General features: G+C 39.2%; 1 long non-coding RNA gene across 1 annotated transcript; it reads left to right on the top strand.

Moving 5' to 3' along the window:
• The first annotated feature begins 31,813 nt into the window (after positions 1-31,813).
• LOC119937942 lies at positions 31,814-65,035 on the top strand. Its single transcript, XR_005454293.1, has 4 exons — positions 31,814-31,896; positions 47,321-47,466; positions 59,594-59,744; positions 64,953-65,035. It is a non-coding gene; the product is annotated as an uncharacterized LOC119937942 (long non-coding RNA).
• The last annotated feature ends 7,054 nt before the right edge of the window (positions 65,036-72,089 follow it).

Here is a 72,089-nt window from a genome sequence, read left to right as displayed (position 1 = left end):
TTCACTATGATTCCAATCAATCTTCAATCCTCAGAAAATTCCCTCATCATCAGTAGGGTTTGTTGTACATGGGTTGCAGGTAGAGCACTGACCCCAAAGCTGTGGAAAGTAAAATAGATGTTAGAGACAAAATCCCTGGCTTCAGAAATAGTGAAAGATCTGCATATTTAGTTGGTAATTTAGCTGGTAATGAGAAAAGCATCATGGCCTAATGAAAAGAGCAATAATCCCAGGTTTTAATTACAGCTCCGCCACTTACCTGCAGTGTAACCTTGGGCAAGTCAACTTCTCTGTGTCTCAGTTCTGTTAATTGCCAAAGTGGGGATTTAAAACCTATGGGACCTGATTATCTTACATCTACCACAGCACCTAATAAAAGGCTTGGCACATAGTAGGCATTTGATACTATTATTCTCATCATCAACCTTATCATTATCATTAGTAATAATCTCGACTCATCTGAAAGACTCAGGCCTTTCTCTAGTAAAAACTCTATGAATTTCTCGCAAACACCCTGAAAATTAGCAAAAAGATCCCCAAAAAATAGCTCTGGGTTTTAACTGATTCTTTGGCATTGCTTTTTGATTTTCTTCCAGTCTGATTTCCTTCCTTTGCTTAGGGTCCAGGGATATGGATGTGTGGAAACTTGCAGAATCAATCAATCAATCAATCATATTTATTGAGGGCTTACTATGTGCAGAGCACTGTACTAAGCGCTTGGGAAGTACAAATTGGCAACTGTAATCATATCACTTTTTATATGATGGTGAAAAGTGAAAATGAGAGGCAAGAATAGAACCACGTTCATATCAGCGCTTAGAACAGTACTTGGCACATAGTAAGTGCTTAACAAATGCCATCATCATCCAAGCCTGCTTTCCTATTTCTGTCTTGAGCTGTAATACACCTGGCTTCCAACAGTTGCAATGTGTTGAGCCTAGAGGAAAGAGCATCAGTTTAAAAAGCCAAAGATATGGGTTCTAATCCTAGTTCTGCCACTTTACTGCTGTGTGACCTTGGGCAAGTCACATAGCTCCTCTGTGCCTTAGTTACTTCATCTTTTAAAAGGGTGGAAAAAAGTTGTTCTCCATCCCTCCTAGATTGTGAGACAGTGACTGTCTGATCTGTTCATATTGTATCAACCACAATGCTTAGTATAGTGCTGAATGAAGTCAGCTTTTTATATATATTATTGTTATTGGTAAGAGTATGTAAGACAAGAATCTGGGTTTTCACTGAAGTTTGGTATCCTGCTGTCTATTGGAATATTTGCAATATTTAAGGTGGATGCTAGTTATGGGCTGTGTAGGTGATCCTTGTGTTAATCACAGTAACGGTCACCTAATTTGTTCACCTTAGAATGCATCTTATTAAATACATCTTACGGAGCTGAGTTTCATGCAGGCAGTTCAGTTTCCAGTCCCTGGAACAGAGATGCTTTTCTTGAAGTAGTAGATATGTGATCAAGCATTTATCTGGCTCTAATGAGGACTATAGGAGAGGAGGCAGAAAGGGAATTATCTCTCATCCAGGACCTAGGGTTCAGGCTGCTAGTTTCCCCAGTAGTGGGGATCAGAACCTGTTATGCTTATTCAGCATTTGATTTTGAAATCATGTATGTTTCTATCTCCCAATGGAAATTCCATTTTTTAACATTGATCAGTATTAAATGACTAAGCTCCCCAAATCAAACCCATTCCTCAGTAAGTTAGTTCAGTCCATTTCTTGTCCAGATGCATTTTATAGTTTTCAAGTGATGACATATTCCCCCCAAAGGTTTTCGAGTCCGTCAAAGACCTTACTTTTAAGTATTTCTTTTTCTTCCATCAGTTTTGAACAAATTACAAAGTGTCACCACTGAAACAAGATTTGGTAGAACATAAGAATTACTGTAGCCAGATAGTCTACTTTTAATTACCAGTGATTAATTTTCATAGGCATTACTGCATATAGAATAGAATGGCACACACTGTCATTTTGAACCTTAGAAATACTTCATTGTAATTGCTAATGAGGTCATTTTACCTTTCACCCTGTGATATCATATTAGTGAGGTAGAGATGTTAATTAAAAAGAACTGAAGGCACTCTTAATAAACTTATATCTGTTTGTATTTTAAAATATAATTCTCAATTCTGCCAAAGATATAAGACGAAAAAGATTGTCATTTCGTTGCTGTTAGGCCTTGGCTTTATTTCCAATAAGTGTTAATAAATGAGACCTCACACCTCAGTGCAGTAACATTGGCCATGCACTCTCCATTTTCACAAAGGAAGCATTTCCATAGAGAAGCAACATGGCTTAGTGGAAAGAGCAAGGGCTTGGGAGTCAGAGGACATGGGTTCTAATCCCACTCCACCACTTGTCTGCCATGTGACCTTGAGCAAGTCACTTAACTTCTCTGTTCCTCAGTTACCACATCTGTTAAATGAGGATTAAAAGTGTGATTTTCCACCTTGGACAACCTAATTACCCTGTTTCTACCCCAGCGCTTAGAACAGTGACTGGCATATTGTAAGCTCTTCAATACCTTTAAAAAAATATAAAGAGCATCATATAAGCATGATGATAATAATAATGATGGCATTTGTTAAGTACTTACTATGTGCCAAGCACTGTTCTAAGCTCTTGGGAGGATAAAAGGTGATCAGATTGTCCCACGTGGGGCTGACAGTCTTCATCCCCATTTTAGAGATGAGGTAACTGAGGCACAGAGAAGTTAAGTGACTTGACCAAAGTCACACAGCTGACAATTGGCGGAGCTGGGATTTGAACCCATGACCTCTAACCTCCATGCCCATGCTCTTTCCATTGAGCCATGCTGCTTCCCCTAATCCCTCAGTTGTTTTTCTAAAGCCTTAAATGGTGGCCTTGAGCCACTAATCTTTGCTACATTTTTCTGGTGGGCAGCCAGGTGTTAGCCAAGTGAATGCACCCCAATGAGCTTTTCTTCCACTATCAATCTATTATTTGTATTTACTGAGTGCTTACTATGTGCAGAGCACTGTACTAAGCACTTGCGAGAGTGCAATACAATAGATTTCCGCTATCCATAAAGAGGGGCATTCAGGGTGGGTATTTTAGAAACAGGAGCCAGGAGTCTGGTCAGCAGGTATCCTGTAGATGTCCATTAATAGAAAAGGCTCTGTTGGGCAAGGACTGAATGGGCTACAGCTTGAACAATGTACTCAGCTTCTTGTCCACTTCCCAGGGTGTTTTGTGGAAACAGAATCGTACTTTCCAAGCGCTTAGTACAGTGGTCTGCACATAGTAAGCGCTCAGTCAATACAATTGAATGAATGAATGAAATGAATGCGTTTGGAACTGAAGTCTTTAAGTACTTGATATTCACCTCAACCTCAGCCTAATTCTATGTATATTTTTTCAATCACTCCTTAGGGTTTTGGAGTCAAATTTATATTAATGATGTAGAGGATATCCAGGGGAACAGCAACATGGGGGATTATCCTAAGCCCAACTGTAAAACTCATGTGAGAATGGGATCATGTGACTGCTATACTTGGTGTCATTCATTCTTCATTCTTGCTGCCTGCTTGATTGATTGATTGCTTCCTCAGGCATATCCAACACTTCCTTGGAAGTCCACTGCCATTTTCTTCCTCCCACCAAACCATTCATATTCTGTCAGGGCAAACCACTCAAGGAATGGCTCAACAGGAGACTGCCAGATGTTTCTGCCAACAAGATTCTGTCTGCGAGAACCAATCGGACGAGAACCATGGCCCATCAAGTTATCCAAAGTAGGGTCCTTAGGGACCAATCATTTTCATTCATTCATTCAATCATATTTATTGAGCATTTACTGTGTGCATAGCACTGTACTAAGCACTTGGGAAATACAATTTGGCAACATATAGAGACGGTCCCTACCCAACAGTGGGCTCACAGTCTAGTCAGGTTTCTTTGCTACTTATCATTGTAACCTTAACTGACACTGACTCGGTTTTTTTTTTAATGGCATTTATTAAGCACTTACTATGTGCAAAGCACTGTTCTAAGCGCTGATCCACCTGTATATCCATAAAGTTTAATTTCATGATTATCTAGAAAACAATCATCCAGAGCTGTGATTATTGCCTTAGGGATAATGATTGAGCAAGTCTCAACAAAAAGATCAAGCACTGAGCTAGTCAGTCGAAAGAGTGGCATTAAGAATAGCATTTAAGAGTTTACTACAGGGCTAGGAGTACTGTAATTTCTCAATAAACGTTTTCTCATAATAATGCATTAAAATGGTTAAAAAAATGACATTCTGACCTTGAATATCATTTTACCTAAGCACCCTAAGCAAAATACTTATTTGATGATGACCTCCCGACAGAAGTGGTCAATTTACATTAGAAAACCGGGTGAAATTCCTCCTGGTACCGGTAAACTTCCACTCCTCCAGTCATTCCTGGGAGAACACTCCACTTCAAGTTGACTGCCTTGGATATTAATTCTTACAGAGTAAAGGTTCATTATAGTGAACTGTGGCAGACAGCGTTTCAAGTTCGTTCTGAGAGAAATTCATATGCCTATAACATTTTCAGCAGCACCTCAAGAGGAATCTATAGTCTCCTGGAAAAAAAATCTTGAGAAAAATGGTTGAAACAGGAGGCATGTGTGGAGTTATAAGATCCCCACTGGTCATTTTAATGCCTTAAAAATGATTCAAAGTAAAGTTCCACCAACCCCTTTCTTGAGACTTGATATTTATAATCTTGTTAAGCTTTACTTATTGCTTCCTAAACTTCAATATATGAACTTCATTTGGAGACCTTTCAAGACTTTCATAGAGTTATCCATCAGATTGTATTATGAATTGTCAGACCTAACTTACAGTGAGTAAGTTTTCAGAAAACAGATGTTAATGCAATTTGACAAGGATATATTATTTGTTTCTAAATTATGAGAGATTCCTTCAGGGTTGAAAAATGCATCTATACATCAGGAAACAAGTAGCTTTTTCTTATGAAGGAAGATATCTTCTTCACCTATATTCATTAGTGTTTGGTGATCCCAGTGGCTTTTTCTTGAGTGCTTTAGATTTTCTTCCCTATCAACTATCTCACCTGGGCACGTCTCAATTTGAAACTGTGCCTAGCTTGCTCTCCAATGGCTTCAACACCTTTGCAGCACTAGGAAGAAGCAAAATGGAGAACTAAAGAACCAGACTTCTTGTGCTTCCTCCTGCAAATCAAAATATTAGAGATAATAATAATGATATTGATAAATGTGATGTGTCATCCACCGTACTAAGTGCTGGGGTAGATACAGGATAATCAGGTCCCAGAGGCACTAAAAGAGTGGGGGGAGAACAGGTTTTGGACCTCCATTTTACAGATGAGGGAACTGAGGTACAGAGAAGTTAAGGTAAGTCCCCAAGATTTCACAGCAGGTAAACGGAAGAGTCCGGATTAGAAGCCAGATCCTCTGACTCTGAGACCTGTGCTCTTTACACTAGGCTGTTCTGTAGTTGTTAGCAAATAACATAAATCTCATAAAGTAAGGACAAACATACTCCATTTCCATGGTAAATATTGAGAGCCATGCTGGTTAAGGGACATTCTGAACACATACAAATATATATATATTTATATTTATATATATATATATATATATATGACAATGCTGTATATTTTTACTGAAAACACTGACAGTAGAACCAAACATATAATGAAAGTGCTTTCAGTAAAAATATAGAGCACAGTCTTTTAAGATGATTTTCAAGGGAGAATAATATAATTTCTCAAGCACTTAGTTCAGTACTCTGGATAAAGTAGGCTCTCAATAAGTGTCATTGATTGACTAATTTTAATAACTTACAAATTCCTTATAGCATGAGGGATTTAATGATCCCTCATGATCACTGAATCATCATGATTGAATGATCATACGATTGAATGAATGAATGAATACCATGCCCTGTAGATCCTAAGGTGAATAATGAGCTTCCACATAGCTCATGTGGTCTTTCTCTCCTCCTCGCTTAAATCCTCTCCTGGAATTGGCTGTGGTCCAACTGATGTCACCCTAGAGAAGCAGCATGGCTGAACAGAAAGAGCACGGGGCTTGGAGTCAGTGGTCATGGGTTCAAATCCCACCTCCTCCACTTGTCTGCTGTGTGACTTTAGGCAAGTCACCTAACTTCTCCGGGCCTCAGTTACCTCATCTGTAAAATGGGGATTAAGACTGTGAACCCCCTTGAGACAACCTGATCACCTTGTAACCTCCCCAGAGCTTAGAACAGTGCTTTGCACATAGTAAGTGCTTAATAAATGCCAATTATTATTATCCTGTGTGATGGATTTTTTGTGCAAATGAGCTTTCCCTTTTGGAGGGGCACTAAGGATAGAGTAGTTTCCTGCTCCAGAAACTTCAGAGCTTTTTCCACTTTTCAAAGTATGTCTCTAAAGTAGCTGAAATGCCACACTCGTGCCTTATACCATTCCCTTGATTTAAAGTGCAGGACAGTTTGTATTCGTACACAGTAAGCACTCAGTAAATACGATTAATAATAATGCCATTTGGAGCACCAGAACCCAAGGAGAGGAAATGTGTAGGTCTTAAAACAGCCTACTAATGATAACTGTGATATTCATTGAATGTTTACTATGTGCCAAGCACAGTATTAAGCACCGGGATAGATTCAAGATAATCAGGCCCGCGTGGGGCTCAGTCTCGATAGAAGGGAGAACAGATATTGAATAAAAATTGAATTCTATCACAATTTTCATATTTAATACTTTACTCAAATGAAATAGCACTGAAAAAATTCTCAGATAAAAGCATATCTGTCTTGTCTTCTACATTTAATTTTCTTAGAATAATCTTTGTACAGTCGCATATGGTCAGTTTTCTCCTTTTATATATATTTCTCGATCACACCTAGTAGTCATTTTAATACAGATAATTGAGTTTCAGTTAATTTTCCATATGGTGAAACAGATTGGTTACTTAATACCTCTTGATGGAAAGCCGAAAATATTCATTTCTAGTGCGGGAGCATTTTATTCACTGTCACATTGCTAAGGGTATGCGACACTTTACAAAGTGCTGTGGGTGAGAACATTTTAAAACTCATTAAAAAAAATCCTACCTTATTGAAAAGTGAAAATCTCATTATTGATGCATTTATTAAACACATGTTCCAGATGCACTTATGTTTTAAGAACTAAAACATATCTGAGATAAGCAGATCAGAAAATAATGATAATAATAATAATGATGGTATTTAAGTGCTTACTATGTTCCAATCACTGTTCTAAGCGCTAGGGTAAATACAAGGTAATCACGTGGGGCTCACAGTCTTCATCCCCGTTTTACAGATGAGGTAACTGAGGTACAGGTAAGTGAAGTGGCTTGCCCAAGGTCATACAGCAGGCGTGGCGGTGTCAGGATTAGAACCCAGGTCTTCCAATTCCCAAGCCCGTGCTCTTCCAACTAAACTGACAATCCCTGTCCCACATGAGGCTCAAGTTCTAAGAAGTAGGTGAGCAGATATTCTAACTCCATTTCAGCCCCATAGCATGTACGTACACATCTGTAATTTATTTATATTAATGTCTGCCTCCCCACCTCTAGACTGTAAGCTCATTGTGGGAAGGAAATGTGTTTACTGTTGACTCGTACTCTCCCGAGTGCTCAGTACAGTGCTCTGCACACCATAAGTACTCAGTAAATGCAATTGAATGAATCTAAGGTTACACAATAGGTCAGTGTCAGAGTTGTGCCTTCGGGTTGCCATTCAATCAGTCAATCCATATTCATTGTGTACTGTACTAAGTGCTTGAGAGAATACAATACGGTAGAGTTGGCAGACGAGATTCCTACCCACAAGAAGTTTACGGTCTAGAGAAGTGGCTTTAATGCTCTTTCCATTACACCATTATTGCTGCTTTTCCATCTTATCTGGTAGATAAGGTTTTGAGCATCTGTATTTTGGTTTTATTTGTAGTGTAGGCCACCCTAGAAATCAGTAAATAAGATCATTTTTTGGAAAGCACCCAATGTTCTGCTCCCGGTTTTAATATGGGAAGCAATTTTATGAACAATAAAATCTTGTTGCGTTGTGTCAGTTTCCAATGACTGAGAGGAGACTTTATTACTTGTAGGAAAATATTACTTACTACTGAAATTGCTTTATTGGCCCAGAGTTGAAAATGGAAAATCTGGCTGCTGTGTACACATAAATGTATTGAACGTGCCGATAATGAAGTCTATCTTTATTACAGATTATTGCAAGTTTTGTGGCTCGATTTGAGGTACTCTGGCTAAGGAAGTAGAAGTGATGGGAAAATGTGTGAGCCTGGCTCATTCAGAAAGAGCCTTGCAAAACACCCAGAAAGAGAAGTGAATTGATGAAAGGGCCCAGGAATAACACCGATGCAGCAGAGGTTAGGAGCAGTGATATGTCACATCACTCGGGCACATATGACATGAGGGTGATGGAACAGAGACAGTCTTAGGTTCCAAAAATTATGCTGCCAATCAGTGAATCATATTTCTTGAGCACATACTGTGTGCAGAGCACTGTACTAAATGCCTGGGAAAAGCCAATACCATAAGAATTGGTAGATACATTTCCCTGTCCTTGAGAAAGTTTTCTCTGTGACATCCGTTAGGCATCTTAAAGAGCAACATTGGGAGGAAGTGGAAGGAGAAATGGCCCAGCAGACTACCATCAAAGAAGTATTTCTCCACTTGAAGAAGACATTTGTAGATAGATGTCTCTTGTCAGAAATGTAACATTGCAGGGAGTTTGTGCAGTTCATGTTTGCCAAAAGTGGTGGGTTGTTTTTTTTAACTGTCGATTTCATCAAATTCATCTTGGTGACATTTTTCTGGCCAGACAGGTCTTTGGTAGGTAGTACTATGGAGAAGTACCCATTTATTGTTTTCAGTGGAATTCCATGCTCCTAAAGGGCTGTTTTTATGTCACTGTGGAGCTCCTTTCTGATTCAGTTGTCTTGTCAGTTTGGAGAACATATTTCAATAACTGTACAGTCTGCTTTTGGAAAATGTCAGAAAATGTCTCCTCCAGCACTCTGTTCCTTGCACTGTTACTGTAATCTATACAGTACTTGTCATAGTTAATGGTTTACTAATACGCCAAGTATTTTTTAATGGTTTTCACTGAATGCTTTCTGTGTGCCAGGCACTGTACTGGGGTATTCATTCAATTGTATTTGAGCGCTTACTGTGTGCAGAGCACTGCACTAAGTGCTTGGGAAGTACAAGTTGGCGACATATAGAGACGGTCCCTACCCAACAGCAGGCTCACAGTCTAGAAGTGGGGGGGGCCAGACAACAAAACAAAACATATTAACAAGATAAAATAGACTGGTAAATTCATTCATACATTCAATCGTACTTATTGAGCGCTTACTGTGTGCAGAGCACTGGACTAAGCGCTTGGGAAGTACAAGTTGGTGACATCTAAAGACGGTCCCTACCCAACAGCGGGCTCACAGTCCGGAAGGGGGAAACAGACAACAAAACAAAACATATTAACAAGATAAAATCAATAGAATAGTAAATATGTACAAGTAAAATAGAGTAATAAATATGTACAAACATATATATGCTTAGAACAGTGAGCCCTTAGATACAAACTACTCATTCAATCGTATTTATTGAGTGCTTACTATGTATGCACACAGCACTGTACTAAGCACTTGGGAGAGTACAACAATAAACAGACACATTTCCTGCCTACAATGAGCTTACATTCTAAAAGGAATAATAATTGTGGTATTAAGTGCTTTCTATGTGTCAGGCACTGCACTAAGCACTGGAGTGAATAGGGTTGGATACACGTGGGGCTTACTATCTTAATCCCCATTTTGTAGATGAGGGAAGTGAGGCACAGAGAAGTGAAGTGACTTGCCTAAGGTCACCAGCAGAAGAGTGGGAGAGCCAGAATTAGAACCCAGTACCTTATGACTCCAGGCCCATGTCCTACTCATTAGGCCATGATGCTTCCCCAAGTATTGTAATCAATGTTGGGATAAATAAAAGATTATCATGTCAGACTTGGTCTGAGTCCCAAACGGAGCTCCCAATCTAAGGGGCGAGGGAAAACAGATATTTAATTTCCATTTTACAGATGACGAAACTGAGGCATTGATAAGTAGCGTGGCTCAGTGGAAAGAGCCTGGACTTTGGAGTCAGAGATCACGCGTTCAAATCCCGGCTCCGCCACTTGTCAGCTGTATGACTTTGGGCTAGTCACTTCACTTCTCTGAGCCTCAGTTACCTCATCTGTAAAATGGGGATTAAGACTGTGAGCCCCCCATGGGACAACCTGATCACCTTGTAGCCTCCCCAGTGCTTAGAACAGTGCCTTGCACATAGTAAGTGCTAAATAAATGCCATCATTATTATTATTATTATTAAGTGACTTTCCCAGGGTCATAGGTTTGTGGCAGAGCAGGAATTAGAACCTAGGTATTCTGGCTTCCAGGACTGTGCTATTTCCAATCGGCTGTGCAGCTTCTCCAGGTCTCTCCCCCTTCTAGACTGTGAGCCTGTTGTTGGGTAGGGACCGCCTCTATTTGTTGCCAATTTATGCTTCCCAAGCGCTTAGTACAGTGCTCTGCACACAGTAAGTGCTCAATAAATACGATTGAATGAATGAATGAATAACCGTGTTAGAGTCAATATGAAGCAACTGTTTGAGATCGCGCGGGCGGATTTCACTGAGAAAAAATCAGCAAAAGTAGTTCGGGCTTTGGTATATTCACAAAACGTTTTGAATAGGGTTTGACATTAATCTCTATCATTCTGTCGTCTCTGACTTGCTGCAGAGATCACGTCCACTGAGGTCCACTGTGCTCCAAATACACATTGAGATTCTAGAAAACCTTGCAACACTAAAGGGTTCCAGTTAAGAGAATCACTCTACCATATGAAGATGCTGCAGAAATGAACATTTACAATCTGATTCATCTCGCACGTATCTTTGAAGGGAAGATTTCAAACACATCTGAATGAGAGAAAGGCTAAGGATGGAAGCCATCATAAACTATTAAATATGGCAAATATTCAGAAAGCCATTCAAGTGTGAAAGGATTCTGCTTATAATAAAGGGAATTATAATTGCACCTAATCCCTGGAGATGAACTGTTACAAATTGCTTCTAGTAAACTCCTTGAGGGTAATGTTCATATTTGCTAAGTGCTTTGTTCACTTGCAATAATAATAATAATAATGGCATTTATTAAGTGCTTACTATGAGCAAAGCACTGTTCTAAGCACTGGGGAGGTTACAAGGTGATCAGGTTGTCCCACGGGGGGCTCACAGTCTTAATCCGCATTTTACAGATGAGGTAACTGAGGCTCAGAAAAGTTAAGTGACTTGCCCAAAGTCACACAGCTGACAAATGTCAGAGCTGGGATTTGAACCCATGACCTCTGACTCCAAAACCCATGCTCTTTCCACTGAGCCACGCTGCTTCTCCAATCCTTTAATACGGTGCTTGGACACATTAGATACACATACTATAAATTTTTTTGGAAAATCAAATCAGTCTAAGGGCCAAATAGGACTGATTTTGCAGATTGCTTCAGTTTATTTTGACTATACAATTTGAGTCTTGATCTACACAAAGCAGATGCCCAGAATAATGTTTACATGTTCACAGGAATTTCACTAAAAGTCTATAGTATCAGCAGGAGCTCCTTAAATACACATTGTGCAAGGCACGCTTGGTTAAATTTAGTCAGAAATATTAAAACTCCTTATAGGGACAGATATCCCAATTGAAAGGAAATCCAAAAGTCTGTGGGATTCTACAACATTCAAAATCCATTAGCATCTTAAGTTTAATTTTTTTTTAAATCTTCAAATTAAAGTAGATGAGGGAAGCTGTGGCATTGGAGTCCATTAAAGATGAGTTACATTCATTTCCTTCATCTTGCCGATTTCTGCAAAATTTATCTTTCTGCAAAAACATCATTACATATAATGTCCTTTCTAATTGGAAATATCAGAGTTCACTGAGCTAAATTTCATCCGACTTCTGCTGAGTAGTATTTATAAACCTAGTCTTTGGAAGAGAAGTTTCATCATATATTATTATTTCAGTAGCTTATAACTAGAACAATACTTTTGAGCAAAATCTAATCACCAGAAAAATCTTCTCTCTCCTATAATTTTTGATTTCATCTGCATTAGTAAAGAAATTATTTAAAGTAATTGGCACATTTCATCTGTGAGCCGAGTAGATATTAATTGTTTATAGAAGAATCACCACATATATGTTGAAAGGTGGATTAAATAAACTCTTAATGACTGGTCACACATTAATAGGATTCTAAAAACATGAAGTAAGCTCACTGTGGGTAGGGAACATGTCTATCAACTGTCAACTCTCCTAAATACTTCGTATAGAACTCTATACAGAGTAAGTGTTCAATAAACACGATTGATTGGTGTAATACCTATGATTTTGCACGCTATTCAATTACTAACACATGAAATGGTTGAAACATAATATAGGATACCTGTTAATCTGTAAATGGAGTTTATAGTGCACTTACTGTGTGCAGAACACTGTACTAAGTACTTGGAAGAGTACAATGTAGCAGAGTTGATAGGTTCACTGCGCACAAGAAGTTTACAGTCTAGGGGATTATAATAATCATTATTATTAAGAATAATAGTGGTATCATGGTAATAGTAGTATATAATGTAGTGGTATGTAATATATAATAGCGGTAATGTAAGAGTGGTATAATAATAGTGGTATTTATTGAGTGCTTACTAGATACAGAGAACTCTACTAGATTCTTGACATAGTAAAATAGAATTAGTAGACACGATCCTTATCAGCAAGGAATTCACATTCCAGGGGCGTTTACAATATAATAAGAGCTAAGAACACTATATCTAGTCTGATGTTTGTCGAGAGATACCATTGATTGATTGATTAAAGAGATTTGTCTGTTCTCAGTTGTGTAGTAAATTAATGATCTTATTTCCATGTCCTGTTAACTTCCAATCCACCAAATCAGATATTTCCCCAATTCGTTGCCTCTTTCCTTCAAAGAGTCATGATAGGTTTGCTGTTTGCTATGTCAGCTCTCTTGACAAATGAAAGACTTCTAAGAAAACTTTGTTGCTCAGATTCTTATAATTAGAACATTGGTTCCTTCAAGCAGGAGCCGATAGAAGGGCAGATCTGTGTATCGAGTGTTTGCCACTGTGTGATTGGTAGGAAAATATGTCTGTTGAGTCTCCCATTCTAATGATACAAGCCCCTCTGGGTTTGAACCCAAGCATAGGTACGGTGGGCACTGCATCATGGGCACCAATGGTATCTTGCGCTTAGTACAGTGCTCTGCCCACAGTAAGTGCTCAATAAATATGATTGAATGAATAGCTTGTTTCTCTTGACATCAGGCGCTCTTTCCCATGTCTCCTAGCTGATGGTCCTGTGCTCTTCCCATAGCAAAAACAAAAATTCTGGGAAAAGGGATATCAAAAATTGAACGAGGTGGGGATGGATGAGAGTGGTTTGGATGTCACTGGGAGGGTGTTTGAGCTGAATCTCACTTGCTGCAGTTTGTCTTCAATGGGATGTGGTGGAAAGAGCCCAGTACAGCTTTTGGAAGCTGAGAAGAGGCATAGGATAGTGTGGAGATCCCTGTAATCCTCTTCTCCCTCCCAGGGGTCCCCTTACACCCTCCCCAGTCCTGTGGTGGTGGTGAGAGAAAGAAAGCGAGAGAGAGAGTAAGTAGGTTCAGAACTCTCCCTTCCCTCCTCTCGAAGCCCCATGGAGGCTCTTCAAGAGACAAGTATATCTGCAGATTTGTTGGCTTTTTCTCCTCTCCACCTGCAAATAAATCTCCTGGGAAATGTGGGGTGCACTGTTCCAACCCCGACCATCTGCCTCTGACGTGGCTGTGTAGAGAGCCCCATCATGACTCCTTCCTCCGCCCCTCTCCATCTCCTTTAGTAGTGCTGAAACTATGCCTTAGTGCACAGTTGGGGAACAGTTGCTTTTCAAGATACTGCTAAAACTCATTCCTTGGCGATTCACCAAGCAAGGACCTCCGTCCAGAAAGTTGGATTGCCATCAATGGGAAATGGAATTCCTATCTTCATTCACTTGCCTCTTCCTTTGTCTCTTAAGGTTCACTTACCAAGAGTAAACTTTAATTCCCTCCTGTAGTGACTCTCTTCAAGGGAAAAAACTCTCCTTTCTGCTTATCAATGACAATGTGTCAGTGTTGCTCGGCAAGAATCTCCTACTGTGTGCTGAACACTGAACTGCAATGAAAGCCTCCAGTGTCCAGAGCCCTGAAATTGTATGAAACTGTATTATGAAGTATAGTTTTTTTTCCATTTTTTCCAGTCTTGCTTGTTATAAATTAGGATCTGATTCAGAAGTTTTGGAAAAATATGAGGTTTGCTGTGTCATATCGTAAAATTAGACAGTATTAGGTTATCGTTTAGCTAAAAGTTATAATAAAATGATATCATCCCACCTATCTCATCCCACCTCATCTCCAGGAGGATGGGTTCCTTGGCAGGAGCAGGGGTGATGGATCAGGGCTTTCATTCATTCATTCATTCAATCGTATTTATTGAGCACTTACTCTGTGCAGAGCGCTTGGGAAGTACAAGTTGGTAACATATAGAGACAGTCCCTACCCAATAGCAGGCTCATGGTCTAGAAGGGGGAGACAGACAACAAAACAACACATATTAACAAAATAAAATAAATAGAATAGTAAATATGTACAAGTAAAATAGAGTAATAAATCTGTACAGACATATATCACTATACAAAGCACCAACTATCCTCCCTGTCTCACAAGCCAGTATCCCCGGTGTTATCCTTGACTTATCTCTCATTCAACATACGTATTGAATCTGTCATCAAATGCTTTCAGTTCTACTGTCCCAACATCACTAAAATTTGCCCTTTCCAACCAAACTACTGTGCTGATCCAGGCACTTAATCCAACCCACCTTGACTGCTGAAATTGCCTCCTCACTTATTTCCCTGCCTCCTGCTTCTCCCCACTCTAGTCCTTATTTCACTCTGATTCCTGGGTCATTTTTCTAAAAAACAAAATCCAGCGTATGTCTTCCCACTCATCAAGAACATCCAGGGGTTTCCACCCACTTCTGCATCAAACAGAAACTCCTTACATTGGTTTTAAACACTCAACCAGCTCACCCCCTCCTACCTTAACTCACTGATCATCTACTAAAGTCCAGCCTGTATACTTCACTCCTGTAGAGCCATCTTGCTCACTGTCCCCCTAATCTCATCTCATCTATCATGCTATCAATCCATTTTCCATGTCCTCCTTCTGGCCTGAAACTCCCTCCCCCCATATTCATCAGCCCACCACCACTTTCCTTACCTTCAAAGCCTTATTTAAGTCACATCTCCAGAAAGAGACCTTCCTGATTGTCCTATTTTTCACAACTCCTCCCCCTTCTGCCTTATCTACACACTGAGATCTTGTATCCTTTGGACATATTGTATTTACCCCTCCCTCAGCTCCACAACACTTCTGTATATATCTGTTTTTCACTGAGTCAATGCAGAATCTGGGAACAATTTAAAGTTAGATTTCCTGCTCTTTGATCCTGTCTCTTCCATTTCCGGTCTTGTTATCCCTGAAGGTAACAAGGTTCTAGGGTGGTACAAGACCAGGATACCTTGGGTTCTCAGGAATGATGAAAATAATTGACTGAAAACAATGACATTGTTTTCCAGTCCAACTAAAGAATAAATAAATACATTGCCCTATTAAATGAGTGACATGCAATCATTCATCACACTTCCAAATGTGAGAACGAAGAATGTCAAAATTATGTCTTCTGGGAATTGTTCAGTTTTTGAGGGGTGTGCATTCAAAGGTCATCTTTTTCAATTGTCATCGAGTTGTTTCTGACCCATAGAGACTCCATGAACGGATGCGCTTCGGAACGTACCATTTTCTGTCATAAAGTCATTCTGGTATGTGTATCCGGGAGTTTTCTTGGTATAAATACAGAAGTGGTTTAACAGTGCTTTCTTCTGCCCAGTAAAATCTGAGTCTCTGCCATTGTCTTTGATCAACATTTTGATCACTTGATCATCTGCGAAGCAGCATACTTCTCCTGCACACTTGGAGAAGCAGCGTGGCTCAGTGGAAAGAGCATGGGCTCTGGAGTCAGAGGTCATGGGTTCAAATCCCAGCTCTGCCAATTGTCAGCTGTGTGACTTTGGGCAAGGCACTTAACTTCTCGGTGCCTCAGTTACCTCATCTATAAAATGGAGATTAAGACTGTGAGCCCCCCCATGGAACAACCTGGTCACCTTGTAACCTTGCCAGTGCTTAGAACAGTGCTTTGCATATAGTAAGCACTTAATAAATGTCATTATTATTGTTATTTGTCTTGGACTCTTTCCCATGCTGCTGCTGCCCAGCACAGGTGAATTGACTTTGTTGCTTCAGCTTAGACCTTTCTGTTATGGGTAATCCTCTATGGCATCTTCACTAGTGTATGCAAACTCTCCTGCCGTGGGAAGGCGTTGATTCATAGGAGAGTCAAAGTGCATACCTTTCCATAAAGGTTTAGAGTTTCCTTAGCCTTCAGTTCTTGAATGAATGATTTCAAACTCTGGCTCACTTTGAAATCCATGGGACAATATTCTCAGATCGGTCCTTAGAAAGCCTTTATGGCCATTTTGTTTGTAACTGGCTGTTGACATTGGCTGGAGTATGTTGTGAGCAGGGAATGTCTGTTGTATCATACTCTCCCAAGCACATAGTATAGTGCTTTGCACATAGTAAGTGATCAATAAATATGAATGAATGAAGTGAATTTGTTCAAACCTCAGATAAGAAAATAACACTGATAATCATCTCCCGCATGAATTACTAGGAATTTTTTTTCCCCTTTAAAGTTCTTCTGAAAAGTACTTTCTGGTCCTCTTACCCCTTTGTCTTGCATCAGCTCATTTAGAATGCAACCACCATTCAGTTCTTTCATAAGGACAAACAGGTGTGGTGACAGCTAATCAATGATTGGCTTTGTCCTTAACTTGTTATTCTGTCAAGGATATGGCATGTCAATCAGAGGGAAATGATGTACAATCAGTTGTAATTACCTTCTGTCATGAAGATACCTGTCTTCCCACTGGTCCCAAATCTTAATGATCAGAAGGAATTTATTACCTCTGTGGGATGCTTAACTTTTGTCCTTAACATTATTCTGATGAGCAACTAGCCAAACTTCCAGATGTTGGTGTGTAAGTAAGGAGGATGTGTATGTATGAACGTTATTTTATGATGGATGGCCAGATTCTTAGTGGTGTCAGCAGATATAAAAGTGACCAGAGTTTTATTTTTAATCATTTTACATATCTAATGTTTCATTCATTTCTTCATTTTAGACAACATTGCTTAGATGGGATCTGTATATGTTTGCGCAAATTTGGTTGTAAAGATTGATGTATTGTGTGCTTATTCAATCAATCAATGGTATTTATTGAGTGCTTACTGCCTGCAGAGCACTGTATTAAGTATTGGAAGAGTACAATATAACAAGGTTGATAGACGGGCTCCCTGCTCACCAAGAGCTTACAGTTTAGAGAGGGAGACAGATATCAAAATAAATGACAGATATGTACATAAGTGTTGTGGGCCTGATTGAAGGTGGGGTCAATAAAGGGAGCATTAGTCTAGTGGATAGAGCCTTGGAGTCAGGAGATTGAGGGTTCTAATCTCAGCTCTATCACTTGTCTGCTATGTGACCTTGGGCAAGTCACTTCATTTCTCTGGGCCTCAGTTACCTCATCTGTAAAATGGGGATTAAGACTGTAAATCCTATGTGGGGCAAGGACTGTGCCCAACCCAATTTGTATCTACCCCAGTGCTTAGTACAGTGCCTGGCACATGACAAGTGCTTTACAAATACCACAATTATTATTACTATTATTATTATTGTTATCATTATTGTTACTATTACATACCAAATAAACTAGCTAAGTAGAACAGAAGGAAATGTTTTCTTGGTGTGGTAGTTATAGTATCAAAGAAGATGTCTCCTAAGATTTTCACTTGTGTGTTGACAATAGCAAGACACAAAGCCCAGAAAGAAGAAGGTTAAAGATAACCCAGAAATCAGTCGTGTTTACACCCACAACTTAATAAAGCTGCTGTCAGCTAGACCACATATACCTCAACTAAAGAGCTTTCTACTTATAGGAGTGGTGCTCAGAACGGCACTTCCACTGGCCACATTTCAGTGTATCACCCCATACTTCAGTGTGAAAAAGCAATATCAATTCAATAAGGTAGCAAACATTCTGATGTCTGTGGGCTAAATTTAGCAAATATAGAGCAAAACACCATTTCAGGAAGGAACAGACCAGATTACTTAAGCAGAGAAAATATTCTTCAGAAAAATGTTTAATGGAAAAGTATTATTGGGGCAACTCTGGTCTTTAATTACAAGGGAAGGGTCCATTAAGTGAGACACTTGGATTAGTCCATATGGACAGTGAAAAAGAGATTCTGAATTTACAACTAGATTGTAATCACCCCTCTAGGTAGTTAGAAATTCAGTGTTAGAAATATCCGCAGAGGGAGTCAGCCACTTATTCTACCATCATCAGATCTAAGATCCACCTCCCTTATCTGGCTCTGAGATGCCTCTGTTCCTTCATTTGGCTTCTTGGATCTGTCCCGATTTCTTAAAGTGAGGCCAAGAGGATGTGTGCATGCAAACATGAACACAATACTTAAACGCACATGCTCAGTTAAGCGTACGGACACCTGAACACAAACCAGCCAAACTGATACATTGCTCATGTTTTGAATATTTCTGGAAAATTGAGGTAACTAGGTGAGGGGAAGGAGATACTTTAGGGGGGGAATGAAGGGTATTAAGATGTTGGAATACCAGGCTATGACTTGTTGATTGGTGGCAGTGAGTCCCAAAACTTGTGAGCAGGGAAGAAAGAACACTTCCTTCAGATATGGTGAAGGCTGAAGGCTACTTGGGGAGTCAGAGTCTGGGTTTAGCAGCCCTGAGACCAGAGAAGTTTAGAAAGACACTTCCCTAACTTGCTTCCCATTGCAGGTGAGGTGGAAGCCAGGAGTCAACCTCAATTTCTTCTTCCATATGCTCGTGTTTCCAGGCTTGGATCAACCTAACATCAATACAAAGGGTTAAAATGCTTAATAATGATGGCAACTGGGAGAGAGTAACTCAATAAAACTTTTCTGTTTTAATTTTTATTTAATCACCACCACCACAAAACACTCAATCTCAGACCGGTTACTACCGTTTTGCCCTTTCATGTGTTGTAGATGCTATTATCGATAAATATCTCCATCACAAGCCCATTTAGCACAAAATCTATGGTCAATTTTGAACTAATAGATCATCCTATTAGTATATTGAAACTAAATAGAAAAAATTTGGTCACTATCTAAATTACTGGTTCCGTCTATAATGAAGTGTTCAAATAAGAAAGTTAATTAAAATTTATAGCATTGACTTTCATATTTTTAAAAACTATATTGCAATAAATCATCTCTTAAAGTAATTTATAGGTCTTAAAGATTTCTGATTTTTTCCCCTCTTACTCAGAGCTGAAACTGAATAAAAGCTATAAACTGGATGAATCCCTAAAGCTAGCTAGATCAGTTTCCAAGGCATAAGTATGGTATTAAATTACAAATATTTTTCTCAGGATTATTTGAAAGAGTAAATATTTAAAAATTATTGAGGCACATCAGCAAGTGAATAATGATGATAATGTCATAAATCTTTAAAACATAAAATGTTCTTTTAAAATTAAGCCCTTTAGTTGACCTTTGCTGGAAAGGAGTAAGAATTTCTTTATGTAGCACTTCACATTCAAAGCCAGTTTGGCTCAGCAGATAGAAGATGGGATAGTGGAGAGTTGGATTTTCAAGCCAACTCTGTCATTAACCTGCTATGTGAAGCAGCGTGGCTCAATGGAAAGAGCACAGGGTTGGGAGTCGGAGGTCATGGGTTCAAATCCCGGCTCCACCAATTGTCAGCTGTGTGACCTTGGGCAAGTCACTCAACTTCTCTGTGCCTCAGTTACCTCATCTGTAAAATGGGGATTCAGACTGTGAGCCCCACGTGGACACCCTGTATCCCCCTCCAGCTCTTAGAACAGTGCTTTGCACATAGTAAGCACTTAACAAATGCCATTATTATTATTACTTAGCCTCTTGGGCCTCAGTTTCCTCATCTGTAAAATGGAGATAATATCCCTGCTCTCCTACCCCTTAAGCTATGAACCTCATATGCGAAAGAGACTGCCTGATCTGATTATCTTGTAGATATCCCAGTAATAGTTTAGCGCTTCACCTAGAAATTACCTAGTAAGAATTGTAATAGGGAATCATAAAAATTTCAATATGGTTTGTAAACATCTAATGAGTCCTCACCGAATCCTGCAGTTGTGTTTCACAAAATCTCATGTGAGTTATGGTACTAAAAATATTTTGCTTTGGAACCAGTGACATTATTATTATTGTAACTATTATTATTAGTATCATTTGTTTGCAATACAATTATTTCAGTCTGGGTCAGAAATGTGCCTCTGAGAATCTTTCCCTTTTTTCTCCAAGGCATGCCTGCTGACCTGGACACAGTGTGTTCCATGGACTAGTCTGTGACAGACTTGAATAGTCTACAATGGGAGCTTTCCAGCGCTTGACTCTTCCCTCTTCCGTTACTATAGAAACGAAGAATGGCACAGAGATAAGAATAGTGTACATTTTCCATTTTGATCAGTCCTTTGTATTGCAAATTAATAATAAGCTGGAAGTCAATAATGAAGGCAGATACTTTTCTAAGCAGCAGCCGAGGATGTTAACAGGAGGTTCTGTGGGAAGCGTTAAGCAAATTATAAGTCAGTCACTTCTTAAGGCAAACAATTACAACAAAGGAGGAAGCTGATGATTTTCATAAACACTAGAGAAAATAACTTCCGAAAGCAGTTTTCAACCCTGAATGATTCACAGAATGGCATGTTCTAGTGGAAGTTAGTTGCTTATCATCCCATTTTCAGACCATGGTTCACGGTGTTTAATTAGGTGTGTGATACGCCACTTGCCAAAAAGAACCCACTGACTTAAATTGACACCTTGGGATAAAAGAAAGAAAAAAAAATACCTCTGCTCTCATTTCCTGAGGAGAAATTCATACTTACAAGCAATTTGAGAAAACGGGAGGCCAAGGAGGATCAATTGGAGTAGAAATCAAAACAGAATTGCACAACAAACACCATGCCATATGTGCCCATCACAAAAATATCTGTTCATCTTCTGGTTTTGGAAAAGTGTATCTTGGTGTATCACTGGCATCTGGACTGTCTTGATCCTCCAAGGGTGACAGAAGTGATCTTTAATCACACTAGCTGTATTTTAGTCTCAACAGCCACAACTACTTCCCCAAGGTCTTTTGTTTCACTGAATTTCTATTCACAGTTGCCAAATACCCACAGAGTGTGATGGAGAAAGAGTCAGATATGGTACAGTGAACTCTGGCCCAATCACAAGCTGTATCAATGTAGAGAGGCCTAAAGATCGTGGTGAATTTCTCAGAGAAGCTAAGTTTGGCTGTCGATTTGCAGCACCTTCGTGTGTTTATGGGTCAGTTGATGTTTGAAATTCTCTTAAAATAGTATTGGAGATTTGGGTATTTCTGGAATTTTTAAAGAATTTTACAAGATCACATCCCTCCCCTGCATTTGATGAGGAAGCCACATTGCTCTTGTTGGCAATGGAAGGTAGTAGGATTTCCTGCTAACTTTAAGTCAGTTTTTACCCTTTCTTCTTGAAGATTGTGATTTTGATGGTACACTGGAAATTCTGTGGAAAAGATTACTTTTTCCGTTATCTTGAGAATTGGATATTCTCCTTTCTTACAGGTCCAGAAATCCAGATGGTTTATCATTTGTTATGACTTTGTGGCAATGATTTCCTAAATAGTTGGAGCTAAGGCCATTCTTGTTTCACATTTTAGCTGGTTTTCTCTGGTACCAAGGGCCACCTTGTCATTTGAAACAATTTATAAGTGAAAGAAGCATTGTTTCAATAATAACAATAATTATTATTATTATAGAATTTGTTAAGTGCTTACTATGTGCCAAGCACTGTTCTAAGCACTGGGGTAGATACAAGGTCATCAGATTATCCCAGGTGGGGCTCACAGTCTTAATCCCCATTTTACAGATGAGGTAACTGAGGCACAAAGAAGTTAAGTGGCCTGCCCAAAGTCACACAGCAGACAAGCAGTGGAGCCGGGATTAGAACTCACAACCTCTGACTCCCAAGCCGTTAGAGCTCTTTTCATAAGCCATGCTGCTTCCCATTTAAGTTTTCCCATGACACTTTAAAACCCAGTGTTTGTGCTGTGATATTTATTCTGGGAATTTTAATACTCCAGCTTCTCATTCCATCTAAAATATCTCAAGTTGTTGGACCCCATCTTGGATTTAAATGTTGAAGGAGCTAAAACATTATAGGTTGTTTAAGTAAATCTGTCCAAAATCTGGAGTCTAAATTTTTCCATGTTCCCTTTCAATGCATGGTTTTATTTGTATAAATGCCTGCTTCCATTAGAACATTAAATAGCTTCTTCATTTCTGGTTATTTTTCCCTTGAATTTCAATTTGCTGATTTCACCTATAGATGACTCTCATTTTCCCCTACATTATTGTATTATGCCATTTCTAGTCAATGCCAAGAATCTTTTCTTTAATTTGACAAATCTAAAAGTATTCTTTCTCCATTTTTTCCCTTTGAATTCAATTAGCATAAATGTTTTCTTCAATCCAATCTAAGATTCAGTTACCTAACTCCCTAAATTCTTCTGCAGAAATGAATCATGCTTCCATGGTTCAATCTGATTTATAAACTGTATACTTATACAAAATCAAATTTGAGGGAAATAAAGTTTGAAATTCCCTTTTCTCTGTAATCTGAGTCCCAGATTATGTTAGTGTCCAGGAGATTTTTATCCAAGTAAGTTTATGAGTCCATGCAATGACCGCCGTTGCTTGGGTGCAATTGTTACTGCTACTACTTAGTTTCACAGTCTTCCTAAAGCACCTTTTCAAAAATAATCATCCCTGTCCTTATTGCCACACACCAAGATAGTATTTGGCTAGTGCTATTCTCTAGAACTTTACAACTATGTAGCCTCTATGCTCCTTAGCAGGTTTTTGGGTATCCCATATGTCATCCATTCTGTATATCCCGCCTAGCATGTCTTATTTTGATTCCAATGGGCTGACTGTACTCTATATTCTCATTATTTGTAGTTGGATCTTGACATTTGTGGTTGATTAAGCATGCAGATTATTTTATGTAGTGGCTTATCACTACAAGGCTTGTTTTGTGGAGGACTCAGGCCTTCAAGTCCTATAAAAGTTTGGATGTATTGACAGCATGGCAGAGTGGAAGGCATACGGCCCTGAGAGTCAGAGGACTCGACTTCTAATTCCCTGATCTGCTACTCGCCTCTGTGTGACTTTGGGCAAGTCAGTTAACATCTCTGTGTCTCAGTTTCCTCATCTGTAAAATGGCTATTCACTGCCTGATCGCCATCTCTCTTAGATTGCGAGCCCCATGTGAGAGAGGGATTCTGTCTGATGTGATTACCTCATTTCTACCCCAGTGCCTAAAAATACCAAAATTATTACTTTAATGCTGTAGACTTTCAATTTGGACAACAACTCTCCTTGTCAATTAACCCAGAAATCACACTGGGATTTTACATTTCCTTTTATGTTTAGTAAACCATCAATTAATGGACAATATGTGGTACCTTGGGAACAAACTAGTGCCGATATTCAACTGTACAGCACCAATGGCAGTTGTGTGTGAGCAAGACACAGCTACTGTGTGACTCAGTTACCTCATCTGTATAGTGGGGATTACGAATGTGAGTCCTAGGTGAGGCAGGGATTGTGTCCAACCCAATTTGTTTGTATCTTCCCCAGCACTTTGTAAAGCATTTGGCACATAATAAGCACTTAACAATGAAGCCCTTAGAATGGTTTATTAGCTCCTTTCACCATGCCTGCCAAGTAATGTGGATCTCAAATAGCTATGTAAATTCATTAATCTCATAAAGCAATTAGTAGAAAATCCAATGACTGTTAAATGATTTCAAAATGAATTACTTACAATGTGCTATTTAATTTTTATGTGGGCTCATTTATTTACATAAAATGATTTTTATTAAATAAAGCAAAAAATTAGTAAATTGCATTCCAGGGAGCCCATAATGAACACAATAAATGAAATCTTGGGATTCATTGTCCTGGATAAATTCCACTTCTTTACTTGTACATATTTATTCTATTTATTTTATTTTGTTAATATGTTTTGTTGTCTGTCTCCCCCTTCTAGGCTGTGAGCCCGCTGTTGGGTAGGGACCGTTTCTATATGTTACCAACTTGTACTTCCCAAGCACTTAGTACAGTGATCTGCACACAGTAAGTGCTCAATAAATACGAATGAATGAATGAACGAATAAAATCCTCAGAGCTCAACAATCGTTCAGTATCATGTCAGACTTTTGCAGAAAGGATGAAATTGGCAGTTTATTTTGGGGGGAGTTTGGTGTGAGGAGAGTTAAATGAAAATGAAGAAAGAGGAGGGAGATTAGCAGCATGGCTCAGTGGAAAGAGCACAGGCTTTGGAGTCAGAGGTCATGGGTTCGAATCCCGGATACACCACATGTCTGCTGTGTGACCTTGGGCAAGTCACTTAACTTCTCTGAGCCTCAGTTACCTCATCTGTAAAATGGAGATGAAGACTGTGAGCCCCACGTGGGACAACCTGATCACCTTGTAACCTTCCCAGCACTTAGAACAGTGCTTGGCACATAGTAAGCACTTAATAAATGCCATTATTATTATTAGTGAGATTAGACAGGCAAGAAAAAGGAGACAGAACTCTAATACTTGTAACTGATAGGTGTCTACTCTCTCTCCCATTTCATTATAAGCTACTTTAAGCAATATGTCCTAGCAGGATGACCTAGGCCTGGGAAACCAGGGGATCTGGGTTCCAATCCACTTTGCCACTTGCCTAGTGTATGACCTGGGGCAAGTCACTTAACTTTTGAGTGCCTCAGTGTACTCATCTGTAAAACGAAGATTAAATACCTGTTCTTGCTCCCTTCGGAAGCTTTGAGCACATCGTAAGAGCTCAATAAATACAATTAAATGAATTAATGAATGAATGTGCTCTCCATGAGAACACGACCTGTGTGTGTCTGACCTGCTTATCTTGTATATTCCCCAATGCTTAGAACAGTGTTTGGCACATAATGAATGCTTAATGAATACCATTATTACTGAAGGTAGAAGCCAATTATTTTCTTCTTTAATACTTTTCCAAGTGCTTTGGTCTGTGCTATGCATACAATAATTGCTCAGTAAATACCACTAACAGTGAGGATGCACAGTAGTAGACAACACCAAGCTTTATCTGTTCCCCTTCCCTAGAATCTCTCTTGAGAATAACCAATCCCCGTTTTAATATTATTACTTATTTGTCAGTGCTGCTATAATATTACCACCATAAATACAAAATCTTCATTAATGTTAGAGAAGGTATGATGAAGAAAGAAAAATAATGCTTGCAAATGTCAGAAAAAGATGGTGACCTTGTTTGGAAATCATCCCCACCGTATTTTGTTTTTTTTTTAATTTATTATAAGGAACATCTTTTCGGTTAACTCGGTTTTGGGTGTGTGATATTTATATTACGTTTTCTTTTGAGCTGAAGAGTCTGGATTGAGGAAATATGAAGATCATTAATCTCAAATTTATGGAGAAATTAAATATGAGGACTAAAAAAAAAGAAACCTTGGAAAGATCAATGAGGAATTTTGTTCTGTGCATTTTAAAAGGTCTGTCATCCCACCCATGTTTAATTCATTGCTTTCTATCATTACATTTTTGAGCAACATGACAGGGTTACAAATTTTCTTATCCAGTTCCAATTAGCCTGGGCTACAGCTAGACAACATTAAAACACTTGGACTTCAAAGTAGATAAAAATCTATTTGTTCTCTACAGCAATTACACTGTCTTGACCAGCACTCTGAATTTGACTTGGTTTTCCAGAAAATTTGCATTGGCTAAGTGAGAATTTTGGACAGTGGTCTGATCTGACATATATATATATATATATATATATATATATATATATATATTTGAATTTATTTAAATCCTAATGAAACAAAGGATACACACAAAACTGAGCTGAAAAGATATTTCTTACAATAAATTTTTAAAAAATAGGGTGGGGATGATTTCCCAATAATGTTACCACCATTGACACAAAATATACTATGATGGACTTGATGATCACATCAGTTAATTGATAATATTTAACATAGCAACTCTCCTCAAAAATAATGTATTTTCATCCCCAAGAAAGTATGTCCACTGGAAGCATAACCCATTGCGTACTCGTGAGGAAGATGGATATTTTAAATATCCTTAATTAATTGAAGTGATCACAAAGTCCATTGTAGTATCTCTTTGCTTAATGAATGAAAGAAATCAATGATGAACAAAATCTGAGAGTAGATTAAAATATTAAAGACAAACTTTAATGAGAATAATTTTACTGCATATTTTTCAGTGTTAAATTATTTATCAATAGCTAATGATTCTCAGTTTTAAATGTGTTAAATATTTAATAACCTCTTACATTCCTGTCACAAATACCTGACAGTGGCCAAGCACGCACAAGGTAAAGTTTATTCAGGTTGAAAAAACTTTTGCAGAAGCTGCCAGCAATTCAACAGTGATAACAATATCTTATTCATTAAGTAGATAATATTAGGATGTGAGTAAATGACACATTGCTGCAATAATAATAATAATAATGGCATTTCTTAAGTGCTTACTATGTGCAAAGCACTGTTCTAAACACTGGGGAGGTTACAAGGTGATTAGGTTGTCCCACAGGGGCTCACAGTCTTCATCCCCATTTTACAGATGAGGGAATGGAGGTAAAGAGAAGTGAAGTGACTTGTCCAAAGTCACACAGCTGACAATTGGCAGAGTTGGGATTTGAACCCATGACTTCTGACTCCAAATACCAGGCTCTTTCCATTGAGCCACACTGCTTCTCTAATACTACAGTGCAATACTGCACTGCACTGAAGAACATGAAAATAGTATATTTTCTTTGTCTTTGAGCATATTGGTTGATTAGTTTGATTAGGGTGAGCCAAATGAAGATGATGATAATAATGGTGGCATTTGTAAAGTGCTGATTGTGCGTCAGCACTTTACTAAACACTGGTGTGGATACAAACAACTTGTTGGGTTGGTCACAGTCCCTGTCCCACGTGGGGCTCAAGGTCTTAATCCCCATTTTACAGATGAGGTAACTGAGGCACAGAGAAGTGAAGTGATTTGCCCAAGATCACACAGCAGGCTAGTGGAAGAGCTGGATTAGAACTCAGGTCCTGCTGACTCCCACTAGACAATGCTATCTTGGCATTATTTCCCTTAGTAGCCTGCTTCACCCCTAGAACTTTTCTAACCATTCGCCACCACCCCCTCATCAGTTACTGAGCACTGAGAACCTCACAGATCATGTTCTAAACCGTTGTGATTTATTTTCTTTTCATTCAACTTATTGTTTGTTTCCCCCATTAGATTATAAACTTCTTGTGGACAGGGATCATGTCTTCTGGGTCTTTTCTATCAGATTAATCAATCATTGGTACTTCTGGAGTGCTTACTGTGTGGAAAGGGATTTCTGATAGGGGTATTAATTGTTCAAGGTGCATTTGATTAGATTCTGTGGGTGCCTGGATTGCCCCACCTGAGCATCCTCCGCCCAGTTGAAGGGGTTGATTTGTGACCTGTTAATGAACGACATCCTCAGGTTCCAGCAGAGAGGACACACCTGCCAATCGTATGACATAATCTGACCGAAATGTGTGGGGGGATGGGGATGTGGGAAATATTCCCACAAGCCACACTACACTTTCATTCATTCATTCAATTGTATTTATTGAGTGCTTACTGTGTGCGGAACACTGTACCAAGCGCTTGGGAAGTACAAGTTGGCAACATATAGAGATGGACCCTACCCAGCAACGTGCTCACAGTTTAGAAGGGGGAGACAGACAACAAAACAAAACATATTAAAATAAAATAGAATAGCAAATATGTACAAGCGAAATAGAGTAATAAATCTGTACAAACATATATACAGGTGCTGTGGGGAAGGAAAGGAGGTAGGGTTGGGGGGAAGAGGAGAGGGAGAGGAAGGAGGGGGCTCAGTCTGGGAAGGCCTCCTGGAGGAGGTGAGCTCTCAGTAGGGCTTTGAAGGGAGGAAGAGAGCTTGCTTGGAGGATGTGCAGAGAGAGGGCATTCCAGGCCAGGGGGAGGACGTGGGCCGGGGAACACACTGTGTTGTGGTTCTTTGTTGAGGGGGTTGTGTCAAACAAACCAACCCCCTGGAGCCCCAGAATGCTGCATATCAGAGATCGGTGGATTGCCATACAAGCAGCATGGCCTATTGGCAAGAGAACAGGCTTCACAGAGTCAGGGGACATGTATTCTAATCCCAGCTCTGCCACTTGCCTGCTGTGTGACCTTGGGCAAGTTGCTTCACTTCTCTGTGCCTCGATTACCTTATCTGGGCGGTTAAGACTGTGAGTCTCACGTGGGACAACCCGATTACCTTGTCTCCACCCCAGTGCTTAGAATAGTGCTTAGCAGAGAAGCAGCATGGCTCAGTGGAAAGAGCACAGGCTTTGGAGTCAGAGGTCATGGGTTCAAATCCCAGCTCTGCCATTTGTCAGCTGTGTGACTTTGGGCAAGTCACTTAACTTCTCTGTGCCTCAGTTACCTCACCTGTAAAATGGGGATTAAGGCTGTGAGCCCCACGTGGGACAACCTGATCACCTTGTAACCTCCCCAGCTCTTAGAACAGTGCTTTGCACATAGCAAGCGCTTAATAAATGCCATCATTATTATTATTGGCACATAGTAAGCATTCAAAAAATACCATCATTATTACTAATTATTATTAATACCCCCCACCCCACTGGAAGACAAAAAGGGCACACACTGGTAGGTGAGGGGACTCTGAGGGTGTCGTGTCTCTCCCACCACACCTCTAGAGGACAGAGTGGAGGTCACCGAGACACTGCTGTAGGAGGATCATGGAATGCTTCCCTAAGGCACTGTACTAAGCACTGGGGTGGTTACAAGCAATTGCGATTGGACACAGCCCCCTGTCCCATCTGGGGCTCATAGTCTCAATCCCCATTTTACAGATGAGGTCACAGAGGCACAGAGAAGTGAAATGACTTGCCTAAGGTCACACAGCAGACACATGGTGGAGCTGGGTTTAATGACTCCCAAACTAGGGCCCTACCAGCTATGCCATGCTGCTTCCCCCTTGTCGCTTGGTCGTTGATTACTTAGTTCAAAACACTTACACAGTGGATGAAGCAAAGAGATAAGGTGGCTACTTCAATGGACATCTTGAAGGACTTCATCCGATAAAAGCGCTGTAGCTCAAAATGGCACAAATGTTTTATGGAACCATGCAGAACACCGTACTAAGTGCTTGGGAGAATACAATGCAATGGAGTGGGTATATAGGATATCTACCCTCATGGAGTTTATGATCCTGTAGGGAAACAGTCATTAAAGTGTAGCACAACTGCTTGACAAATACTATTTATTGATGGATCAAAGACCATACAATCTAATGGGGAACAAAAGCACACACAAATGGCAAAATTGTAATAGTTCCAAGATTACTCTTACTCTCAGTGTTCTGAAAGAGTTGGGGCTGAGAGTTGAGAATTCCCAAATAGTAATATGTTTTAGGCATTTACACTGAGAAAAGATTTCCAAGTTTGCATTGAAGACTAAACTGATAGATTCCAGTTTCAAAAAGAAAAGAAAGTGGGGGGAGATGGGTTTGGTATATGATTGTCATTCCTGTTGCATTTTCTTATGCAGATTCCTAACAAGAACACAGTTTATATCTAAATACGTGGCTCGGAACATATTCCCTACATAAATAAATATATCCAGTTAAAAATGCACAACACTAGAACACTAGAATGGAATTTCAAAGATTTGGGCCTGTCTCCTCTGGAGAACATAAAAAGACAGAATAAAGTCTTATCTGATCTTCGAAACAGTAAAATAGTCTGTGAGCCTGTCAACTTTAGGGGTCAGTGATTATAAAATTCTTGGATTGGCTGCCATTAACCCTAGACCTAATGCATAAGTAAGTTGAAACACTACCTTGAATAATCCAGAGGCTTTTTTCTTTCTTTTTTTAAATAGCATTTTAAGTGCTGACTATGTGCTAAGCTCCGGGGTTGATACAAGATAATCAAGTTGTACACTGGTCACATCCTACATGGATCACGCTGTCTTAATTTCTATTTTGCAGCTGAGATAACTGAGGCCCAGAGAAGTTAAGCAACTTTCCCATGGTCACACAGCAGACAAGGGGTGGTCCTCTGACTTCTAGTTCTGTACTCTTCCCACCGAACAAAACTGCTTCTCCGGTTGTGATATTTTCATTCATAGTGATTGTTGAAGGAAGTGTGTGTGTGGTTAAGTATTGAATGGAGAGGAGTGATACTACAGGAATGGAGATCAGCAGCAATGTTGACACAGCACCCAAGCCAAGATATAATAATAATAATAATAGTAATAATAATAATAATAATGGAATTTATTAAGCACTTACTATGTGTGTAGCACTGTTGTAAGTGCTGGGGAGGTTACAAGATGATCAGGTTGTCCCACAGGGGGCTCATAGTCTTCATCCCTATTTTGCAGATGAGGCAACTGAGGCACAGAGAAGTTAAGTGACTTGCCCAAAGTCACACAGCTGACAATTGGCGGAACCGGGATTTGAACTCAAGACCTCTGACTCCAAAGCCCGGGCTCTTTCAACTGAGCCACGCTGCTTCTCTAATGACAAGCAGCTGCTGGTGCATGGTGGCTATTTGGATAGAAATGAAAGGGAAGGCTATGGAAAACTTACGGAATTAGAAGCAATAGGATGTGGTAATTTACTGGCTTTGGGAGTTATGAGAGAGAGGAATTGAAGGACTTGAGTTGGTTAAGTAGAGGGTATGGTGGATTATGAGCCTTTTCAGAAAATAGAAATTTGAAATACAAACTACTTCAAAGAGCATTATTTTCTCCAAGAGATCCTAAACTGATTCTAAGGCTTATAAAAATGGATTATCCAATAAAAAAGGAAATCAAACATAAATTATTTGCATTGCTTAGTGAAAATCTATACTTCTGATTATTCATAGACATTTCAGTAATTGTGGCCCAAATCTGTCCTTTTATAGAGAAGGCCTTGATGGCATTAGTTTCTTCAGTCATTTCTTTTTCCCTTCTTGAAGATAGGGATTTTTAATCATCTGTTAGGAGCTGACATGGCATTCTCTCTCTTTTTTCCGCTATCCTTATTATAATAAAAATTGTTATTTAATTATACTCCTTCAGTATAACCTTGGAATTTCATCATAATATAGTGTTAGCCACCCTGGCCATGCCCAAAATATAAACTGGATGAATGATACTGGAAGAAAAAAAGCTATTCTTTGTTTTCTATCAATATTCACCTTCCCCAGCTCCCTACTCTTACCCATTCTTGCTGACTCCCTTCTCGTCAATTTATTAATGTGTCTGAAATGCTTAATTCTGATGTGCCGTGAAGTGATAGAAGAATCCACCTCTAACTTCATCACCCTTTTTCTCCCCTCCAGGAAAGAAGGAAATGAAAGAATTGAAGATTTCTGCTTGGCTTTGAGAAAGTACAGGGATGTAAAGATATTCTCTTTCTAAAATGGTGAGTTCCCCATGGTCAGATGAACTAAATAAATGTATTAACTAGATAAAGTACAAGATAAACATCAGGCCAAGCTCTTGGACAATATCATCCCACTTCTTGTTCATTAAGGAAAGTTTATTGAGGCCTTAATGAGGTACTAGACATCTGAGCAATTTTCCTTCTCATTGCTACTGTATTTTCTTCATATGGTAATTTTTAGAATTGAGAATGTTGAAAATTGTATTTGCATGTCTGATATTATTGTATAGACATTTTGTTTTTATTAGATGTAGATTTTTAAAAATTGGTTGCTGTAATTCTTTGCCATGTTACTCAACCATTAGAGTTTGCTAAGGAATTGCTAAAGCCTAATATTACTGTTAAACAAAACCTTAACAAAACACTGGGCAAATCTCCTTTTGCTAACTTTTTTAGTCCCCTTTCGTTTTCAGCACAGCTGGTACCTTTCATCTTTTATACTGACCAGCTGTCTCCATAGCCAGCTCACATACTGCTTTTTTTGGGCTAGCAAGTAATTAAAAAGGACAGTAATTACATTTCAAGGACGCTATCTGTTTCATCTATGAAAGGGGCTCTTTGTCCACAAAGCCAAATTAAAAAAGAAAACGAAAAAGGAGACACTTCTCAATCAGAAACTTTTCTGGTATCTGACATTATTCATAGTTTTAGCAATTATTGGACTTTATTTCACTTGAACAAGAACATTAAGCAAAAAGTTAAAACTCAAGTGGCTTTCTAATTAAGAGCAAAGAATGATAAACAATTCATTTTTTTCTGGGATTAGATCAATTTGTTTTATAGAAACAAAGTTTCAAATGCAAATATTCTCAAGGGGTTAACTCCACATTATATTGGTTATGCTTTCCTTTAACACAATTGCAAAGTCTTAAAAGTTTGAAGGCATTAATTTTTTTGCCAATTTTTTTTTCTCTTGGACCTAGTGAATTCAGTCAACAATTTCTGTTTGGAAAATACACAAAAATCCAAATATAAAATGTATTCCTCTTTTAGCCTGGATATTAACTAAAACATTTGTAGCTGTTTAAAGTTAATGTTGTATGACTGTGACAGTATTTTAAACCAGTTGAGAAAAAATTAAAATTCCATGACTTACTGAAACAGGTTCATGTTTTTTTTTCCATAATAATAATAATAATTTTGGTATTTGTTAAATTCTTACTATAGGCCAAGCACTGTTCGAAGCACTGGGGGAGATACAAGGTAATCAGGTTGTCCCTCATGGGGCTCACAGTCTTTAGTCCCCATTTTCCAGATGAGGTAACTGAGGCACAGAGAAGTTAAGTGACTTGCCCAAAGTCACACAGCTGATAAGAAGCAGCAGCGTGGCTCAGTGGAAAAGAGCACGGGCTCTGGAGTCAGAGGTCATGGGTTCAAATCCTGGCTCCACCACTTAGAGGATGTGTGATGTTGGGCAAGTCGCTTAACTTCTCTGTGCCTCAGTTACCTCATCTGTAAAATGGGGATTAAGACTGTGAGCCCCCGTGGGACAACCTGATCACTTTGTAACCTCCCCAGTGCTTAGAACAGTGCTTTGCACATAGTAAGTGCTTAATAAATGCCATAAAAAACGACTAGATGGCATTTTATTTTGATAACATGTCTGCCAACATTATAGAAAGGGCTACCAGATTTTGCATTACTTCTACTTTCAGCATTTATTGCTAAAAACAGACCTGCTGAAAGAGAGAGTTAACCATTCTCTGGAAGCAAACCTGCTCACCCTTGTGAGTTGATCTATTTCAGGACACGAGTGTGCAGTGTGGTAAGTTATCATTTATCCAGTATAGTAAATGAATAGTACCCAGGAGCCTGAAAGGAGAAATTCCCTTCACCATAAATCATGGCCCATTCCCCTGCCTAATCTTGTCCTTTTTTATCAGTTATATAAACTGGCCACCCCAAAATTGATTCTAAAGGGAGTGGAAAGTACTGAGATCCTGACTTTAGCCGTGTCAGCTAGTGCACTTGGCTAAAATTAATCCTTCTCCTCTGAGTTATTCTCTGTTTCAAAGCAGGGCACCTGCCATGCTTCAAGTTTCGTGAGCCCCTCAGGTCAAATTAATCAATTAATCTGTGATAGTTGTGCTTACTCTGTTGACAGCACTGATCAAAGTGTTTAGGAGAGTGTAATACAATAGAGCTGGTAGACTTTACCCCTGCCTTCAAGGAGCCTGCCATCTAGATGTTGCGTTTCCTCTAGACCACAAGTTCTTTGTGGGAAGATAATATGTTTACCAGTTCTATTGTTTTGTCCTCTGCAGAGAGCTTAGTGCAGTGATCTGCACACAGTAAGCTCTCAAAAATTACCAGCGATTGATTGATTGATTAATTGGGCACTGATATAAAACATCCCTTGTGCAGCTTCCCATGCAGTCAAAAGTTTGGTCTCTTGGCAGATGGGGCAAGAAATTGGCAAGCTGTGTAAGTATTTTTCCCATCCCTGCTTGTCAGAGGGTGAAATATTAAGCTTTCCTTGACCATGCGATAGAATATGTCTTCGACAAGCTTGGTTACCCACCATGCCGGGGTGTACTTTTTTCTCCCGGGAACCCCCAGTGTTCGTTCCTCAATCCACCTCAACATCCTCAGTTTGGTGACAACTTCCAACATAGAGGGGTGGCTGTTTGAACCACATGCCCCTATGTCAAAAGGATAAAAAGGACCTGGGAGTAAGATGAGAGATACTGGCCTTTAACCAGTGCAGCAAGTGAAAGAGCTAAGGTTGGGAGGAAGCATGTGATAATCTTGATTAGTTCTGACACTGTTTTTAAATAGACAAAAACCTCTGTTGGCCACTGGTATAGGCAGTACCAGGAAAGACAGTTGGTCTTTGCTCAAATACCACATGTAGGACCCATTTAGGGTCTGATTCTCTAGAACTGGCTCACTACAAAGAGAAAAAGCATAGCTCAGTGGAAAGAGCACGGGCTTTGGAGTCAGAGGTCATGGGTTCAAATCCCGGCTCCACCCATTGTCAGCTGTGTGACACTGTGTCAGTCACTTCACTTCTCTGTGCCTCAGTTACCTCATCTATAAAATGGGGATTAAGACTGTGAGCCCCCCGTGGGACAACCTAATCACCTTATAACCTCCCCAGTGCTTAGAACAGTGCTTTGCACATAGCACTCAATAAATACCATAATTATTATTACAAAGCAGCAGAGTGCATTTGTCATGTTTGGAAATTATTTATTTGTATTAACATCTGTCACTCCATCTAGATTGTAAGGTGGGCAGGGAGCATGTCTACCAACTCTGATGTAGTGTATTCTCCCAAACAATTAGAATAGTGCTCTGCACACCCAGTAAGTGTTCAGTAGATACCATTGAAGATGATGATGCCATCAGATGTTGTTCATAACGTCATTTTTATTGTTGTTTCACCTCTCATGTTTTACCCTTTTCAAATTTTATGTCTACCTAAAACTCTGCTCTTCCTCTTACTCCTGCTCACATATAGTTAAATGTGTGATAGAAGCCCTCTGTGGAACTTATATATGTATCTTTATGATAATGATGATGGTGCTTGATAAGTATTTACTATGTGTTAGAAACTGTACAAAGCGCTGGAGTGGATACAGGGAAATTGAGTTCCTAGTGCCCTTAAGCAATGAAGCAATAACTTTCAATGTCACCTCAGAGGTTACCTTCAAAAAAATGTGTGTGTGTCGGGGGCGGGGGTCAATTAAAGATCAGATGCTTTAATCCTGAATGATCAGAGATTGCGCCACCTGAATTGTTTCCCTCTCTTTCAGAGATGAACTGTTTCTAACGATATTTCATCCCTGGACAGAGGAAGTACGAAATGGCATTTCAAACAAAGCCTTTACCATGTCATCAAAATCCTTATAATAATAATCACGGTATTTGTTAAGTGCTTACTATGTGCAAAGCACTGTTCTAAGCGCTGGGGAGGTTACTAGGTGGTCAGGTTGGCTCACGGGGGCTCACAGTTTTAATCCCCATTTTACGGATGAGGTAACTGAGGCCCAGAGAAGATGTGACTTGCCCAAAGTCACACAGCTGACAGTTGGCAGAGCTAGGATTTGAACCCATGACCTCTGACTCCAAAGGCCATGCTCTTTCCACTGAGCCACGCTGCTTATAGTTGGTTGCCTTCCCAAGTGTAACTTATTTGCATGTCTGCCCACCCAGCTAGACTGTAAGGTACTTGAGGGAAATGATCAAGTCTACTAATTCTATTTTACTCTTCCAAGCACTTAATAAAATGTTCTGCCCAGTGCAATCACTCACTAAATACCGCTGATAGAATCCTGCCCATACTCTCCTGCTGAAAAATAGGCGTGCTCAGTCTGGAAAGTTTTGATTTCCACTTTTTCTTCGAGGAGTAAACCAGTTACCTATATTTCTCCCAGTGTCTTTCCAAGAGTGAGGTCCCTGCAGGGTCTTGCACAAGTAAATTTTTGAGGTATAAAACCAAAAACATGTGGTTGTTTTTATGGAAGCATATATTCAGGAAAATCAGTTTTCTTAAGCACCAAAGGTGGTGGACCCTGAAGAGAGATAAGGTCAATGGCAGAAGTTTCTCTCTTTCTCCACTCTCTCATTCTCCTGAATCACCTCCCCTTAGTTGTCCTCCCAATAGGTGAATTTAGGAGCCTGGGAGGGAGGTGTAGCTCCTACCTTGCAGAGATCAATCAGTCAGTGGTATTTATGAAATACCTACTCTGTGCAGAGTACTTACTAGACACTTGGGAAAGTACAAGACAATAAAGTGGGTAGATATGAGAAATGACATCAGTTCTCCAGGAGCTTTCAACGACTTGCATTCATTCATTCATTTAATAGTATTTATTGAGTGCTTACTGTGTGCAGAGCACTGTACTAAGCACTTGGGAAGTACAAGCTGGCAACATACAGAGACGGTCCCTACACAACAGTGGGCTCACAGTCTAGAAGGGGGAGACAGAGAACAAAACAAAACATATTAACAAAATAAAATAAATAGAATAAATATGTACAAATAAAATAAATAAATAGAGCAATGACTTGTACTGGCATCCTGAGCTTCAGATCAGGTCTTCCTTTTTATTTTGATCACTGTGTGCCTTGTTGATTCAATCAATCATTCGTATTTGAGTGTTATTACTGTGTGCAGATCACTGTACTATGCGCTTGGGAAAGTACGATACTAAAGGGTTGATAGACACATTTTAGTGCCAGGATCCAAACCTATATAATTTTGGTGGGGTCGACGGGAGTAATAATGTAATCACTGGGTAATTTGAGGGTTCTCATGTCACTCTCTTTGTCTTCATGAACAGTTGAATAAAATTTGAGGTTTATTTGTGCAAAACATTCAGATTTAAGATTGGGAACCTTTTCCCTTAGAAAAAGTTCTGACCTACTTTACCCGTTGATGTTTATTAAACAATATATTCCATATTTCTACAAAACCAATTTCAGCACGACCTAGGCCTAACTCACCATTTTCTCCTGATAAACAAATTAAATAGCAATACAATTTTCTGCCCTCTTAATGTCTCGAAAATCAAATTGACAAACATATGAGCTGATTCCCTCACTGGAACAAAATGTTCTATTCTGCAAGAACAACACACATTACCTTTCATTTTCTTTTCTACTGAGGCTTAATGTCTAGCATTTGAAAGACAGAAACTCCGAGAGGATCCATTTGAGAAGGGTATTTTGAGGCTTCATGCATCTAAAAGGCCTGTGACAATGCACTTTCTTCCATAGTGTTGCTCTGTAAGGGATGCAGTGGGGTTTTTAGCAAAATTAGCTTTAATCCATTTATTCTTCATTCAGCCCTGCTCTTCTATGAATTAGCTACATGAAATAAAAAGGGTGTCTTAAGGTTTGCATTTCAATAGCTCGTATTCTAGTCAGTTGAAGCCATTTTGACTTCTGGTTAGGAATAATGATATTTACAATAAGCAGGAAATGAGTCGGTGTGCTCTGAGTAAATACTTGACATTCTATAAGTCTGAGGCAATTATAAATGACCAAGTTCAGTACATAGCATGTATTCTATGTTACGCACCGGAGGCAATCTCTTTCGTGGAACAGCTATGTTGAGGAACAAATCTTCAGCTATCACTGAATCTAAATAATAATGAATAATAATTATGGTACCTGTTAAGTGCTTACTTTGTGCTGAGCACTGTTCTAAGCACTGGGGTAGATGCAAGTTAATCAGTTTGGACACAGTATGGGGCTCACATTGTAAATTGGAGTGAGTAGGATTTAATCCCCATTTTATAGGTGGGCGAGTTAGGCACAGAGGAGTTAAATGACTTACCCAAGGTCACATTGCAGACATGTGGCAGAGACAGGATTAGAACCCAGGTCCCTTTGACTCCCAGACTTAGTTTCTTTCCACTAGGCCACGCTGCTTCTCTAAATTCTAAATGACACTATTCTTTCACTTCCCATGTCATATGGTGGAAAAAATAACCCCTGTCTCTTCCATTCTTTTTCTCCTGAAATTTTAAATTTACCATGTAAACACTCAGTTTCATTATAGTAATTATGGAAATTCTTAAGAATTTAGCACGTGCCAAGTGATGGGATAAGTTATAATGTCATCAGGTCAGACAATGTCCCTGTCCTACATGGGGCTCAGTCTAAGAGGAAGAGGCAAACAGGTATTGAATCCCCATCTTACAGCGAAGGAAACTGAAGCCTAGAAAAGTAAAATCAGGTTGGCAAATGATGGTTAGAATTAAAACTCTGGTCCTCTGAAACAAGCCATTGAATGCTTTCCACCAGACCATGCCACTTCCATGAAAAGTCAATTTATTATTATTATTATCATTATTACCATTGCGTTTGTTAAGGGCTTACTATGTGTCAAGTACTGTTCTAAGTTCTGGTGTAAATACTAGTTAATTAGATTGGTCACAATCTTCTACTTGGGGCTCAGAGTCTAAGGATTACTTCCTATGCTATAATGGAGGATTGGGGTGGGACCCTTTTTATTTAAAGAAGGAAGGTGGGGAGGAACTTCAAGCTTCAGGAGGAGGACTAGCAATGAAAGAGTAATTTCCTGTGGGGCAATAATTGAAAAAGTTAATGTCACAAGTCAATGCAGAGAACAGTGTACCTTGCCCGGTTTCCCTCTGCCCAGGTGATTTATTAGGTATTTTCGAACACGACAGCCAAGTGTACCCTGTTCGGACTTTATTTCCAAAGAAACATCCAAATGCCACAGAACCTAAAAGCAATCTGGAGACTATGGCTTTTAACACGTCATTTTAATTTTTGAATAAGTATATAACCACCCTGGATATCCTGACACTAATTTAATGGTAATTTGCTTCTCCTACTCAACTTTCCTAAAGAATAAAATATATGATTAATTGCAAGTATCTGACCCATTAGTAAAATCTGAATATCCGCCACTGGGAATCCAAACTCATTTGTTCAGAGCAGTTTTCATTGATTCAGTTGTATTTATTGAGCACTTACCATGTAAAGTGCACATACTAAATGCTTGGGAGAGTATAATACAACAACAAAAAGACAAATTTCTGCCCACAACAAGCTTACAGTCTGGAGGGGGAGACAGACTTAATGTAAATAAATAAATTACAGATATGGACATAAGTGCTGTGGGCCTGGGAGGGGAGATGAATAAAGGGAGCAAGTCAGGGCAACACAGAAGAGAATGGGAGAAGAGGAAAGGAGGCCTTAGTCAGGGAAGGCCTCTTGGAGGAGATGTGCTTCAATAGGGATTTGAGGAAGAAGGGAATTCCAGGCCAGAAGCAAGACTTGGGCAAATGGGCGGCAGCAAGATAGACAAAATTGAGGTACAATGAGAAGGTTAACATTAGTATAGTGCTCTGCACACAGTAAGCGCTCAATAGATATGATTGAATGAATTAGAGGAGCGAAGTGTGCAGGTTGGGTTGTAGTAGTGAAGTGAGGTAGGAGAGGGCAAGGTGATTGAGTGCTTTGAAGCGGAGGTGGATGGGAAATGACAGGAATTTCTTGAGGAGTGGGGAAACATGCCCTGAAATGTTTTTGTAGAAAAATGATCCGGGCAGCCGAGTGAAGCGTGGACTGGAGTGAGGAGAGACGGGAGGCCGGGAGGTCAGCAAGGAGGCCGATATGGTAATCAAAGTGGGATGGGATAAGTGATTGGATTAACATGGTAGCAGTCCAATTGAACGGACAGGCAAGTTTGTGAAGCTGCTCCCTATCCTCCTCCCCTTTTGTGCAGCTTCTTATAGGATAGCCACCATCCTGGCTGGGGGCAGGGAATATGTCTGTTGTTGTACTATACTCTCCTGAGCACTTAGTACAGTGCTCTGCACACAAAGCCAGCATGGCTTAGTGGAAAGAGCCCAGGCTTAGGTGTCAGAGGTCATGGGTTCTAATCCCACCTCCACCACTTGTCATCTGTGTGACTTTGGGTAAATCAGTTCACTTCTCCGTGCCTCAGATACCTTATCTGTAAAATGGGGATTGAGACTGTGATCCCTACGTGGGACAACCTGATTACCCTGTATCTACCCCAGCGCTTAGAACGGTGCTCGGCACATAGTAGTGCTTAACAAATACCAACATTATTATTATTATTGACTGACTCCTCTACTCTCCATGCCTGGCATTGCTGGAGAGAGAACCAGTTTCTCAGGAGCAGCTGTGACTATGGTCTCATACAATAACGGCATTGTGAAGGTTGCAACTCCTTAGACCATGAAAGCTGGAGGACTTTTCCCTCCCCGAGGATTACTCCTTTTCTTAGCATCGTTGCTATTGAATTATTGCCCTTTCCTGATTTATTTCTCTCCTGATGCCACTCACCTTTAAGATGTGAGCCCCACTCATCCCCACAGAGACCAGGTTTTAATCAATACCCTTTGTGACTTCCACCAGGGCTTTGTACAGTGTGCTGTTCAAAGTGCTTAACAAATGTCAGTAATAAAAATAAGTTAATAATAACTCAGCTATATCACAAAGCAGGCCAAATTATACCCTACTTCTAAGTGCAATTTTGTACCTGAATATATTTGGAAATTCAGAGCCTGGAAATTGATACTGTGAAAATAGTTATCAGCAAATGGAAATAATCACCCCATTTCATAACATTACCTAACATCAAACCCCCCTCAAATTTACTGCGTAAGAGTGGGATTAAAATAGAAATTTGAGATCTATGTTTACATCTGGCTCTCTGTTTTCTACTCACATTATTTGGTGTTGGTTTATACACCGGCCAGTGATCAAAGCCCGTTAGAATGTTTCTGGCCTTTGGTAACTTGTATTCATGCCTTGAAATGATCCCTTTCAGTAGTTTAATTTTCCCTTTGATAGTCATCATCACAGCCTTATGTTTTCAAAGGATTTTTAGCCATATTTACTGAATACTCAGTTTTCCAAGTTAAAATTTCCAACTGGAAATTGAAGATACATTTTTCAGTAAATCAATCAATGAAGTGTATTTACTGAGCACTTACTATTTGAAGAGCATTGTACTAAGTGCTTGGGAGAGTACTACATAACAGAGTTGGTAGACAAGGTTCCTGCTCACAGTATTTTCAAGGATTTTGTTTTTTTCTTCTAAAATACTCTGAATCCTGGTCCATAACAATAATTATAATAATAATCATGGTATTAAGCACTTACTATGTGCAAAGCACTATTGTAAGCGTTGGGGAGGTTACAAGGTGATCAGGTTGTCCCATGGGGGGGCTCACAGTCTTAATCCCCATTTTACAAATGAGGTAACTGAGGCACAGAGAAGTGAAGTGACTAGCCCAAAGTCACACAGCTGACAATTGGCAGAGCTGGAATTTGAACCCATGACCTCTGATTCCAAAGCCCATGCTCTTTCCACTGAGTCATGCTGCATAGTCCTAGGGAAGAACATACATTAAATCCTCATTTTAGAGATGTTGGAATATGAAGTGCATAGCAGTTAAGTGACTTGCCTAAACCCACCAGTGGGTTGTTGGTGGAGGTGGGATTAGAGCCCAGGCCTTGTCCTCTTTCTACTTGGCTATGCTAGTTCTCACAACTGACCTTCAAAACAAATAGAGGAAAAGAATAAATATTTTGAGTAAGAAGCAATTCTATTCAAGATCAGGGTTCCTTAATAGGATCTTGAGTCATAAATGCACACATGTGTTTTTAGTAACACAGTAAAGAGAACTGTGGTTGCTTGTAATTTTTCATCCTCTCATAAGAACTCAAAATTCTATTACAAAAGACAAATATATAGCTACTTCTAGTGGCAGATAGGTATTTATATGTATGTGTATATGTAGCGTTCTGTATATGAAAGAAAAAAAGGAGAAGAGAAGAGAGGAGAAGAAAGAATGAGTGAAAGCAAGCACTGAAATTTGGTTTTGGAAGATGATATTACTGATGCTAAGATTTATTTTTATTATAATTATTATTTTTTATTATTTGGTAGTTTATTTGAATGCAATTGGGAAAAATAATGCATGAGTGATATTTCCTTTCACACTGCACGCACACATAAAGATTAACTTATTGAACTTGCCACCCACAGTGCCTGGTGACGGTTAAATTTCTCCTCTTTTTGTACTTTTCTGCTCAAAGCCTCTGAGCTAGGGCCATCCTCGTATTAACTGTGCTATCCTAGGCAGGCTTTTCTTCTGTTTCTGTGCCCCAGTTCTCCCTTCCCACATTTATCATTTGCAATTTTGGTTCATTGTGTATTTGAAATATATCCTTTGCCCTTCCTGTTTCATGTGTCGCGTTCCAGCTTGACATTCAATAGCTATTTAAGTATACTGCTGTCATCCTTTCTCCATCCACACCCACTTGCTTAGAGAACTCATTCACTTCCATGGCTTCAACAATCATCCTTACCTAGACGAGTCCCGAATTTCCTAACCCCTCTTCTTCTCTGCAGTGCCATATTTCCTCTTGCCTTCAGGACATCTCTACCTCTATGTCCCACCAACATTCAAACTTAACATGTCCAAAACAGAACTCCTTACCTTTCCACCCAATCCTTGTCCTCAAGACTTTTCCATCTCTTGAGACAATACCACTATTCACCCCGTCTCACAAGCCCATAAACTTGGCCTTATCCTTGACTCATAGCTCTCACGCAGCCCACATATTCAGCCTGTCACCAAATCCTGTCAGTTCTACCTTTAAATCACTGCAATCTATCCTACCCTGAATATTCAAAATGCTACTAGACCGATCCAGGAACTTATTCTATCCCACCTCGACTCCTGCATCAGCCTCTTCCCTGACTTCCCTTCCTCTTTTCTCTCTCATTCCAATCCATACTTCACCCTGCTGCTCGATTTGTTTTCCTAAAAAAAATTCAGTCCATGTTTCCCCAATTCTCAGGAACCTCCAATGTTGCCCATCCACTGCTACATCAAACAGAAACTCCTTACCATCAGCTTTGAAGCATTCAGTCAGCTTGTCCCCTCCTACCTTACCCCAGTGATCTTACAAGACAGCCAGCACACTTGACTCCTCTGTCAACCAGTCGATCTTATTTATTTAGCTCTTACAATGTGCAGAGCGCTGTACTAAACACCACCTTGGTCATTATACCCTGATCTATCTCATTGCCAACCCCTTTCCCATGTCTTCCCTCTGGCCTGAAATTCCCTCCCCCTCCATATCTGATGGACAATCAATCACCTTACCCATCTTCAAACCCTTATTAAGATCATATCTCCTCCAAGAGGGCTTCCTTGATTAAGGGCTATTTGCCCGACTCCTCTCCCTTCTGCATTGTATATGCACATCCTTTGTCCAATTAGTATTTATGATACATGTAGTACCACAGCACTTGGGTATATGTCCATAATTTATTTATATTAATGGCTGTTTCCCCCTTTCAAGTTTAAGCTCAATGTGGGCAGGAGAACTGTCTACCACCTCAGTTTTAGTGTACTCTTCCAAGCTCTGCATACAGAAGGTGCTCAAGAAATGCCACTGATAGATCACCTGTTCTCTTCAGTTTTCCTTTAATAAAATAGGTATAATTAGGCATAAATGCTATTCTATGCCTGATTTTAGTGGCAATGTGTGTATGTGGCAGTTTGGAGGGGCTAAAAATAGTGAAATGATAGTCTTCAACGTTGTAACAAATATTGGTGGAAAGACAAGAGAACAAATTATAATAATTGTGGAATTAGTTAAGTGCTTTTTATGGTCCAAGCATTGTACTAAGTGCTGGGGTGGATATATAATAATGATGGTATTTGTTAAGCGCTTACTATGTGCAAAGCACTGTTCTAAGTGCTGGGGAGGATACAAGGTGATCAGGTTGTCCCACGTGGGGCTCACAGTCTTAATCCCCATTTTACAGATGAGGGAACTGAGGCACAGAGAAGTTAAGTGACTTGCCCAAAGTCACACAGCTGACAAGCGGTGGAGTTGGGATTTGAACCCATGACTTCTGACTCCCAAGCTGGTGCTCTTTCCACTGAGTCAGATTCCAGTCCGTGCCCCACCTGTGTTTCACAGTCTAAAGGGAAGGGAGTGTGGGTACTGAACACCCATTTAACAGTTGAGGAAACTGTGTCACAGAGAAGTTAACTGACTTGCCTAAGGTCACACAGCAGACAAGTGGCAGAACCAGGATTAGAATCTAGGTCTTCTGACTCCCAGGCCGGTGGTCTGTCCACTAATTTACCCTGATAAAGGCAGAACAATTGATTTTTATTCATTTATTGTGCTCATTAAGGGAGGTCAAAAGTTAAATTCAGCTATAACCAAGGTGCTTCAAAGAAATGTAGAAGCAGAGCTGACATCCGGGGTAGTGTACAAAATAACTTTTAACCACTGGTTCTGCAGGTTTTTAACACTTTTGCATGAAGTTTTCAAACTTGAACAGGGCTGGAGACATACCTGATTTGTGTTTCTGCTGAAGTGAAAGGGGTATTCCTGATGAGGTAGAGAGGAATGTTTCTGCACATAATTTTTGAATAATTCCAGGGTCAGGAAGAGCCTTCTCAGGGGTGAAAACCAAGCCTATACTGTTGGGGCATACCAAAAGACATTTCAATAGCTGGTACTCCCTGGACCTGTGCTAAGCACTGTGTATAGTAAGGATAGGAGAGAAGGAGTGGTGTGTTTTCAGTAGAGTGAAAGAAAAGTATATAGGAAGATGCTCAAAGGAAGATACAAGGATGGATGGGAGGATCAAAATCCCCACGATGGATACAGCGCTCTATTGCAACCAGCTCAAAATGGGTTTCTTCAACACAAGCTTCCATCACCCTGATCAGCATCTGTAACTCTCTGGACTACTAGAAAATTTAACGGGTATTGATTTAGGTATGCTAAAGAGTGCTTTCCTCAGATCTGCATGTCTATGCCATCTCCTTGACATTCTGTCAACTCTGGATTTTTAAACTGTCCACCTTGAATGACGCTGATGTTAAAAAATTTAAAAATTCAAAATTCACCAAGAGATGATGGATCCCTGATGAGTTTGGGGAATAGGAGAAAATAGTTTAACTTGTCTTTCAAGCAATCAAAATTATACACAGAGAATACGACCAGGAATTATTGCCTCTAATGCGATTTAAATTTTACAATATAAAACTGAACTTTAAATTATCAGGGACATGAGTGATATGGTGACTTCCACACCACAGGACCAGAGTAGTACAAAAGTATCTGGGATGTGTGTATGTGTGTAGATTTGAAGACAGTGCTACTGATGATTGACTTGTAAGCTTGTTGACGGCAGGGAATGTGTCTTATATTGTGTTACACTGTCCAAAGCACTTAGTACAGAGCTCTGCACACAGGAAGTATTCAATATATGCAATTGAATAAATGAATGTAGTACCTTAAACACACTAAGTACTCAATAAAATGATTGACTACTGATTCATTGGTGTGCATGGGAAACAGTGATAGCCTCTTCCACATTGTGAGTCTGTGAGGTATAGTCATTTGCTGCATCATTCAGTTTGTGCCTCTCAGTATATCTGATGCTGTTTCCTCCCTTCTCTTTATGTTGAAGCCTCAAAGCCTCAGTTTCTAAACAGTTGCCCCATTCTGGCCCCTGAAGTGTTTTATAACAATAATGGTATTTGTTAAGCACTTACTATGTGCCAAGCACTGTTTTAAGCACTGGAGTAGATACAGGGCCATCAGATTGTCCCATGTGGGGCTCACAGTCTTAATCCCCATTTTACAGATGAGGTAACTGTGGCACAGAGAAATTAAGTGACTTGCCCAAGTCACGTAGCTGACAAGTGGTGAAGCGGGGATTAGAACCCACGACCTCTGACTTCCAAGGTCATGGTCTTTTCCCTGAGCCATGCTTCTATGCAGCTGTCTCCCTACCACCTAATGCTTTCCTTCATTATCTGAAGTTTTGCTTCACTGTAGCTTTCCAGCTCAGCCAATCCCTTTGCAGATATCCCATTTTAACTTGTTCTAAAATAGTTCCTTAGTATCCTGCTGTTATCTATTCTCCTCACTCCATTATTCTCCTTACTCACACCTCACTCCATATTTAGCGATGCTCCATTCACTTAATATGATGAGCAGAGGGCAGGGATAGTGTCTCCCTGGCTCCGCCACTTGTCAGCTGTGTGCCTTTGGGCAAGTCACTTAACTTCTCTGTGCCTCAGTGATCACCTTGTAACCTCCCTAGCACTTAGAACAGTGCTTTGCGCTTAATAAATGCCCTAATTATTTTTGCCAATTCTATTGTATTGTACTCAGCCACATGCTTAGTACAGGCTCCGAACACGGTAAATGCTTAATGACTATGGTTGATTATTTGGTACGATGCTGATGCGCTCAATGCATTTTGAATCCTCTAACCCCCAATCCATGCTCTTTTAAATAGGCCACACTGCTTCTCAGGACCTCTTCACATCCAAAACGAATAAAGGCCCACATTGTACTTCTAGAATAATTCTATGAGTGGTCTCTGTGAGCTCTGGTTGTTAAGAGAAGTTGAGAAGCAGTGTGGCCCAATGACAAGAGCCAAAGTCTGGGAATCAGAGGAAATAGGTTCTCATCCTGTCTCTGCCTCTTCCCTATTTTCTACACTTGGGCAAGCCACTTAACTTCTCTGGGCCTCAGTGTCTTCATCTTTAAGTAGGGATTCAATACCTGTTCTACCTGTTACTTAAACTGAGAGGCTATGTGGCAAAGGGACTGTCATCTGCTCTTCTTGCATTTACTCCAGCATTTTGAACAATGTTAGACCCATGCTAAGTGCTTAAAAATACCATTCTTATTATCATAAAATGTATAAAAAAAAATGTACACTAAAAATACTCAGCCTCCATCCTGGCTTCTAGTGAATGAGGACAGGACTATGGGGAAGAGGTAAGTCTTGTATTTCAGGTTTAGGGTCCATGTGTCCCCTTGACTCCTTCCAATATCCACTTACCATTCCAGTGAAATAAATGTGCATTGCTTTCACCTCTGTTCTAAGAAAGCTTTGATAAGTGAAACACAGAACGTGAGACTCTCTGGGACAGAGGAGGAAACTGGAAAGAACTTTAGAAAATGGATCAAATCCTTGATGAGCTTCAACATCCTTCCATGGGAGAGCAGAGACTGGCTCTTAACAAAAAGTTGGTGAGTAGCAGATAATTTACTTTGTAGTAAACCATGGTGACCAGGTCCTCTCTTAGTCTATTTTAATATAAAGGATCTAATCAATTTTAGGCTATAAGACTGTGACCCGGATCATCTTACTATAGAGGATGAATCCCTCAGCATCTGGAGAGACACCTCCAAGGAGAGACCATGGGTCTCCTAACTTAATAATCATCATCATGATAATGATGGTATTTAAGTGCTTACTATGTGCCAAGCACTGTTCTAAGCACTGAGTAGATACAAGGTAATCAGGTTGTTCCACGTGGGCTCACAGACGTAATCCCTATTTTACAAATGAAGGAGCTGAGGCATAGAGAAGTTAAGTGACTTGCCCAAAGTCACACAGCTGATAAGTGGCAGAGCCGGGATTAGAACCCAAGACCTCTGACTCCCAAGCCCGGCCTCTTTCCACTAAGCCACGCTAGCTTTGCTTGAACTAGAGCTATGAAATCTGGCCAAACTCATTCATGTTCTTACTGTACTAAGATTTTAGCTCTGGCATATAAATATGCTCTACTAGTTCAGTAGGATGTGCAACAGTGCTCTGCACACAGTAAGCACTCAATAAATACGACTGAATGAATATAGACAGAAGATTTGACATTGTCTGTTGAAAGGTTTGTTTTATTATTTTTCTTTTCACTATTACACCCAAGATAATTTTCATACCGCGCTATGTGTATTGCCCTTTGCTAGTTTTCATGCCCCCTTTTAGTTTATTAAAAATTTATGAATTGTGATTAAATTCTTCTGGACTATTTTTCAATATCATCCTGTGGCACTTTGTATGAGCAACATTAACCAGTGCAAAATATCAGAGGAGAAAAGATGTTATTTAGACCAGACTGTTGCAGATGTGTGGGTGTGTTTTTATGAACCAAGCTTTCTTGCTGCACAAAAAAAAATCAAGTCTGAAAGGTAGATTTTTTTTTCTCTATAGAACTTGTGCTACTTCACTAAGGGAAAAGTAATGTCATGTATTCATGATTACTGCTAAAGAAGTGATAATTATGGAATGCAGTAACCAGGGACTAAGACATCAAAGTTGCTTCCAGAGGACACAAAGAGCCACTGATCACTTTTTGTATTAAATTTCCAATAGAGGGAGAAATTAAATTCCATAATATTGTCTACTTAAAAGTATCAGCATTTTTAAAAGATGCTAATTTGTTTTGTTGTCTGTCTCCCCCTTCTAGATTGTGAACCCATTGTTGGGTACGGATTGTCTCTGTTGCCGAATTGTACTTTCCAAGAGCTTAGTACAGTGGTCTGCACACTGTAAGTGCTCAATAAAAACAATTGAATGAATGAATGTTAAAAAATACCTAACAATTTGATCATCTTTATGCAAGGTTCTCAAAATGCAAACAGGGCAATCCTCAGGAAAATTCAGCCTGTGATCAGGTCACTCAAGGCAAAAATAGGCTGGTTTATAATGTCAAAGGTGGCACAATAAGTTTCTCTCTGTCCAGATACAGAGAAGTATGGTATGAGACATACAGTAGCAATTGTAGTGCTACTTTATTGTTAACGAGAAGGAGAAAAGGAGGTCAGATTCCTATATTGGTTCCGCAAGCATATGCTGCTATTCTTTCACTTCAGTTTTCGGTGCTTCTCCAGATGATGGGAAGGGAAAAAGAAGCATAACATATTTTCAAGGTTGCTAGGAGCAACTAATGCTACCAAATTGGTATTCATGTTTAATTATATATTAAAATTTCAACCCCTTAAAAACAATGAAGAAAATTTCATTTTCACAAAGAAGGTTTGATCAGGAGATGTACATCAATTGAGGTTTTTTTTTTTATTTTAATTCTGATATCTTTGTCGAACCCCCACAGTCCCAGTTCTCAACGACTCAGAAAGGGAAACTAAATCTGGTTAAAGTTAATAGATTATTTGTAAAAAGTAAACTGGAAAGGGAGGTTCCTGATATCAATAAAAAAAACCCTAAAGAAGATGATGATGATGGTATTTGTTAAGCTTTTACTATGTGCCAAGCACTGTTCTAAGCACTGGGGGAGCTACAAGCTAACCAGGTTGTCCCATATGGGGCTCACAGTTTTAATTCCCAATTTACAGATGAAGTAACTAAGGCACAGAGAAGTTAAGTGACTAGCCCAAAGTCACACAGCCGATAAGTAAAACAGTGCTTTGCACATAGTAAGCGCTTAACAAATGCCATCATTATTATTATTATTATTATTATTATTATTATTATTATTATTATTAGTGGAGCTGAAATTAGAACCCACAACCGCAATAAACTTTCTCTGACTCTCAAGCCTGGGGTCTTTGCACTAAGCCATGCTAAAGGTTTACTGCCAATGAGGGCCAAATTTGGACTCTATTTGGATTCATGGATTTTACTTTGGATTCATGGATTTTGCCACTTTGATCAAAGATCTCAAGGATTTGGAGGGGTTTTATTGATGGCATTTATTAAGCGCTTACTATGTGCAAAGCACTGTTAGCGCTGGGGAGGTTACAAGGTGATCAGGTTGTTCCACAGGGGGCTCACAGTCTTAATCCCCATCTTACAGATGAGGTATCTGAGGCACAGAGAAGTTAAGTGACTTGCCCGAAGTCACACAGCTGACAATTGGTGGAGCCGGAGTTTGAACCCATGACCTCTGACTCCAAAGCCCGAGCTCTTTCCACTTAACCACGCTGCTTTAAAACAACTGCCCATTTCGCTTCAGTTCATCTCTTTGATCAGATCAAAACACACCAAAAAACGTCTCCCAAATCTTGGGTTCCAAAACTGAAAGATGTGAGGAATTCTTAAAAGTACCCCAGTGCTACTCTTCAGAACTTTAGAGCTACCTCATAGTGCTTTCCAGAATGTTAGATTAGTTGTGGTAAAATGGCTGTAGAATAAGTGAAATAATTGATTTCTCAAGGTAGTTTAACAAGAAGGATGACATGGAGCATTAGAGACCCAGACTTTATTCCTGATTCCACCTCTGTTTACCTGTGTGAACTTTGCTAAGTAACGTTGTACCTCACAGTGTCTCTACCTTTCCATCTCGCAACACAATTGAGTTCCTATTGGTAAAGGCTCTGCTGGTTGAGTTGAAATATTGGTACTATTGATATTACTACTAATAATGATGATAATATTGATAATAAGACAACTACACCTCATCTACGGTCTTTCACCAATGTATTAGAAGATTTTCTTAGATTTTCTCTGTCTGAAAAATAATAGTTTCATATATCATTTTTTAAACCCAGAGATTCATTTTTTTCTGAAATCTGGAAAAACAATTATTGAATTTTAATGAAATCCAGCTGAGCGAATAGCAACCACCCTTCAGCATGACAAACACATATTTTTAGAAAAATAAAAAGGGTTTTATCCATGGTGGGGTTCTTCAAACATGGGTTATACAAAAGACCACTTTATGCTTTGATTTAGACATACAATTTTTCTGGTCAACCACATTTTGTTCTCTGATGATGGGAACAGAAGGCAAAGCATTTTGCAATCCCATTTCCTCTCCTTTATTCTTGCTCCTCTCTATTCCCTATCAGCTCGGGGCCATGCAAATGCTAAGACCAGTTCCATCTGGCCTGGGGCCAGATCCTTGTAGCTAAAAACACAGCAGTTTCTGATGGAAAATAAACATTTTCAGATTTATTTTCTCTGTAAATATGATTTTTGTGTCAAGTTAACTCTGTTTTTCTTTTTGAAAGCCCTACGCCCACATGGCAAAAATCTGTTGCAGATCTTTATGTTTAAGTGTCATGTGAAGCAAATACAGTAATTCCAAAGAACTTTAATATCCACTCTCAGCTTCCTTGGCCTCTTCATGGCTTCATATTTCTGTTTTTTTTCACCATCTGCCTTCCTTCTGTTGACTCATTTCTGATGCAGTGCACAAGAATGGCTTTCCCATGTTGCAGGAAGAAGTGAAGTACTTAGGTTTTCCTCAGTTGGTAGTAGTATACCATGGACTTCACAAGGATCCACCCTACTTTAGCTACTGGAGAACCTTGGCTTCACTGACTCTGTCCTCTCACGGTTCGACTCATCTCTCTGGCCATTCATTCTCAGTCTCCTTCACAGGCCCCTCCTCTGCCTCCCACCCCCTAACTGTGGGTATCCCTCAAGGTTCAGCTCTGGGTCCCCTTTTATTCCCCATTTGCATTCACTTTCTTGGAGAACTCGTTCGCTCCCATGGTTCAACTATCACCTTATGCTGATGATACCCAAATCTACATCCCCAGATCTGATCTCTCTCCCTCTGCAGTCTCACATTTCCCCCTGCCTTCAAGACATCTCTACTTGGATGTCTTCCTATCACCTCAAGCTTAACATGTCGAAAACAGTACTCTTTATCTTTCCACCCAAACTCTGTCCTCCTTGACTTTCCCATCACAGTAGATGGCACCACCATTCTTCCTGTGCCACAAGTTCTGTAACTTTGACCTTATCCTTAACTCCTCTCACTAAATTCTGTCGGTCCCACCTTCACAACATTGCTAAAATCCACCCTTTCTCCATACAAAGTGCAACCACGCTAATGCAATCACTCTGGATTACTGCATCCGCCTCCTTGCTGACCTCCCCACCTCCTGTCTCTCCCCAATCCAGTCCCATACTTCACTCTGCTGCCTGGATCACTTTTCTACAAAAAACGTTCAGGACATGTCTCCCCACTCCTCAGAAAACTACAATGCTTTGCCCAACCACCTCTGCGTGAAAGAAAAACTCCTCACCACTGGCTTTAAAGCACTCCATCACCTTGTCCCCTCTTACCTCACCTTCCTTCTCTCCTACTACAGCCAACCTGCATATTTCACTCCTAATGCTAACCACCTCACTGTGCTGTGATCTCGCCTGTCTCACCGCTGACCCCTGGCCCACATCCTACCTCTGGCCTGTAAGGCCTTCTCTCCTCAAATCTGACAGAGTAATTACTCAAATCCGACAATTACTCTCCCCCACTTCAAAGACTTATTGAAGGCATATCTTCTCCAATAGGCCTTCCCTGACTAAGCCTTCCTTTCCTCTTCCCCCACTCCCTTCTGTGTCACCCTGACTTGCTCCATTTGTTCTTTCCCTGCCCGAGCCCCACAGCACTTATATTCCTGTCCATAACTTATTTATTTACATTTATATCTGTCTCAAATAAGTATAGATGCTGCCTGAGCCCCACAGCACTTATATTCCTGTCTGTAATTTATTTATTTACATTAATGTCTGCCTCAAATAATAGTGTAGATGATTTCTCCCTAGTCAATATCCCTGGCATACTCTCACAATACTACCCATGCCTCATAAGAGGTTCGTTTTTTCACCACAGTTGAAATTTGTTTCTTTCCACTGAACCATCTTTAAAGGAGAAAGTTCACTGACCTTGGTGAAGAACTGAAACAGTAAAGAGAGGTAGTAAGTTCAGTGATGAAGAGCTCTCTCGCTGTGGCTGACAAAGGATATTCCTCTCAGCACTGTGACTCCAAGATGTATGTGGATGTTTGATGTGAGTTCAAAGATGGGATCTTGGCAGTAGGCAAGTTGAGGGCACATGGAAGAGATATACACATACCACATTGGATTGCCTATCATTTGGAGCATTTCATTTCTTAAAGAGATACTGGTGACATTATGTAATTAAGGACTGATAAACAGGTAGAGAAAAAGATTACAAAACAGATTTTGGAGAATAGTAGGGAAATATGTAGGTAGCCACGAGGTGCAGTGAGAATGAAGTAGACTTTTCATTACAGGAGATACTTCAACAAAGTTTAAGGTAGAAGGGTAAGAACTCATGGTGATAACTGTAGGGACTGTGTCAGCATCTATCTACAAGGATAGGTGACCTCAGCCTTTTGGAAAAACGGGAGAGGATGATGGGAATCAGTCAGCCTATCATATTTATTGAGCACATACTCTGTACAGATTACTGTGCTAAGCATTTGGGAGAGTATTATATAACAATATAACAGAAACATTCCCTGTCCACAGTGACCTTACAGTCTAGAGGGGGAGATAGTTAACAATATAAATAAATAAAATTAGACATGTACATCAGTTCTGTGGGGCTGCAAGTAGGGGATGAATAAAGGGAGTAAGTCAGGGTGCTGCAGAGGGAGTGGGAGAGGGGAAAAGAGGACTTCATTAGGAAAGGCCTCTTGGAGGAGGTTTGCCTTCAGTAAGACTTTGGTGGGGAAAACAACTGTCAGATAAGAAGAAGGAGAGCATTTCAGGCCAGAGGCAGAACGTGGGTGAGGGAGGGCATGTGCTAAGCTGTCCTTCTAACCAGGTTTTTGTTAGTAATTCCGTATAGTACTTTTGGGGAAAGGTGGGTCCTATGGGATGAAATGTCAGTCAATCAATCAATGGTCAGTGTTTTTAAAGATGACCAACAGTTCTGAAGGCAAGATCTCACTCGTGTATGCGAGTTTTTCTAAGAAGAATGCACAAACAACACATCCCACAGATTTGCCCTCAACTATGGAGAGATCCTTGTTGCAACAATAGGCCTGTCTAACTGAGCCCATCTTCTTTTCAAGCCTGCCTCTTGGCATCCTGATCCCTGTGAAGCCTCTGTTGAAGGATATCAACCTTCCTCCTGATTATTATTGATAATCACCGTGGTATTTGTTAAGTACTTACTACATGTCAAGCATTGTACTGAGCACTGGCATAGATACAAGATAATCAGGTAGGACACAGTCCCTGCCCCAAACAGGGCTAAGTCTTCAAGCCCATTTTACAAATGAGGTAACTGAGGCACAAAGAAGTTAAGTGATTAGCCTAAGGTGCCACATCTGACAAGCAGCAGAGCTGGGGTTAGAACCTAGGTCCTTTGGACTTGCAGGCCCATACTCTATCCACTGGACCTCATTATTATTATTATTATTATTATTATATTAAGTACTGTTGTCAAGCACCATTCTAAGCCCTGGGTTAGATGCTAATTAATTAGGTTTGACAGAGCCCATCTTCCATTCCCTGTCTGAGTATTCTTCATTGTTTTTTTTCTTTGTTAGTACTTTGGATTTGGGGGAGTTGGAGACTAGGGGTCTCATTGAAGAATCTCAGCTTCAGTCCTGGAGAGAAAGAGGAATAGAACGCCCTCTCCTCAATTCCTGAAATGGATTTTTTTTCTTTTGGGGTGGTGAGCGGAAATGCAAATTTAAGGATATGCGGTCCATGATAATCCCTTCAGAATGATAATCCTCTAAGTTCCAATTACTTTACCCACCCCAGCATCACTATTTAATCAAATGAAAAGGACAAGGGAATGAAAATAACCACCTTGGTAATTAGAATGATTGACAGCGGGCATCAGGAGCCATCCCTGTGGAACTCTGGGACTCATCTTCCAGATGAGACGATCTAAGCCAGAGATCACAAATGGGAAAAAAAAAACCAAACAAGGTCCTGTTGAGGTTAGGAAGAAGATTGATAAGGTCATCTCAAGAGTTGTCGAGGTACAGATCGGGAAATATCAAAGTATCTATTGCCACATTAGGTAGCTCATTAACTTGAACTACTTAATGACCAGATCTAAATAACTCCTTTAATGCACAAATGTTAGGCTTCATATGTGTGTTTTTTTTTAACTGAAACTCTCAGCCTCCTAAAACCCTTAACTTTACATCTGGTTTATGACATGGTACTCTCCACTCTTCACTAGGGCTATTTTCAAATGTTTTCATGATTCCTCACAGCATCTGTGTTTGTGAGTATTCAAGGAATAAAATGTCATGCTTCCAATATAATCAGAGGTGGGCTGCTGGACTTAACAATAATAAGTCTAATTATTATTAACAATAATAACAATAATGGTATTTCTTAAGCACTTACTATGTTCCGAACACTCTACTAAGTGCTGAGGTGGATCCAAAATAATCAGGTTGGATATGGGGGCTCACATTTTAAACAGGAGTGAGAATAAGTGTTGGATTCTCATTTTGCAGTTGAGGGAAATGAGGGACAGAGAAGTTAAGCAACTTCCCCAAGGTTACACAGCAGAGAAGTGGTGGAGCCGGGATTAGAACCCAGATCCTCTGACTCCCAGTCCTGTGCTCGTTCTACTGGGCCATGCTGCACATCTAATTCTTCTACTCTTACTCTACGACTCTTTTGGGGAACTCATCTGCTCACAAAGCCTCATCTATCAGCTCTATACAGCAGACTCACACAGGCCTACATCTCTAGATGGTAGTATACATTAAGCACCAACTGTAGGCAAAACACTCAATCAATACTATTCAATAATAGTATTGATCAGAAATAATATTTCCCAATCTGCATTCTGTAGCTTGACAACTCTTGAGATGACCTTATCAATCTTCTTCCTAACCTCAACAGGACCTTGGCCGGGTTTTTTTCCATTTGTGTGTAGAGCACTGTAATAATAATAATTATGGCCTTTGTTAAGCACTTACTATGTGCCTAAGCACTGGGATAGATACAAGGTAATCAGGTTGTCCCATGTGGGGCTCATGGTCTTAATCACCGTTCTACAGACGAGGTAACTGAGGACCGGAGAAGTTAAGTGACTTGCTCAAGGTCACACAGCAGACAAGTGGTGGAGGCAGCATTAGAACCCACATCCTCTGACTCCCAAGCCCGTGCTCTCGCCACTAGGCCTTGCTGCTACTAAGTGCTTGACAATACTCGAGGCTGTAAATTCGTCTCTAGACTGTAAACTCACGATGAGCAGGGAATGAATCTGCCAAGTCTGTTGGAGTATACTCTCCCAAGCACTTGTACGTTCTGCGTGGCACAGGGGCTGGAGGGCGCATCATGGCCTGGGGTGTCAGGGTGTGTGGGGGGTCAAAGGGGAACCAGTCCTGAACCACTGGACACAGGTCCCAGGACTGGTAAGGAGTGGGAGGCATGTGAGAACTTAAGGCATAATAAGGAATGGGAATTAGAAATAGAATAGCTAGCTCTTTTCCTCCCTTCAAAGCCCTACTGAGAGCTCACCTTCTTCAAGATGCCTTCCCAGACTGAGCCCCCTTTTTCCTCTCACCACCCTTTCTCCTGTCCTACCTCCTTCCCCTCCCCACAGCACTTGTGTGTATATGTGTGTGTATATATATATATATATATATATATATATATATATATATATACAGATTTATTACTCTATTTTACTTGTATTTACTTGTAAATATTTACTTATCTATTTATTTTGTTAATGATGTGCATATAGCTTTAATTCTATTTGTTCTGACAATTTTGACACCTGTCTACATGTTTTGTTTCATTGTCTGTCTCCCCCTTCTAGACTGTGAGCCCGTTGTTGGGTAGGGCCTGTCTCTATATGTTGCCAACTTGTACTTTCCAAGCACTTAGTACAGTGCTCTGCACACAGTAAGTGCTCAATAAATGCGATTGAATGAATGAATGAATAATTAGGTATTAGGAAAATGACACCACAGCACCAGGAGATTACCCCGTGGCAGCAGTGGCTTGGTATTTCCTGTTCCATGGTAGAAGCAGCCTGGAGCTGGCCTCTCTGACATGGATCCCAAGCCAGAGGAGGGTAAGGGTCACAGTTACCTTGAAGATTTCTGTCATTAAGGAGCTTCAACTTGACTTCTACAATTGTTCGTTTAACTGCTTGACTGTTTAGATCTAAAACACAATACCTTAGTAATTTAAAATCCATAAGATGTCAGAAGCTTATTCAAATGGAACAGTCAGTGTAACTCATCGCTTTTGAAAACCCACACTGGAAAATGGACTACCTTCTAGGACACCATACAATTCTGAAATAGAAAGTACTTGTTTCCTTTACTGGCCATTCCACTCAAGATTCTTGTCTGAATTTTCCATTCCACACTGACTTTAACTCTGCCTTGAGGCTCTGTGGGATGCAGAACTGGTCCTAGATGATTGAGTGTCCACAAATTCCCAATTCACACAGAAGCCTAAGTCTTGATGGAGATCTCCCTTCAACCTTAAATGACAGCTTTGTCGGCTAATCTTTCATATGCACCTGAGGAAGCGATTTCTAAATGTGTAAGCACTTTTAAGAAAATGGAATTAAGAACATCTGGATGGTGTATGACTAAAAGGACTAAGATCAAAACTATTTTTGACTAGGAAATTAGAATTTTAAATGAGGGGGTTGAAAAGGATAAGGGCAAAGTTCCTGAGCATAACTTAGTGCAGTGTTTTTCAACTTATTTTAGTACATCAGGATAATGTTAATTGGATCCCTCTCCATGCTATAGTTTGGAAAGCAAATAGTTTAGTCAACTTAACATAGAGAGGGGCATGGAAAAGGATCCAGTAAAATCTTAACCAGCCAAGCCAGAAACTCAAGTTTTCCCTTTGTAATGCTTATTTCCCTTAGTAAAGCAGTTTGGTAGGGTCTGTCCAAGGACAGAAGGACCAAAGAAATGAATGGTCTCTGGGGAAACGTCTCTGATCGTATTCCACTAATCGAAAGGATTGCTTGACAGGCTACTCTTGCGACACGTCCTCTGATTCATTTCCACAGGAAGGATCTGATTGGAAACATGGAAGCGGGGAGGTGGGGGACAAAATGGTGGCAGAATGACCAAGTTCATATGGGGAACAATCTTTTTTTGATCCTTTAGACCTTAGCAGATGACAATTTATTGTGTATCACTTGACACCTTTGATCCCTGGCATCTGTGAAAAAATTCTGCCTGCCCTGAGAAGTTTCTCAAGATGTTATGTTGACTCCAAAGTGAATATGTTTTCCTGCTTCAGAACTGGAGAAGCCCTGTCAGATCCATTCCCCGTCACTAACAAAGTGAAACTGGGCTGTTTGCTTGGGTCAGCCCTGTTCAACCTGATTTTCTCATCCATGCTTAACTTCCCAATAAGGGATCCAATTCCTCTGGAAAGCTTTCTATTTTACCTAGAAAATGATATTTTATTGTAACTTTTTGTTCCCAGAGGGGTTAGGCTGTATTAATGAAAGAGAGTCTTTGTTGAAGTAGTGTGTCATTGGATTTTTATAAATTATTGGCTGGTACTTTCTGAGCATCAAAATTACATCTCATGTCAGAGAGATAATAAACCAAACCTTTTACCCAAAATATAAAATCATTCAAGTCTAAGATACAATCTTTCTGGCTAGATGTGATTTCTGAATACTTATATTGAATAGAGTACCATCAATTTTTGCAGTGACAAGATAAACTCAAATATCTGAACTCAACTTGAGTTTCACTACAAGTTCCAAGTGGAATAATCATGTTCTGATTAATTTCCCTATGGTATCCCCCCATCAAAGTTGAACTCAAGGACTGTGGGAGAAACTTTTTCAATTCTGTAATATACCATAGAATGTATATCAACCCCCCCCCAAAAAAATATATGGCTGTCAGTGCCCTTAGTTTACCTTGGCACTAAAGATAAGTGACTGCTAGTATTTCAAATATTGCAGAAATTATGCTGAAATTATGCTCAAATATGCTGAAAATTTGTCAGCATAGTGGAGCATATACTTTCACTCTTTTATTTTAAAATCATCAAATACATTTTTGAAATAGAAAAATTGGTATGCCTTAGATTCTGTTTTTCTTCCAAAAATGTAACTGTGACTTTTATTGAAAACTATATTGTATTTCATAAACATTACATAGAATAAAATATTAATTCATTTCATTTTATTCACCCTTTACATTTTTTCCCTACTTTTTCTTCCATCCATTTACTTGTGACGTATAGAACTAGGATAGCATAAATAAGTGCTTACACCCACTAGAGCTGATCCAGTAAACACATTGGAAAAGAAAAGTAAACATTTCAATGTTCAAGTCTTCATTAATTTCCTTTTTATTTATGGAAAGGGTTAAGGTTATGTGAATGTCATCTCTTTATTAAGTACTACACTCAAGGTTTATTGCTAATTCCCCTTTGCATCAAATTAAAGAGTGCATATGGTTATAGCATTGATTTCTTAATTTTCTGAAAATTACCCTACCAACAGCTGGTCTCTTGAACAAATGAATATGTCAATGCCTGATTACTGATTAATGATATTACTTTCTTCAAAGTAATAGCAATTTGCATTCAAATTTGGTCTCGTAAAATTTTTAGTTTTAAAAAGCTATGTTGAATTTCTACTTTCCAACATTTTCTTCTGTTTTTCAGGGCTGTTTTTTACCAAGGATATCACTTATCAAGAGCTTGGAGAAATACCAGTCCTGACAAGAATTTGTATTCTGACTTTCCAGTCCTTTCAACTACTTCTTATGTGCCTAGATTTCAAGCCCTGCATGCTAATGAAACCTGACTGAAGCAGGTAAACACTAACAGATTAAATGGCTCTATTTCTTAAACACACGTTCAGTGTATACCAATTTAAAAAAAATAGTTTAATTTGAAAATGAAAACAACTTATCCTCTTTGAAGGATGTGTCTTAAAATGATTAAAAGCTCTCTATTGTATTTCAAATGATGATAAACAATGAAACTTGACTATCTGTCTCTAAATTGAGATTTTTCAGAATTATGCTGAAACTCTGTTGCTACTGGGAATGCTTTACAATTATTCTGGGTTATTTCCAGTTTTATCTAATCGTACTCCAAGCGGCAGTGTTCTAAAGAAACTATGTATTCTGAATGAAGTACTCTAAGGGAAACATTCTGAAGGAGGAATTCAATAGGCAGTGCCCATAGTAAAAGAAGTCTTAACAGTGGCAAAGATAGAGAGACTAAGGGGTATTGGGATCAGAGGCAGTAAACAGAGGAAACTAACCTGGAAAACTTATGATTAAGGTATGGTAGTTCCAATTTACCACTTCCAATAACAGATTGAAAGATTGAAGCAATCCTTAATTTCCCATCCTCATCCTCAGCAGCACATTTGATGTACTACACCTAATAATCAAGATTTTATATATATAAAACTCAACTAAATTTTAGATCCCAATATTCAGCCAAAGAGTCAGTTAAAGGAATATTCTGCAAGCAAAGTTGAATGTTGAAGATGGCCCTATAAAGCTTATCCCCTAAACTACAATTTATTCATCCATTTATTTATTCCTTTGTTCAACTTAATATGTTCTTGCTATGACCAATTGCATCTTTGCTTTTTCTCAGCTTCCACAATTTGTAAGTACCCTGGGTTCTGTCTACCCATTCCCTATGATATACCCCCAACAAATTCTTAAACTCTAGGGCTGTGGCTGAATCTTTTAAATTTTAACATCTACTATAGAATGAATACCAACAAAAAATATTCTGTAAATATATGCTCCTCAGAGAGCAGTGTCTTTTTTAAACTCTCCCAAACCCTCAGCACAGCACTCCTCACAAGGTGGCCACTTGAACACGACAGAGTTTGACTGGAGGCAGTTCCTAGACAGTCTATCTTGAGAAGATCCATATAATCCACAATGAATTACATCTGAATTGTAATAACAGTATCTTCCCTGGGGATTGCAGAGGGCTGTAACCATTAAATACCTGAACTTAAGCACAGACAGGATTCAGCCAAGCGGCTTCTGGAGAGCTTTATTCCTCATTAGGCGACTCATTCTAGATCTCTGTGTGGCCTTGGATAAGTCCCCTTTGGGTAATGGTTTCCCGAGCAACGTGATTTAGGAATTTTGACTAACTGGCACTTTCCATTTCCCCCAATCACAGATAGCAAAGCTGTCACTAAAAAACAGTTTCATAAGTGATGAGAAGCTGCTACAGAAATTCTTAAAAGCCACTATATACGTTTTTTCAAAAAACACAGTAACTGTTCAGTAAATGTGATTGATATACATGTTCTCTATATAGAATTCAATGATATTTGTTGAGCACTAGAGTGGTTTAGGATACCTTTTCTTGTTTAGTAATTAGTTAAAATGTTCACACAGGAGCTGAACCTGTTCTGTCTAAATCAAGTGAAGGAGAACTAAATAATTATCAGGTTGATGTGTTCAATCTACTCAGCCCAACAGGACTATTCATGCCAAAAAAAAAGTAAATCATTCATACTGCCCCAGCTATCATTTTCTTTTACACTAGCCTGAAACACCATCTCTCTATAAAAACTAATAGGATCCAGACAGTTTTTTATTTTTTACTGTTTTAATGGCCTTGCTAAAGTGACACTATTTTAGAGTCTCTTGTTAAACATGGCTTTTGTCATTCCTACCACTGCCTAAAACCAAATTTTGATTTGCTTTAGAAGAAAAATAGGTGTCATATTGTTCACTTAGCATTCCCATATGCTTACAAAAGTCAAATAGAAAACTCTCTTCGAACAATACAGACTGTCTTCCAAATCACGCAACGGAGGTGTCGAACATTGGCCTTGCTTCATTTAACACAAAGCAGGGCTCGTGCTTTTTTGGGTGGATTGTACATACAGACCGGAAAACATGGTCCCCTGAGAAGAAGACATCAGTTGCTTCATGTTTCCAACTTGTCATCCATCCAGGAAGCAATTGTGATATCAGCTGAGATTGATTCTAAAATCCAGGCCTCAAGAAGGAGAGTACGAACACTGACAAAGAAAATCCTGCTCCCAGATTACTGAGAAAAGATTGTCAATCATTCTGAATGACAGACAAGGTGGCAGAAATCAAACTGTATTATCCAAAGTGTTTATTAAATGCTCACACATGCCCACGGTGTTTCTGATTCCCCAAACTAAGTTTAACATTTAGCAACTTACTACACATATAAATTGTTGGGCATATCAAGGCATGGTCCCTGCTTTTTCGAAGTTTAAAAGGGACAACATGCTCAGGAAGAACATGTGCAAAGACTTAGAAATGTAGCTGTACGAATCAAATGAGTAGTAAAAGGAAAATGTGAAATGAAATTTTTAAATTGTATATAGCATCAGTAAGATTTTTGCAACAGAGGAATTATCCTGAAGAGGAGAACAAGGTAGATTTTTTCAAAATGTTTTTTTCCACTACAAATTCATTTAGTTTTAATGATGTCATGGAAGAAAATATATCACCACACTTTGTTTTTATGCACCATCTCACCATTAACACAATCTTGAACTCTTGGCACACTTTATCTGAGAAGTTCCAACAGAGTTAACCGAAGTCAATCCTGAGACAATGTAATAGTTGCATTCTGGAAAACCCCCTCGTTAATCATCAACAACAAAAAAGCCAATGTGTTTTCAGTGGTAAAACAAGGAGTTGGAGGAAAATGGTTCCAAGACCATTGGAGCAGAGCATGAAGGGAGTCAGGGACCACTGAGTTTATATTTCTAAGGCATTGTAAAGTCAGCATTGTTTTGTTTTGATTCAGAAAAACCTTAGCAGTTAATTAGCATTTTACCAGGAACTAATGCAACTGTTGAAAGTTTCGAGGATTCACAAGGTTACAGAGAATTTTATACTCTTAAAATATTTCCTTGTACAATGCTGATTAACTGAAAAAGTGTTTTTGATGAAAATAGCAACTTATCTGTCCCTCAAATTTGTGAGAAGTGCTTGGCCAGGATCCTGGGAATCAGAGGAACTGGCTTCTAATCCCAAATCTGCCACTTGGCTTTTGGGTGACCTTGGGCAAGACACTTCACTTCTCTGTGCCTCAGTTTATTCTTCTGTAAAATGAGAATTCTATACCTGCTCACTCTCCACCTAGAGCTGTGAGGCCTCTGAGGATCAAGGCCTGTGTCTGCCCTTTTTATCTCTGACAGACCACTTCTTTCCCCACCTTCAAAGCCCTATGAAAATCACATTTCCTCCAAGTGGCCTTTCCAAGTAATCCCTCACCTCCCTGTCTTAACGATTCCTTCTGTGTCACCTGTGCACTTGGATTTGCTTCCCTAAGCACTGTGATAGTCACCACTCCGAAGGATCCGTAGCACTTGAGCACATATCCAGCTGAAACTTATTTTAATGACTGTCTGCTTCTGTAGTCTGTAATCTCCTTATTGACAGGGATTGTCTTTACCTCCTCTTTCATATTGTACTTCCCCAAGTGGTCCACACACAGAAAGCATTCAAAAATTATCATTGATTGATTTTGGGACAGAAAATGCACCTGATCTAACTGTATTGTACCAACCCTGGGCTTGTAAGCATAAATGGTTAACAAATGCCACAATTATTACTATTAATGCATGATTTTTGTTTTCATGCAAGACTCCTTGATGGCTAAAGTGACCACATTTTCTCTACCATGTTCCAAGAGGCAGTTGCCTTGGAAGAAACTGTGGTCTTCACTGTCCATGTGAGGCCATTATTTTTCAGGAGTTCTGCTGAGTCTGTTAACCTGGTGAAACCCGGTAGGTGATTCTTCTGTCAGAAATCATCACTAGTAGTGGAGCCTCAGCAGGCAGAGCTCTAGGGCAAGATCCCGGGACTCCTGATTCCTGGAACAGTTCTTTTCAGTGGATCAACAATGGGACTATAATGTTTAATATTATTATTGGAGGTAACCAGTTTGATTCTTTTTTTTATTTGTACAACACTTCAGTAAGAGGGCTTCCATTACGTATTGTTAAAATGAAGGTTTAAAGTTAACATGTATTTTGTGCTGATATAAAAGAGAAGCAGCGTGGTTCTGTGGAAAGAGCCAGGGCCTGGGAGTGAGAGGTCATGGGTTCTAATCCTGACTTTGCCACTTGTCAGCTGGGTGACTTTGGTCAAGTCACTTCATTTCTCTGTGCCTCAGTTACCTCATCTGTAAAATGGGGATTAAGACTGTGAGCCCCACGTGGGACAACCTGATCACCTTGTATCCCCCCCAGTGCTTAGAACAGTGCTTTGCACATAGTAAGTGCTTAACAAATACCATTATTATTATTATTATAAAAATGTGTCATAGTTTTGACATTATGTACCAAATTGAATGCACTTGAAAAGCTACATCTTGGAGTCTTATTAATTCTCTATAAAGGAAGGCCACTCTCGGTATCGTTCACACCACTCAGTAACATAGTTCAAGTCTATATAGACTTATATGATAGAGGATTTCAAAATAATCCATGAATGCCTATAGTAGCAGTGGAATATCAAGTGCTTAAAACAGTGCTCTGCACACAGTAAGTGCTCAATAAATATGATTGAATGAATGAAAAGATAACCTTCCACAGATAATGATAATTATGATATTCCTAAGTGCTTACTATGTTCCAGGCACTGTACTAAGCACTGGTGAGGGAGATGTGAAGAAGTTGTGTTGGACACAATCTCCCTGTCCCATATGGAGTTCGCAGTCTTAATACCCATTTTACAGATGAGGTAACTGAGGCATAGAGAAGTTAATGACTTTCCCAAAGACAGGTATCAGAGTGAGCTGGGGTTAAAGACAAGGTCCCTCTCACTCCCAGGACTGAAGGTGATGCTGCTTCTCTATTATTATTTCTTATGCTCTTATTATTGTCAAGCAATGTCTCATAAAGAAATAGTATCTAAAGGCAAAAATGTCAACAATACTTTTTCATTAAGTATTGTATAAAGCGTCTTGGAAGTATATCTCATAACATTTGGAGAACTTTGGGGAAATCTAAATCCGCTGAAGATTTCATTATTGCTCAAAGTACAGGTGCATCATTGAAGAAAGAACTAAAAGCGCAAATGGAACTTCCACGGATATAAGCCAAACCAAGTGTGAAAGGAGAAGATCAAATGATAGGTAAAGAATCTAAAAATCACATTACCACATCCCTGATAGACTATAGTCTTGGAAAACACCCTCGCAGAAAGCAGCTAACTACTCTATTAAAAAAAATAGAGATTGATCTAGGCTGGGGTTTTGTGGAATGGAAATATTTAACATATTCTGTAAGCTTCCTTACTGTAATACTTTTTACAAATTAAAGATGCTGTAGAATAGCAGTAATAAGATTAAATTTGAGAGAGTCAGTTAATGTAAAATAAGATTGGACCTGAACCTCTTTCTGAATCTAACCCAATTTAAAACTTTCACGCTACTTTAGGAAATTTAGTAATCACCATCATAGATTATTATCTTCCAAAGTTATAAATCCTTGAGAATGGAAGCGGTCTGAGAATCAAATATCAAGTCAAAACGGTAGTGATAAAGCTAGAGAAAGAAAGCTTACTGTGCCACTAAAAAGGACTCCAAACCCCTAAAATGTATCATTACTCCTTCACAGGGATTTCCAGGTGAATAACTCAGTGAATGCTGCCCAGTTGATTCCGTCAGATCTTCTTGTGTCACTTCCCAGTTCCAACTCTATGCCAAGATCATATATTTTGCAATTCAAAGCATAAATAAACCACAAAACTGTCAAGGGTGAGGTTGCCTATGATCAACAGAGGGCTACTTTCCTGCTAGCGTTTCAGGGATCAGTGTCTCCGTGGATGGACAAGATGATCTTTTGGCCCCTAAAATATAACATAGCAATATAACAGTTGCCCAGTAGACACCACCCCTGGCTCTAAAAGAGCTCATGGTATTTATTAAGTGTTTACAATGTGCCAAACACTGTACTGAATGCTGGGGCAGGTACATGATAAGCTGGTTGGACACATTTGTTGTCCCCAATAGGGATCACAGTCTAAGGAATGAGTATATAATCGTATATAAGGGGTTATATATGCTTAACACAAAATTTTTGGTTAGAATAATTATCTCAGAGACACCTCTAGATCTGACTATAAGTTTACTGAGAGATTTTAATTTAGTTTTACTCAGTTCTAGAGATCTTTTCACTTTTTCCAAACAAGTTTTTCCCCATCTTCACTTCTAATCTTGGTTCAGAACATTTCACAAGATGTCGTTTCTTTAAAATCTAATACTGTACATCTAAGTACGGGGACAAGCTAGAATAGAAGAAATGCCAAATAATCAAAGGTAGCTTAACCTAATTCCAGTTTTACACTTATACACCTATTGGGGAATAGATGCTTCCTATCTCAAAGTATTTTGGCTATTTGCTGGGGCTAAAGCCAACAGATGACCTTATGCTACGTGGATCTATGGAAATTTTAGCACTAAAGAAAACAATTAACAACTTGATTCCCATGCTGAAATATATGTGGCAGTTACAAATCTAAAGAAAATACCGTGGTGCATAAAAATGGTCATATAAAAAATCTCTTTAAAATATTAGCCATTTGTGCTTAGTTTGTTGTTTTCCTAGTTAGCAAAACAGAGTGTGTGACCCAATTAAAAATTAATTAAAGGTCTTTTGTGGTTCAAACTTGTTTCATGAGAAAAATTGATTGGAATCTATCAAAAGCTACCCATTTCTCATCTTTTTAAATCTAAAAGAGAAAATACTGCCCTCTTGTTGGTGACTTAGTTGGAACAGCTATTTCTAACTAGTAATTCCACTTATCAAATTCAAATTAATCACTTAAATATCTCTAACAGATTTCTCCTAAATGTCTTCTTCCTTTGCAAATTGGCTAAGGAAAATGAAGAATCTGTTGTTTGCAAGATAGAAAGCTTTCCTGTTGTCTATATTAGCATGGAATTTCAACCCAAGTTATTACTTAGTAAAAGTGCTTGGCACAATAGTAAGTGCTTAACAAATGCAGATGGTTTGCCAAAAATTTTGGTAGCCTTCAAAGATAACACAGTATTCCTCACTTACATTAAGCCATCTATTTTCACCTTGTGGAATGTTCTAGGTGATTCTAGGACTGATTGATGGCATAACCCCAGCAAGTATTCCCCCACTTGCCACCCCAGGGATATAAACCTAAATTTCCTGATACCCAAACCCATGCCCTTTCCACTGGACTAGCAGCGTAAATATAATACTCTTTTACATTTAAGGAATTTATAATCACTTCACGTCCATCACCTGGAATATATGTTTATTCTTCTCTGAAAGATGTCCATTCAAGATTTTAATGCAGTTCTTCTATGTCTAACCAATACCTTTTGTTCCTAAACACCCCTGAAGAAAAGGATTGTCAACATAGGGAAATAAATAATAATGATGGTATTTGTTAAGCACTTACTTTGTGCCAAGTACTGTTCTAAATGCTGGATATGCCCTGTGTAGTATTTTCCACTACAGATTTTCAGCGTCACACAAGCTTGCACTTCAGTCTCCACTGGAAAATGTTATGCTGTCCATCAAACAACTCTACCCATCGGTTGAGCATTCCTGAGCTAATAATAATTGTGATGATTGTTAAATGCTTACTATGTATCAAGCACTGGGATAAATATGAGGTAATCTGTTGGATGCAGTCCTGTCTCATGTGGAGTTCAAAGTCTAATGGGGGAAGGATAACAGATATTGAATTCCTAATTTACAGATGAGGAACTGAGACCCAGAGAAGGTGAGTGACTCACCCAAGGTAAGTAATGGAGCCAAGACTAAAACCCAGATCCTCTGACTATCAAGTTGGTGCTCTTTCCTCTAGGCCATACTGGTCTGTCTATAGTGCAGGAAACGTGCACTTCTGCCCTACAGTATGTCAGAATACATCAAGTCCAACTTTCATTTCTGGCCTCCAATGCCTTCATTTGCTAAAGTGACCAAAGTGATCTCTGGATATACACAGAGCATGAGGCATTAGGGAAACATGGAGATGACCAAATACTGATGGGGATTTCAAATACTGAATTTTAACTATTTCAGTAGCCTCTACTGGACTGACAATCAAATGCCATTTCCTAGTGAAAGAAAGACAGGGACAACGATAGTCTGAATTATTTTATCTTTATACTACAGCTCTGTAAAAATTCCAATCATGTTTTACTTCTGAAAGACTAACAGAAACTTCTAAAAGACATTTAAGTTGTGATTAAAAAAAGAGAAATAAACACATTAAATCAAATTCTGGTTTGGCATGATGAGGCGTAATTCAATTAGAGGATTATGCTTAAGGATTTTTGTCATCTAATCTTCAACTAAAATAGGAGATTAAAATGTCTAGGATTTCTATAGATCTTCTTGAAATCATTAAACGAGAGATAGAATTGCCCTTTGGTTTAAATGTAAGAAGTCTGAATTAATATTTTATTAATGTTGTCTGAAACACCACATACATTCTCATAAGTAACTGTCATTTGTTTTCCTGAAGGCAAATTATCATTTAGTTGGAACCGTTTCTATTAAGAAAGAACCTCAGGAAACACTGCATAAACTGAAAAAGAATTAAGGGGTAATAGAATCGTAGGGTTATACGTAATCCCTCAGCTGCAGGTGACTGTCTCTAGTACAAAGCTCACAATGAGTCTTTTCTAGTTGAGATGGCTTTTTCATAGTTAAAAACCAGTTTACTGATGTTGTATTTAGTAAATCTTTGCTACTGTGACTGAATATGCTGTGGCCGAGTAAGATAAATTGATTCCTGAGCTGCCTGCTTCACGAAGGTAGCTTAGTTCTACCTGATTTTAAGGCTTTTAAACTTGAGAAGCAGATAGCCAGTGAAATGCAGATCAAACCTCCATTTATCTATTGGTGCAGAAAAAAGTGACCATAGTTTTAGGGTTGAAAATAAAATTAAGGTGGACACCAGAAGGACATTGTTTTCAGGGTATGTTTCCTCGCAAGGTTTAAATTTCTATTAAACTTTTTCTACTAAAGCTTATTCTATTTGGCTGCACCTGGGCATGGGCCATCATTGTATCAGTACAGTGCCTAACGAAGTAACAAATCAATCAATCACTGGTATTTCCTGGGCACTTACTGTGTGTAGAACATTAAACTAAGTGCTTGGGAGAGTACAGTACAACAGAATTTATAGATACATTCCCCAAACACATCAAACTTGAGGTCTGGAGGGGGAGTAAATGTTAATATAAGTAAGTAACTCTAGATGTATACATAAATGCTGTGGGGCTGATGGGGGGATGAATACCAAATGCCCAAATCTTACAGATCTAAATGCATAAATGACGCAGGAAGAAGAGGGAAAAGAGAGTTTAATCAGGGAAGGCCTCTTTAAACAAGGAAGGTCATACATTGATATAAATGCTTTGTAAATAATATCGATGTTTTGAGGTGATACCATATTGCAAACCTATCAATTTTGAAGGATTCAGTTACAGAGTGTAGGGGGAAAGCTCAGTGAGAGAGGCAGTCTTGCCTAATGGAAAGAGCACAGGTTTGGGAGTCAGAGGTTGTGGGTTCTAATCCCAGCTCCACCTCATGTCTGCTGTGCCTTATCTGTGCCTTAGTTTCCTCAGCTGAAAAATGGGGATAGGGACTGTGTACAACCGGATTACCTTGTATCTACCCCAGTGCTTAGAACAGTGCCTGGCACATAGTAAGCACTTAACAAATACCGTGATCATCATCAACAGGATTGACAGACATATTCCCTGCCCACGGTGAGCTCACAGTCTAGAAGAGAAGACAGATATCAATCTAAATTCCTGGTATGTAGTAAGCACTTAACAAGTGTCATCATCATTATTATTATTAATAATAAATAACAATGAAAAAACAAGTTAGCACTTAGTACTGCTCTATGCACACAACAAGCACTCAATAAATACCATTGACTGTTGGATTGATTGATTCTATTGTTCTCTCCCAAACACTTAGGACAGCATTCTGCCCACAGTACGTGGTCAGTACATGCTACTGACTGATTTCTGAAGTGAAGTCCGCACCTTGATATTTTTGAAGCAGATACCTTTGTGAGTCTGACAAAAGCAAAAAAAAAAAAAATTAAAACACTGGTTGCTGATCATAGAAGTAAAACCTTCCTCTAAATAAATCCCAGGGTGTATCATTTGGAAAGGATATGTTTTCCACTTTAAATCCTCCATGACAATCAAAAGCAATAACTAATAATAATAATAATAATGGCATTTATTAAGTGCTTAATATGTGCAAAGCACTGTTCTAAGTTCTGAGGAGGTTACAAGTTGATCAGGTTGCCCCACGGGGGACTCACAGTCTTAGCCCCCATTTTACAGATGAGGTAACTGAGGCCCAGAGAAGTTAAGCGACTTGCCCAAAGTCACACAGCTGACAATTGGCAGAGGCGGGTTCAAAGTCTACATCTCCATTTTACAGATGAGGTAACTGAGGCACAGAAAAGTGAATTGACTTGCCCAAAGTCACATAGCTGACAGTTGGCAGAGCCGGGGTTTGAACCCCTGACCTCTGACTCCAAAGCCCGGGCTCTTTCCACTGAGCTATGCTGCTTCCCCAAGGAAGCATGCCCATTAGAATGAAAAAACATAAAAAAACACAAGACGCTTATTTTCCAGCGTTGAATTCCAGTGCAAGGTTTACCGTTGACAGAACCATAAATGTAAAAGTCTTACCTTGAAGTTGGTTATCACACTTAGACATCCATTATTGAAATGCTTATTAATGACTGCCACTGCATCTATTCAATTGCCAGAAATAAAGGCTGAGACGTGCAATACTTTTTGCTGAAGGTAGAAAAAAATGCTATGCTCATAGATCTAGTCTACAGTAGATTTTCTGTAAATAATGTATTTTGTTCCTTTATTTCATACATTGTTGAGTAGAAATTATTTGAAAACTCAGAATTGATTATCATGGTTACTGAAGTTCCCACACCACTCTATGATACCTTTTCATCTTCATTTAGATGGTTGCTTTGATCCAAAGACTTTTGGTGGGTTGCATTTTTAGTCCTCTGACACTAGCTATTATAGGGTCCTACCTCTACATGGCTTGTTGTTTGCAACAGCTTCTTTATGCAGAAATTGAATATGAGATCTGAAATAATAAGCAGAGAATATGGTACATTATATTCAGAGACAATAAAATTTCATAGCCTCCAGTATCTGCTATGCAATTTCTTTTATATTACATTAATTATATGAATGTGTCACATTAAAGAGATGCTTTGAGAGAATTGTTATGTTCTTTGCTGAAAGCAAGGATTGATTTTTTTTTCCCCCAAGAAGAGATGAAATTTAGTTAAAACATTGCGCCTCAACAATTTTACTTTGCATGATAAAATGTTGCTTAAAATTGGAAATCAATTCAGGTAATGATTTATTTCTACAGGACAATCTGATTTCAAGAATTATGAAATGTATTGGAAATTTTCTGTCGGCTCAATATTTTAATGGTGATGATATATTTTAACAGTTTAATATCTGTAGGTTCTTCAATTTCACAAAACTTATAAAGGTCATTTTGTTACTCAAATCATGCCATTTATCAGGAGTTCAGAAGTGAGTTTTTCACTCAAATCATGTCATTTAGGAAAAATAGAGTATTTTCCCCATGTCCTAATAGCTTGTACATTTGGCCAAATGTACACTTTCCTTTGCTGTGGTTGACTTGAAATTTTATTACATTTGATTCCATCTCCCACTAGGAATAATTACAGGCATTTCTGCTTATTCACTTTCTCATTAGAAAAACAGCTCCACTGCATTTGGTAAGTCAATGAATGCCTCATCCTTTTTAAATGGGAAAAAAAAAACAACTCGAGCTGAGTGGAAATAAAATCACTAGAGAGAGACAAAAAGAAAATTAAAGTTCTCTGGTTTGTTTTTATTTCTACAAAACAGTCAGCACTAAGCATCAGGTTGCTGAAACCCTTCACACTGTGATATTTGAAACACAGGAGAGAAATTTAAGACTGGTTCATGGGAATGTGCCATTCCTTTGGTTATAATGAAGTTGATTGGCTAAATGCCCCTTCACATGAACACAGTTTTGTTTTTTTTTCAAAGCCCAAAATATGGCTGAGAAGAGTTGAAACATCCTGCTAAGAAAGTTTTTCATTTTTTTAATGTTCGATTT

Source organism: Tachyglossus aculeatus, chromosome 16, assembly GCF_015852505.1.
Source record: "Tachyglossus aculeatus isolate mTacAcu1 chromosome 16, mTacAcu1.pri, whole genome shotgun sequence".
Lineage (NCBI taxonomy): Eukaryota > Metazoa > Chordata > Mammalia > Monotremata > Tachyglossidae > Tachyglossus > Tachyglossus aculeatus.
Note: the sequence above shows the minus strand (reverse complement) of the source record. Positions and strands in the feature narration are given on the sequence as shown.